Source organism: Pistacia vera, unplaced genomic scaffold (assembly GCF_008641045.1).
Source record: "Pistacia vera cultivar Batoury unplaced genomic scaffold, PisVer_v2 Contig21, whole genome shotgun sequence".
In the NCBI taxonomy this organism is placed as follows: domain Eukaryota; kingdom Viridiplantae; phylum Streptophyta; class Magnoliopsida; order Sapindales; family Anacardiaceae; genus Pistacia; species Pistacia vera.
This window is the reverse complement of record NW_022196013.1, coordinates 183,665-249,178: the sequence shown is the minus strand read 5'-3', so window position 1 is coordinate 249,178 and position 65,514 is coordinate 183,665. Positions and strand designations below refer to the sequence as shown.

Sequence of the window (65,514 nt, the reverse complement as noted above, 5' to 3'; positions counted from 1 at the left end):
GCCATGACGAAGATTTTTGCTCCCTTCTGCATACATGTCTCATTTATATCGATGATATCCTTCTCTTTTCAAAAGATGAGAATCTCATATACGTCTTCTTCGTGACTTTGTTGATATCATCCACACTATGGTACATGCTCTCTGAAAAATGCTTAGGACAAACAAGATTGATTTTCTTGGTAGGTGATTGCTGATGGCAAGTATGATCTTCAGCCTCATATTGCTAATGATTGCAAAAATTCCAGATGTTCTCACAACCAAGAAAGAATCAACAATTCTTGGAATTGCCAATTCAGTCCTGTTTTCATCCCAACATTTCTCGTTTCACTACTCCACTTTCCTAGATGCTTAAGAAGATCCTCCAGAGTGGTCTGAAAAGCAGACAATGCAGTCAAGAGTCTCAACCGCATCTTCCATACACAGCCGTTGAAGATTCCTTCTTGGGGAACCCTTCTTCAGACGATGCTAGACACTCATTGGGTGTAGTGCTTTTGAACAAGATGGACAAGGTACAACATCTAGGTTGATACCAGAGTGGACAATTCAAACCACCAGCACCATTATCATTCTACTTTCGGAAGTATTAGCAGTCAAAAATGCCATTGAACGGTTTGAATTCCACCTTGGTGGACATCATTTCTTTGTTGAAACGGATATGAATTCTTTTGATCAAATGCTACGTTTCCACAAGAAAAAGTTCCACATCAGCAGTTACTTCGCTGGGCAGAATGTTTCAGTAAATATTCCTTCACGTCCAGCATATCAAAGGTCACACCACACCATTGCAGATTATTACCAGACCTAAAACTAACAAGTTGGTTTCATGAACCCTAGATCCAAACCTCTCCATGTTTATGTCCTAACCATTACCCATCCGCAGTTCCTTCATCATCCTCTTCACCAACCCATACTCCGACGTACCTCCTATTTCGATGACCTTGTTCAAACGCGTACCATTGATGAAAATGCTACCACCCTTTGTTTTCTTACCAACTTCAATGCATTGAAAAATGTGGTCAATCCATGTATGATATGTTAGGGGTCCATCCAGATTACCTTTTCAAAACTTTTGTTTACCTCCAGGTCTTGATCATATTTCCAGAGAGATTATGGTTCTTTGGTATATGTTACACCAATACCACAGCTATTCAATTCCGATCCATCATATGTTGAAAATAATTTCCCAAAACCAGTCAACCTCAACCCCTGAATTACGCTCTTTGATGACTTTCTCCCGATGGTTCAACCCTAGACAAATGAAATCTGTGTTTGCTCACCAACTTGCCCGATACAAAGGTCTATGTCTACCAAATGGCGGTCTATAATGTTTTTTCACAGACATCACTCCATCAGTCTATGATCTATATTTTTCACAACATCAAGTCACATTTCATCGGTCTTATCCATATGACCTCTCCATAAATGTTTAATCATCCTGTTGAGACTAGATCAATTCAAAAAATCCTTTTTGAAAAAAATCAGATCATTCAAGATGCAATATGGCCATCCTTTCACGTGATGATCCGTGGAATCTTTCCTCTATACTCACTGAGAAATTACTCCAAGCCAAACGACATGCATACGTTCCATCAATGCTCATTCGATACATTCAGATTATCCAGAATGGTGGTATCCAGACTCCAGCCGATCGTGCAAGAAGAAAAACTTCAAGTCTCGTAATTACTATCTCCATAATACTAGGTGACAACATACATGCGTGCACAAAGTAATCTGCAAAGCAAACATCTCATCCAGACATCTCTTCGAATACTCATCCAGATACATCTCGACACATCCCTGCACTGGATTCAATCATGGGTTGTCTCGACTTCCAGGATGAAGACTCGTGGCACTTAACACTTGTCAGATGATTAAGACCTCGTGCCCTAAATAAATAGTTGTGTCTTTTATGTAATAGGAGTGGACTAAATGGTAATTTTTCATTTCAATGTAATATCTCCGTATCCTTTGTAAAAAGTCAAAAAGGTTAGTCTTGTATTTAATATTCCTTTATAGGGTTGTATCTCTTTTTCTAAAAATAAAGCCTTTTACCTTCTCGAGGGGGAGGAGACTTTGTAAACTTTGGTTTATCTCTCCTCATCTTTCTTCCCTATTTTCTCTACACTTCCATACTTTTTCTACACATCTTTACTAATTCTTCCATGTTTCTTTCTATTCTATTTCCTCACTCTCAAGGATGTTGTATACTCTGATAATGTATAAGATAATAAAAGATCTCATATATGCTTTTAATTTATGTTTTTAACATGTTTAATATCTATGTTCTTGTTCTTTATTTCTGTGCATTGTCTTTATTTATATTCATGTTCTCTATTTATGTGGTGTTTAATATTCACTACTTTTAGATGATGTTAGAGCTGGTGGGTACTGTGTGGTAGGATAAAAGGAGGGCTTGATCATTATTTCGACTGATCGTTGTGTTGATTGTTCTGCTTAGGTCGCTATCATAGTTTTCACATGCATAAACTCTATGGCTTCGTTTGGTCAAAATTTGGGGTTTTGGGAAAAGTTTTTTGAAAAAAGTTGAATTGGGCGGGTATTATGAGGTGGATTTATAAATTAATAAAATACCCCCTATGTTTATCTTTTTACAAATAACCCCCTATACTAAACATTAAAAGTTAACAAAACACCCCTAACCCACCCTCAAATACCCCCACCGCCACCCACCACCGGAGGTGGCAGGATCGTCTTATCGGCGCATGACCGCTGGATCTTGCCGGTCATGCGCCGCTATGGTCTTTCCGGCCAATCCACGGGTATCTGCCGTATTTGCTCTCAATGATGGCCAACTGTAAGGCAAAGATTTGGCCGTCAACGCCAGATCTTTGGCCTTGATCTGGCCTTTTCCGCTAGATCCACCGTGGATCTGGTTGGAAAAGCTAATGCGCAGCTACCGCACCAATCAGCGTAGTGCCCACCTAGCCAATTCCGGCCATTTGCGCCCTATGGTTCGGTGGAGTGGCTGAAAGGTAGATAATGTGGATTATTGGGGTGTTTTTGTAATTTTAAAAATTAGTATTTAATAATTTAAAATTTAAGTGTTAAAAAATGAATAATTTGAATAGTATTCCAAAAATGAGTTTTTGTGGTATTTACTGTTTAACTTTTTTTGGGATACAAAGAGTAGTATCCCAATTTTGAACACAAACGAAGCTATAATTTCCTAACAATACTCTAGGGTCTAGTAATCGTAGTTCAGTATAAAGTAAAAAATTTATCACACAAGTATTCTAAAATGCGACGTGTCCACCTCCATCATCCTAGTCACCTGGGAGATGCTACAAAATCAATTTACATAATATTTAAAGAGGCATTTTATATAAGTAGATGCTGTTGTCAAAATAAATGCCTCACATCTCTCAAAAGAATATCTGCATCAGGGTTTATGTAATCACTACACCGTGGGCACGAGAATATTGAACTGTGGAATATTTATCTTTTGTGTGCCCCTAATATTTTACTTGGAGTACAAGACATTGGTGCATGAGTTTAATCCAGAGACAGTACAATTAGGTTGGGTGTCAGACTGAGAATGGATGCGAAATGCCCTTTCATTTGATAGACCCCAAATTATAGCAGATAATCGCACTAATCAATTCATATCTATAAGAACAGCAACGTATACTTGATCCTTTAGTGGACTTCCACTCCAACATAACGCAAGATGGCTCACATTTCAAGAAAGAATTGGCATCTCTTACATAATGGTCATTGGGATTTGGGGGTGCTGACATGTATGTAATATAAGAAAATATAGTTTTTTTTTTTTTTTTTTTTTTTTTTGAGATTATAAAAATTAGAATTAATTTGTCTATCTTTAACTAATCTTTAACAATTTTGAACTGTTATCCGTAAGAACTCATTTGTACCCTTATTACTAAATATATTACCTAAAAAACTTATGAAAATTTTGATTTTGCATTTTATCATAAACTCTTAGTGATGGTTAAATAATTTCAAAAGTAAAAGTTAATAAAAACTTCAGAGGTTTATTAATTGCTCAATCACTTTGCAAGAGATGAGTCTTTCCTTACTTCCTTTACTAAAATCCAAAGTTTTTAAATCCGAATCAATGCTTGAGCGAGTACTAGGAAATAAATTTTACAAACTCTCGAGACAATAGGATTTACAATTTTTTTTTTTTTTTTAATTAACATATTCCACGCACAACCAGAAGTCTTTGGTCAGATTTAAATATCAAGACGTGATATGGTCAGATTGAATAATATAAAATATATAAAGCATTATAACGTGAAAATAATTTGACTGTTTAGAAAGGTCTCCAAACAAAATGGAGAATATCCGATTTATTCTTCTTGTTGGCTCACTCTGTCAGTCTGTATTATGAAATAAATACCTATCCCGAACCCAGCTCCTGAAGATTGACTCATAAATCATGTCGATACGGTACCGGAGGACGCGGTATTTGACAAACCAACCATCAGGAGTTACATATCAAATTAATAGTCAAGACCTTCACAGGATAGATTAATGACTTGCATAAATCATATGAAAGCAATTGCAGACTGTCATTCCTGCGGTTTGGATTATGCAGAATATTGTGAGTTTGGTAAACCGCACCATCACCCATTGCAGAAAAGATGCTGGTTTAAACATTAATGCCCTCTAATATCCTATCTCGATTATTGATGGAGACATTTCAATTTATTATTTCCCAAGTTTGTTTTAATCAGATAGATAGAGTGCAAACTACAATTACTATAGGCATACCATGCTTTACATCGGTCCTGGTGAAGTGAGGAAGGCAAAAATAATTGACTTTTATATCTCCTAAAGACACTTCTCATTTTACTATAGGACAGGGAGTATCCATCCTGTTTTATGGATTTAGCTTTATCAAATTCTGTTAATTTGACCTTCCACCTTAAGAGCAAATCATATTAATATGGACTAACTAATATAATAATTTTTTTTTGAGGAGTTCGAGTCATTCACACGCACTTCAACTAATTTTTTAAAGATTTAAAAACTATGATCGAATAAAAGTTTTAAACTACCTCTATTAATATTCGAATAAAGACTCAAACTCAAAACATAATATAATCATTAAGAGTTTTATCAAATACTCTACACTCGAAGTAGTTAATAGTAATTATTACTAAACTTAAATTTGTTTTCAAATTTTGACTAGAAAGAAATGAAGTGTGGTTGTTTTCATTATTGGATGATATTTTGGTGGCACATACTATTGACTCATCAAGGGTCCACAGCAGGAAAAGTCATTTATTGTACTTTCAGACTCCCAAGAGTTGTTTCCTTTTATTTTTAAAAAACGGAAAAAAAAAAAAAAAGTTACAAGTTGACGATAATATGTAGTGGTTGTACTGAATTTCTACGCAAATTATACAGAATGACTGAATGGCCCTGTTGCTTCTTGAACAATGGACCATTTGGTCATGCCTATTAGTTTACAAACTCAATTCAACTTAAAAATTAAGGGAATTAGAACAAATTTATGTAATTGAATCTTTCTTCTGATTAGCAGTTAAAGCATTGAGATGTTTTTGCACGACTGGAATAATAGTCATGTTTCTGTAGGAAAATCAACATTAGTCATTCACATGGCGGAAGCAAATAGAATTACGGATGCTTAATTGAAGTTTTGGATATTATTAAGAGGAGATCAGGAACTTTCGGTACAATTTCTGCAAAGTCTAGGGTGACTTATATGATCTTCACCTTGAATTGAAGTGATGACACCATAATTCACTTACATCACAATCTCTTAGAAGTGATCCACAGAATTTAAATTTCGTGTGTTTTAAAAGTTGAACGGAAAAAGTAACCGACTTTATCAAATTATGATCAACATTAGTTTCATTTCTTTCCCCAGTGAACAATGGCTTTGTATAAAGCCAAATAATCTGGATGGACAAAAGAAAGCCAGAAAGAATTGTGTGGGGACCAAATGAGATTAGAAAGAAACTAAAACACAGCCACCACTAGGGGCTGCTGCCACTGTTCCTATATAAGTCCAATCTAGCCCTTGTTCTTAGGCATAGCTAGAGTGTTCTTTTTTATATATAAATGAATTGATTGCCTTGTCAAATATATATACCTGAGAAACGGCTCCTTGAAACCACCCCGGCTAATGCTTATTTTTACACATACGATACTACCATTGACTTTGTTAGTCCTCACTACCCATTTTCCAACTCATATTTCTCGACTATTTGCCTTCTTCAATATATAATTTACTTCTTTCGTTTCACTTGTATTCAGTATCACATCTTACTTCGTTACCATTTCATTTCAACAACTCAAAGAGAGATATGGCTAGCGATACGCAGAGAACACTATGTTATGAACAACAACCCTGAAACTATCATCAGAACGGTGATATTCGCAAGAACTTTCTTGACGATGATGGTCGAGAAAAAAGAACTGTATATATATATATATATATTTCATTTTCTTATTTAAACGAGAACATATATGTTAATTGGTTTCAATAGTTTATAATCTTATGTTTTGAACATTGAAGGAACTTGGGTAACTGCTAGTGCCCATATCATAACGGCTGTGATTGGTTCTGGAGTTCTATCTTTGGCATGGGCCATAGCTCAGCTCGGTTGGGTAGCTGGACCAGCCATTCTGATGGCTTTCTCATTCATCACATATTTTACGTCCACTTTGCTCGCCGATTGCTACAGGTCTCCTGATCCTATTACAGGAAAGAGAAATTACACCTACATGGATGTCGTGAGAGCCAATTTAGGTCGGTTGCTTAGTCTTCTTCAAACTTTCAAACTTCTCTTTTTGACTAACCTGCTGTTTGATTAAGACTACTAGTTCCAACATCATTTTCATAATTACAACATGTAAGTGTTTCAATATATTACCTCAAATTCTCAACTTTATTTTTTTCTTTTTCTTTTCTAGGAGGTCGGAAAGTTCAGCTCTGTGGATTGGCTCAGTATGGAAATCTCATTGGAGTTACAGTTGGTTATACCATCACTGCGTCTATCAGTATGGTGTAAGTAGTCAACAAGAAACTTAGAAGTTTCAAGCCATTGAATGGCACAATAGTATATTGTTCTTGTTAATTAATTACGAAATTGTTTGTTTCCATGCCTCGTTATCAGGGCTGTCAAAAGGTCAAATTGTTTCCACAAACATGGACACGATGTGAAGTGCTCCACATCAAACAATCCCTTCATGATTATCTTTGCCTGCATTCAGATTGTTCTTAGCCAAATACCAAACTTCCACAAGCTATCATGGCTCTCAATTATGGCCGCCATTATGTCTTTTGCTTATTCCTCCATAGGTCTTGGCCTCTCCATAGCCAAAGCTGCAGGTAAAAATAAGAATTATTCATGAATAAACTATGTGAATTGTTTTTAATTTAATTAAATCTAATGAGAGGATTCATGCATGAATGTGAAGATGGGTCGCACGCAAGAACAACTCTAACGGGAACCACAGTTGGGGTAGACGTGACGGCATCGGAGAAGGTTTGGAGAGCATTCCAGGCAATGGGAGATATGGCCTTTGCTTACGCTTTCTCTACTGTGCTCGTTGAAATTCAGGTAAGTTCCTTTCAACATTTACATACTATTCATATTTAGTAGTACATGAGCACATGCATGCATCCATGAAGGGTTGGTTTTGTTTGAATAAAAGATCTTAAAACATTATCAACTTGAAATGCGTGCCTCAGTAAATGCCAACATGGCATGATCTTTAAAAATTTGATGTCTGACAGGTTCTACCTAACATCATGTTAGGCAAATCTTAATTGAAGAGGACAAAATGAAATCTTTCTTTGATGAAATGTCTAAAGCTTATTAGCGTAGAAAATATACTGCATTAAACTATTGAATAGATTATGATTAATTTACAAAAATGAGTGTCTGTCTTTTTGGTGGCGTTTCAAACTATACGGCCCCTAATAGTCGGGGGAAAGTTGCAAAATCAAAATTAAACTTTTTAATGAATCAGCGGAGAGATGTGTGAATGAAGCCCAAGTGTCGTGAAGAACAGTAACGAAGTTTAGATAAGGTTCAACTTGAAAAGTACGCGGACTTTGTGAAGAAGCAACGGTCACAAAAAGTTTATTTAGTCTTACTGTTGTGATGATGGAAGGGATAATTATAAACTACAAAGATTCCTATGGACCACGAAATCGGTGGACCAGCATCAATAGATTTTGGTCCACTGATTGTGGTAGCCTTTTCAGAAGCCTACTTTGGAGTCTTCCTTAATCCACCATGCTTTTATCTGTGTATCTGCAATCATACAACTGTTAGCAGAGGATTGTTTTGTCCCATCCTAATTCCTATCTAGTCATTCGCAAATCGTCTTGTCTCCAAGAATCACTTTATTGAACAGAACTGAATGGACTAGTTCCAACCTTACAGGGGCCTTCTCTCTTTATTTTTTATCTTTTTGAAGGTACACGGACCATAGCAGAACCGCGATTTGTAACCCAAAAGATTGGGTTCGCGGTGAAAAATATTTTCTCCTTTTCTTTGAGTAATTGGTTCTTTAAATTTGTAGAATATTTAATAAATTAGAGGAATTAATTAAGGTATATACAAATTAACACGGATACTACGGTTATAAAAAATAAAATAAAAAAATCATTATTTGTTTCTTTAATTGATATTAAATCTTTTTAATGTCAAAATACTTTAATCCTTTGTTTCTTGGCCCAAATATAAATTGATCGTTAAAACTCATATGATTTTACAGGACACATTGAAGTCGAGTCCACCAGAGAACAAATCCATGAAAAGGGCAAGTGCTGCTGGTGTCTTAACCACGACGGTGTTCTATGTAATGTGTGGTTGCATTGGTTATTTAGCATTTGGAAATAACGCACCTGGAAATTTCCTCACTGGTTTCGGATTCTATGAGCCTTTTTGGTTGATTGATTTGGCAAATGTGTGCATTGCTATACATCTAATTGGTGCTTACCAGGTAAATTCATGAAAAATTACATTAGAAATTAAAATGTATACAATTTGCAGTTGTGACATGATCTTAATATCCACAGGTCTTCTGCCAACCCCTATTCGGATTCGTGGAGAAATGGAGTCACAAACGCTGGCCAGAAAGCAACTTCATAAATACTGAGCATGGTGTTAACATTCCCTTTTTGGGTTTATATTATGTAAACATGTTCAGGTTGGTGTGGAGAACAATATATGTTATTGTGACATCGGTGCTAGCCATGATATTCCCATTCTTCAATGACTTCGTCGGTCTTATTGGAGCGGCTTCATTTTGGCCATTGACGGTTTATTTCCCCATAGAGATGTACATTGCCCGGACCAAAATGCAGAAATTTTCCTTCACCTGGGTATGGATGAAAATACTAATTTGGACCTGCTTAATAGTGTCACTTCTTGCTCTTGCTGGATCCGTTCAAGGTCTCATCCAAAGTCTCAAGACATACAAGCCCTTCCAAACTGAGCAATAATCCTCTAAAGTAACCTTCCTGTGATCCATATGTACTATTTATAGCATACAAATAATTTCACGGGTTTGCAAGTTGTAACTGATTTTCTTGAACTCCTAGAGGAAGTAAAAGGTTGCCATCCACAGCTCCATAATATATGAACAAATACTCGTTTGTCATATAATAAAGATTGACTCACAACTCAATCTTATAAATTTTCTCTTACAACTTCGATATGTCAACTCGTAATTTGATAAACAAGACCATTGCAAACTACAACATCAAGATTGTAAAAGAAAATTTGTAAGATTGAATAGTAAGTGTGTAATATTACCCTCTGCAATATCGTCAATTGTAGTAAATGGAAATACCTAGTACTGAAAATTATAAGAGAGTTTGTAAGATTGGATAATAAGTGTTGTATTACTTTTTGTCATATCGTCAACTGTAGTAAATGGAAAAGCCTAGTACTGAAAAAGTGAAAATTCTGTTTCTGACTCAGAACCTCTGTTCTCTAGAACACTCGTAGGGGAGTAAGCAAATTTAACATGCAACCATAAGTTTGCGAAAAGTTTCGGCTAACATTCAAGCAAAATATTTCAGTAGAAGAAAAAATAGCTGCGTAGCTGTGTCTCCCGATCATCTTTCAAATAACTTAACATAGTAATTCCAATGTACTAAAAGAAATAACAGGATCACAAATAAGTACACCAATGTGACAACTCAGCATGAGCTATAATATTTTCCTTGATGTTACTTAGAAGTTCAATCGATACAATGTTTATGTTAGTCCAAAGATTGTTTCTTTCCAGCGTGTCTAAGACCTGAGATACAATCTGATCGACATTCAAGTGAGATGGGAGAGGAATGCTTTCTATAATGGGACTAATAAGTTAATAAAGCAAAAATCTGTCCCTATCCATGTTAAGTAAATGTCCTCATACTAAGTGGACTTGCAAACACAAATTTCTGGCAATCTCCGTTCTTCAAGATCTTCAGTTGAGGTCTTAAGTTTCAGCAACACGTACTAAGCACCATATTAAATTAATTCCATCAAGCTATTATATGATAATAAAAAGAAATAATTAGTTAAAAAACCACTTTTTTAAGGGTCAAATTGAAATCTGACCTCTTTTTAATTGGCTTAGTAGATAAGACTCTTCATCCAATCTCTTTCCACTTTTTCTCTCTTCACTCCAGCAGTTAAGGAAAGCCACTCTAGTGCTGAAGTCGCTAGAGTACAGTTGGCTCTAGCGCTAGAGTAAAAATAAAAAAAATTTAATTTCTTTCTTTTAGAAAATTAAAATAACTCTTATATACATGTACTATTTCCTTTTGTTAATAAAATATAATTAATTAATTTAAAGGAACAAAAATAGATATAAGGTCTTATCTACTAAACCAATTACAAAAAAGTCCTATTGTAACTTGTCAAAAGCAGGAGGGGTGTCTTTTAACAATTTTCTCTAATAAAAATTACATAATAAACAGTTATGAAATGGACGAAAATTATTCTACCAATCAACTGTATAAATATGTTCAAGAATGATGGTTGAATAAAAGAATAATACCTGATAGCTCAAGTAGATTCTGTCTCACTCACCACAAATGCCTGAATAAGACTTTGTGCAGCATGAGTTTGTTCTGGTGTCCCAGATATAATGATCACAGTTTCAGTTGCTCCAGGCTTGGGCTCAGTAATTGTAATTTTTGCATCCGAGATCTGAAATAGCACCAGCCATTTGAATTTGCTAACAGGTATTGATCAAGGGTATTATTGTCTTACAAGGCAATGACTTCAATTAAAATTTGTGGATGGGAACTGTTCAGAATAATATCACGAGGAACTGAAAGTGAATAAGTTTTAAAGAGTAGGAACAAAAACATTTATCAGGGTGAAGATGGGCAAAGAGGCATACTCATACCAAAAAACCAGACTTAGTTAATAGCTTCGCAAAACTCCCTAAGGATGAAAAGAGAGAAAATAATGCCACTTAAGATCTCTGCTACTGACCAGTTGAGGATAGGATTCTAACCAGGGTTCTGCTCTATTCTATTTGCTATTTTTTTTTCTTTTTATTTATTTATTTATTTATTAATTATTTACTTGACCAAGAAAAAGCTAAAACGACTGAGTTTTCCCTGAAAAATTGTGCAGATGGCAAGGATCATACCTGACGAATTTGTTTCAAACATGCACCATCTTCTCCTTCAATTATAGGAACAAGAGAACGAGGAACAACAACTTCAACAGTAGTACTTGTTATAATAGCTGGCTGACTTCCTCTACATGTACAAAAAAGAAGAATAATGATAAAATATTCATGGTAGCGTCATGATTATTGAAAAATATGATAGAACTAAATACAAAAGCTTAAATTAAAATACCCTCCAAAACCCAAAATTCTTCTATGAGGAGGTCCAGCAAAATCTGGCAAACCAATTGAGCCACCACCTTCGATAAATCCCTGCAAACAAGTACAGGAAACACACAAATTTGCTTCTTTAGTATCTATACTAGTCTTACAAAACCGTATTTACTTCTATGTCAAAGATTAATGCACCTTAAAGTTTTAAGCAAAAACTAGAACAAGAAGTACCATAATAGTTCAGTACCTGAGCTCCCCATGGTTTCCTTTCAGGTACATGAGGGGCCATGCCTGGTCTACGAACATGATGCATAAAAAGAGAACGATCATCATGGGGATGAAAACCACCATGTGGAGGTGGGCCACCAACAACATCAAACTTGTGAAATGATGGACCAAAATTAGAATACATTCCTGGAGGTGAGTGTTCCCTCCTTCCCACATATGAAGGAAATGGAGGTACATGATCCAGAAAGGCAGGATTTAGAGGATGGTTCATTGAAGGAAATGCATCACGGAAAAAATGATTACGCAACCTAGTTGTTATCTGCAAAAGAGCCTCTTGAACTGCTTCAAATTCTCCATTAATCTATCAGCATAGAAACCACATAAGGAGCAAACAAAGTAAGCACGTCAAAGATCTAAAAAGTAAAAGTTTCATGTAAACTGACATGTCCACAATCAATAAGAAGGCAACATCTACTGATCTACATATATTTCAAGAAAATGATACTCCATATCGAGTAAACAAGGGATATTTCCAAACTTGACCATATCAAAGAGAAAACACACCTGAACAACTTCTTCGCTTTCAGAAGCACACTTAGGAATCTGATCCTTCCCCAATATGCGAATATAAGCCCCAGTTAACTTTCTCATCTCAGCTATGATAGCACCACCCTTACCGAGAAGACAGCCAATTTGATTAGACGATACAAGAAGCCTTGCCATGACCTGCTCCCTGCTATCAGGAATAGCCCTAGTTATCCTAGTCTGCACACGAAGAACTGCATCTTGTGGAGGTGAAATCCGATCATCTGGGTGCTGCAATTATTTATATGTTGTCAGAATGGTGAAAAATTGCCTCAAGTAATAACATTAAGGAAAGTGCAAAGAGTCAAAACTTACTGCTGGACCAGATACAACAATGATGCGGTCATCTGTATCAGAAACAGCTTCTAGAACTTTAATCTCACATCCAGTCTCTTGCTGAAGTGTCTTTATTATTGCTCCTCCCTTTCCAATGACACCTCCTACTCTCTCATCATGGCACAATATGCGGAATGTTAGAAGTTCCTGTAAAGGCTTCAGTCGGCCTGGGACACCACTCTCATGAAACTTAGGGATCAACGGGGGGATAGATGAATGAGCAGCAACATCCCGACGCCCAGAAGAATAAGGTGCTCCTTGAGAACCAAAAGAATGGTTAGGGGGATGTGGTGGCTCAGTTGGATTGGCCGGGAAAGAATCATGATCCCGAGGTTTCTCCAAAAGTTGTTGAGAAACAGAATGAAGAGCTTTCCTAACTGCATCAATCTCTCCTGAGATCTGCAACATAATTATAGAACAAAATGGTCAAATATACATTTATTAATGATATGAACTTACTAGTTCTACAAAAAAGATTCTGGACTGTTAATACAGTAGCAAACTAGGGTTCACAAGAACATTATGATTATTCAAGAATTAGGCAATGAAGCATTGGTGAGACAAGGCGCTATATTACAGAACACTGTGGTTAACCATGCATTAAATATTAAGCTAAGCAAAAATTCAACCAATTAATGATGATACAGCAAACAGAATATTATGAGTCACCTGAACTACTTCATCAGAAGCTGATGCACAAGTAGGAAGTTTGTCTCTCGGAAGAACCCGAATCTGTGCCCCACTATCAGCAGACATTAGCTTGATTACACTGCCTCCTTTCCCCAAAAGGCAGCCAACTTGATTAGAAAGCACAAGTAATCTCAAAATAAATGTTGAAGAATTATTATTTTCCTCATCACCTCCATCTGTATCAGGTTCTGCTGCAAGTTTTTCAAAAACAAGTAACAAAGCCTTCTGCAAATGTGAAGTTTCGTTTTCAGATTTAGAATCAGCCAAAGGATCTGATTCCTTGTCTCCATCATTCTCACTATCTTTAATTTTACTGTCATCCTCTTCTGTCGCATTGGTCTCCTCAACACCACCCTCCTTGCTCTGCTCAATACTGGCTTCTGACTCTTTATCAGAGCGAGCAATGACAACTACTCTCTCGTCACAACCAGGAACAATCTCCTTAACTGTGATCATCGCACCAGTTTCTTGACTAATTTGTGATATGATTGCATCTTTTCCAACAATACCATCAATTTTGGAAACTGGACAAAGAACGCGGAATGTAACATCGCTATCGAAGGATTTTGAAGACTTATCCTGTGAATAATTGCCGGCAAACTTTTGCCATTTCCCTTTCCCATTTGACTCTGTATGGTTGTGATCAGATGACCTTTTAGCAGGAGTCAAGGGAACAGACATATTTACAAAATTATGCAGCCCTGTTTCACTCTAATATGCACACTCCTGGAAAAAATGAACCAAAAAAGAATTCAGAATAAAGAGGTCATTAGCAATAATCTGAAGTAGACAAAATTTAAAGGGTCAGAATCTACCAGAAACCAGAAGTAAATCAGCCATTCAATAAATAAACAATGTTAATTTTTTCTCTCAATGAGCCATTAGTTTTTCTCACTGACGACATTTTGATATCATACAGATCTTCTCTCTTCTCTCTCTTTCTCTTTTCTCTTCTTTCTTTAAAAGTAACCTAACTCCTTCGCAACAACATAATTGCAACCGCCTTTAGAGGTATGTTAAGTCAAAATAAGAATTAAAATATCAAAATCAATGAAATAAACTAAAATTAAGAGGAAAAAAAGAATAACACCCTGTCAAAACAACCTATAAACAACTTCCCAAATGAACACTAGAGTTCAAAATTTCAGATCAAAGAAATCAAAATTGGACACATAGGAAAAATTCCATTTTCCATGAGTACATTGTACTTTTTAGTCTCATTGTTAGAAAACACACCCACAAAAAAAAAAAAAAAAAAAAAAAGCAAAAATCATCGTTCATTCGAAAAAATAAAAACCCCATAACTTGATAAATTGCTACAAAATTTCCGGAATTGCAATTACTTGACTTCAGGTCAGCTTCTCGTACATTTAATCTGAATCAACAGAATATAAAAAGAAAAGTCGACATTTAAGTAGCGTGACTAAAGGGTTGTCCTCGGTGAAATAACCTTCCAATGGAACGAAATATGAAGTTGAATAAGAATGAGAATATGCGTATACAGATACTCACAGACTCTTCGGATATTGAAGAAGCAAGTCAATCTGATTCCTCGTACTTTTCAGTGGAATTTCTGGTCGTCTTCAGTGATTGTCAACTAAAAATATCGTGATGGTTTCCTGCGAAATGAGGAAGAAATAGCTCCACCCAAATCTATTTTTGGTTCCTAAACTAGGTTTTTATAGACCGATTCGGGTGGTCTGGAAAGTGGGGACTTTACACTTATTTGAGTCGGGTTCCGGTCCGGATCGTACGGCTCTTTGTTTATGCCTTTTGCTTTGAACAATGATGAATTATGTCAAATATTTGTTGAAAATGCTTTTATTATAATTATTTAATAGAAACAAAAATATGCCTACATACTAACTTAGCATACCAATAATAGATATATGAAATACAAGTTATAAAAATAAATAATTAATTTAAACTACAAAATAATAAATTAAATAGATGTTAGAAGTTTAAGTTAATATGTAGGAATTCAATATCAATATTTATTTTAATAAGTCTACTCACATAAAACTTAGATTTTATTTTTTTATCCACTTGAAATTTTTTATTATAATGATATATTAAGCTGTCAATAACACTAAAAGCTTAAGTTGTTAAGTCATGCATATTAATGGGCTTCTTTGGTAGATTATTTAAAAAATATTATTCTAAAAAAATGTATTAAATCATAGGATCAAATTTTAAAAATGTGTTTGATAAAATATCTGAAAATTATATCAAATGTTAGATAAAATGTCGAAATAGTTGTTTCGTACATTTTTTGGGAAAAGTTTTTAAGACATAATAGTTGGCACATTTTTTGAAAATATTTATTATTATTTTTTAACCTCATACATTTGTTAATTTAGTTAAATATTCTCACAATAAAAATTTTAAAATTAATTAAAGCACCCTAGCCATCCAAGAGGACAGTTGACCGCCGGCCACCACCGCCAGACAGTAGCCAACCAACAGTCGCACGGAACGATGCACAACCGATGGATTTGGCTAGTCATGTGTTGATGTGGTTATTTTTTGCCAGATCCACCATGGATCTGGCCGAAGCTAGATAGATCTAGCCATTAACAGCTATATCTCGGTCCGAATCTGATTGTCAACGACCAGATCGGCACATGACAAGTCAGATCTAGCTGGTTGCGCATCGTTCTGACCAAGTCGGCCGATGGTGGTGGTGTTGGTTGGATTAATTTTCAGATTGGAAGGAGAGAAAATTGAGAAGGAAATAAAGAAAAATGTTTTGAGTTGAATAGAGTTGGATAGAAAAATATTTTGAGTTGAATAGAGTTGACTAATCGGAAAACAAGTCTGCCCTCTTTTTATTTTTAGACAAAAAAATCTTATTTGATTTATATTAATTTTCAGAATAATAATCCTAAGAAATAAACAAACACATATCATATTTTTTTAATTTAAATAGGATAACAAAATATTAATCCAGTATAGTGTGGGCAATATTTCTTCAAATCATAATGAATACATACACCTAAAAAAACCTACTAGTTTGGAAAACTTTTTAAGTTACCATGGAAAAACTTTTTATGACAAAATTCAGTTTTAAAAGTCGCAAATTAAAAAAATTGACGTCTACCTAAAAGATTCAAATCGTGTATTTATAATAGCATAAGTCTAAGGTGGGCACAACTTGTTATCCAAGCAATCTACCTAAACTATTATCTTAACGTCAGTTGTTTATTGACGAGAAAGAACTACATGAATTGTCAAAAAAAAAATGATAAATTATTATATATTTTCTTTGCCTGCAGAGGTTATGAATAAATTTAAACGAGATAATCTTTGTTTTTATTAAATGGTCATCTAATACACAACATAAATACGTAACGCATGTGTCATGTTGATTTTAGAGTTGTTTATATCGAAACCTAGTAACACAATTTTCCAAATGTCAATCTTTCTAAGTCTTGTTTAGCAATAAGTTTTCTGCTGACTTTTAAAAATAAAAAGACCGATACGTTAACTGACAACAATAAATTTCATTAACATCAAAATTGACAATTAAAGGAAAACAAACGAACGGTCATCTTTTATTTTTCTTAATATATAAGTTCGTATCAGTATCAAAGAATAAATTTTAAATCACTTTAGCTTTTGAGATAGGAAGTGAAGAATCAAGCAACTGGTTCGTGTTTGTGTCAACTACTCAACTTAATAGAGAAGAAAATCATAACCCAATAATGGTCCACGCCCATACCTTTTTTTTAACTCTTTATTCCCCAATACCAAATTAAATAATTAATTTATTGTGGAGAAATATATTTTAAAAAAAAAAATCAAAGAAGAAAGTTCAAAAGAATAAGGTTCAAAGCATATATTCAAATTCATCTTTTTTTCTCTATTTCTTTGGGCCGAAGAAAGACAAAGCTGTAACAAGAAACCCAATTTGACGTTCCTGGCATCGCTAACTTCACCCGCAAGTCGTTGTAGCCTTTCCCATAAGCGGCAAGAACTCCGCTGACTTCAGAAATCTTTGTACCCTCCCTTAGCCCACAGCCAATTACGAAAGAACCCTTAAATATCTCTCATGACTGTCTTAACTGCACCGAGCAAAAGGGTCATTCTAGTAACCGCAAAGTTTTCCCCAAAATGCGTTTAAATACAAACACACACGCTTAATTGTCTCCGGTTCTACCAGTTCTTGTCAATTGCACAATCGTCGCAGAGACTAGAGCCGTCAATCAAGTGTAGAAAAGCCATGGCTCTTCCAACTAAGAACTTGGTGGAATCCACCAGAGTCAGGGCTCCACCACCGAAGCCCTCACCGTCACCATCACAGTCGCAGTCGTCGTCGTCATCTTCACCACCCATTCCCGCAACAAAATGCTGCGTCCGGACGTCAGATTCATGTTCTGCGCATTTTATAAACCAAAACGAGAGCAACTTCAAGCGCAGCGCTTCGCCACTTCGGCTCATGAATTATCAAAATGGCTCGTGGATTGATCTCTCAAACGAGGTGATTGATTCTGTCAAATCCAGTTTCTTAGAGCGCAAGCCAATGGTTATTGTTACAATTGAAGGGTCAAAATACGTGTTTGACTTTCTGAGAATGGTACGGATTGATTTTGAGACTGGGAAACAACGTTCGATTGCGTGGATCGATGTGAACGGCAAATGTTTTTTCCCTACAGTTTTTCTCAGTGAACAAGATGAAGATTGTGTAGAGAGATCAGAAAGTAATACAAGTAAAATCGAGATCGAGATCAATATTAAAGATGGCTTGGGGAAGAGACAACGAGAGGCCGTTGATAAAGACGATGAAGTCAGTTCAGAAGACGTGTCAAAACGACCGCGTTTAATCACACAACGTGCAGATTCTTCTGGATGGCTAAATACAAAGTTCTTGAAAGAAACAGACAGAGCGTATACACTCGTAAGAAACTATTTTCTTGCCGGAATGAAAAAAACCGATGCCGCCGTGACTGTCACTGCCATTCACCAGTGTACACGTATAGGTCATTTGGAGAGAGCGCGTTTGGATGTTTTTCAAAAACAGATTGAGATGACAAAAGCAGCTCGTGGTGCGTCGAATACTGTGTACTCATGGCACGGCACGTCAGCAAGAGGCGTTGAGAGCATTCTAGCCCATGGTTTCGGTGTGCCTAGCAAGATTTCGACTTATGGGATCGGCGTTTATCTGTCACCCGTCGGATTGCCTGGTTTAAGGTATTTTATATTTTATATTTTATATTCTCTTATTTGCTGATTGTTATTAGTTTTTAGTATTTAGTGTCTTATTCTTGAATTTTGTTTATGTTAGTGCCCAACTAGCCGAGGCGGACCAGAATGGTGAGAAGCACGTGATACTGTGTCGTGTTATATTGGGTAATGTGGAGAAAGTTGAGGCGGGGGCTCAACAATGTTATCCATCTAGGGTAGATCTCGATTCTGGTTCAGATGATCCGAAAAATCCAAAGTGGTATGTAGTCTGGCCGAGTAACATGAACAGACACGTTATTCCCGAGTGTGTTGTGAGCTATAGGTCGACTGGCCACTTGCAAGGTAAATTTAATTCTGTTTTACATGACTTTATTTGACATTATGCGTGATTTGTTTTTGGGAATTAAAATAAGCTGTTTGTTTTTTTGATATTAGGCCAATTAAAAGGACCTAGTTGTACAAAGTATCCTTTGGAGAAGTTATTCTCAAAGATGAAGAGTTCACTTTCTCCCACCAAACTGCAGGAAGTGATGAATTTGTACCATACTTACAAGGTAAGTGATCGAGTGGCATGTTCTGTTATATTCTTTGAAGACCATTTTTACTGTTTCTGTTAAATTGTTTGGAAGGTTTAGAATTGCAAAAGAGAAGCTGACATTGAGAAGTTTCCTTTGTTGTCTTTATGCCTAATTACAGGCAGGGAAGCTGGCAAAAGATAGCTTCTTTAAACAGTTGCGATTGGTTGCTGGGGATCAGATGTTGCTATCCACCATTCGAGAGATTCATGCGTCAGAATGAGGTTTCTCAGCATCCTGTTTCATTTGGAAGCATTTGGTTTTGAAGTTTTAGTCACAGTCTATCCAATTGATAGAATCACATGTAATGATAGTTACAGTTAGGAATAGAAGGATTAAAAAAAAAAAGAAGTCAGATATTGAAGAAATACAAATTATCTTGTAGTTTTTTTTTTCCCTACCCTCACAATATATGTAATGTAACAGCTATGCATGCACGTTTATTGGGAAATTTCCATTCTTTTATAGTAATTGTGGTTATAGTTTTGGATATTCTTATGCTGTAATATATTGATTAATGTTAGTTGACTAGTCAACATCAACTTTCTTGATCTTCTGCATGTGAGCTATGGTTATTTGATGACGTCCAACGATGCTGGTGATGCCTAGCACAACTGTGCTTTGAATATATTTTTGGCCTTTTCTTTTGAGTTACTTTGCTTAAGAAGTTTCGTTGTTGTGACATACAAGCAAGTGGACAGGATTGATATTTTAACTTAGTGAATTTGTTCCTTGTTAATCATATTTTAAAGTTGCCTTTTAAGCATAGAATTTCCTTTCTAGATATGGGAATTGAGAAGTTTCATTTTACACAATGGAAGACTAAAAATTTTGAAGTCGAGAAGCACTAACATGGTTGATGCCTTTTATTATGGTTCAGTTAGTTATTGCCAAAATTGACAGCTGGCTGAAGATACTCGAGATTCAAGATGTTAGATAATACTGGTTTGGGATATCTAGCCAATGTTTGGATGTTTATGCAGGTATTTAATACTGGTTTAAAACATACTTACTTCTAAAGAACTTATTTCATTTGGATTTGGTTGATTGTTAGTTAAATGTTTGGTTGATACTATTGATTCTGTGATTATTGAGCCCTAGCCTGTTGGAGGGAGGTAATAATATAATGGTGATATACTGTTGCTAAGCTGCTTTGTGTAATGTTGCATTTGCTAAAGCAAGGTACTAATAAGTACCTTTTTTAAAGTTTGCATATTGGCGTAGCATTGATGTTGTTGAGAATTTGTTAGACATTGTACAGCACATCTATATAATGTGTTGGATCTGCTAAACTACTGATGGATTCTATTTGACTCAGAAAAATGTCTGCTTTCTTTAATATATTATTTTTTTCTTTACTTTCTCTTGATTTGTTAGGCTAACAGCTTTTGATTTGGGCCAGTATTATTGTCCAAAAATTTTACTTCTACTACAACCTTGAGATGGTCATATCTACTAATTTTTGTGGTGAAGTTACTTTTCTACTTGATATTTTCTGTCCCCTGCCTGATGATTCAATTAAAGAGACTTATTTAATTATTCCTTAATTTAAGTATTAAAACCTCTCCTTTACATTCTTCCTACTATCACAGGAGAGGGGTGGGGGAGAGAACTAGGAAAGAATTAGATGGATATAGGTGTCATTTTGGGACTGTACATTAGACTAGAGGCAGGACTAGACAAAAAGAAGCCATCTTTATTTGAACTGGAGAAGGAAGGAACCTGTATAGGAATCGACTCTGTCTCATCATCGGTTATTTTATGGATGTTTTAAAATTTTATTTCTTTGAAAAAAAAATTTGTCTAATTTTTTTCCCCTATGGCAGAAGAGGAAACTGAACAGATAGTTGGTGCTGACTATGAAGTGGGAAGAGATGCCTTCTTTCTTGCTTGGTATAGGGCTTTCCAACGTGCTAGATGGGTGCCTGGGTTAGCCCTCTCATCGCCTCAACTGATGTGCATTACTCCACAGTAACATTACTTTGCATCCCTCCCTTTCTTCTGGTTATGGCACTAACATTTCAGGTAGCCTTCATTCAGTGTCCACGAGCATTATGGCATGCACGGGGTAAAGTTGGTCAACTTAATCTTTTTCAAAGATCTACATCTTCTTTGTTTAGTTTATAATATATGACCCACGAATTAAAGAAATCTTATCTGAATTTATGTTTTCATATGATCTGTGAGTACTTTTACAACTACGAAATTAGTTGAAGAATCTAGAACTTCGGGGATGATGTAAAGATTGAGCTGAGGAGAAATGTTACTGCAGATCACTAAAACATTACCTCCTAGCATATGCACGTGCACACTGCAAAGGACAAAAAGAAAAAAAAAAAAAAAGCAAAGAAAAGACCTTTTTTCTCTTGGGTTTGGTGAAAGAAAAAAGTGGTGGTCTGGTACCCATTATGAATTCAAGTGCTGATTTGTAGCTAGCCAATCAGCCAGCATCTGAACTCATGTGTGCTGCACCCTGCACTAGGATTTTGTTTTACCTGATACCTGTATGCCTAATTACTAATGATAAGCATTGTCGCTGATTAAACACACCTTCTGCCTCCAATGAGCTATTTGAATGTCTCCTCTGTTGCTGCACAATATTTACCACTGGGTTGATTTTGGTTGTAAATTTACAGGTTAAGATGGGTCTAAGAATCTTATTTAAAAGGTCTAAGAAATGAGTTCTCTGTATATGAATGGGATTACAGGAGCTACTGATGATACATCTTATACTAGTTTGGCATTGCTTACTAGAATGTTTATCTGCAAGTATGGGTTCTCTTGTGTATGAGTAACAGGCAGTTGGAGGCAAATACTAAACCTGTGGCAAGTGTTGTCAGGTAATGCTATTTATGTTGAAGCAGGTCTGGATAAGTTTGAGAAGTGGTGCATCAATATAATATATTCCTAGCTACTAATTTCCCTCTGCTATTTTCATGCAGGAAAAATCTGCATATACTAAATGGTGCATCAATATAACTTGTTCACAGCTACTAATTTCCTGATGTTATTTTCAGGTGGAAAAAATATGCATTGTATTGTATTTTTTGTCTTGACTGTTACCAAGTCCAAACAGTGGTTGTTAATTGTACCGATTCAATGTAATAATTTTTGCATTTACTGTCCGCAGAGCTCTCAGTAATAGAAATTGGGATTCAGCCTAGATGTATTACATTGGCCGCTGATAACCTTTGATGGATGGCTTGTCCTTCCTTTGGCTAAGGAGTATTTTATGATCGGTCTCGTTCAAATTGAGCGAGACTAGTTGATAACCATCAATCCTTCATCATTTGTTTTTAGTTAATTTGTGTAAGAGGAAGATCCTCTTTTTTTAAGTGGAGTGTCCGGAAGCAGTTGTGATACTATCATTTAGTTGTGGAGATTTTTCTGACTTGTGTAACTTCGTTTTGCTTGATATACACGTTCATTAATTCTTGTGATATGGCTAAAAGAAGTTCCACCAGTGTTGGCTACATTAGAATGTGGTCGTATCATCGCAGAACCCCAACCTCATTTAAATGGAAGACACTGCAGGATGGGTTAGCATATACCATGGATTTAGAGATACACAGCACCGAAAGACGTGTGTACTTATTTTAAATTGTTGTATTGGTTGGAAGAACTGATTAACATGGAAGCAGTCGATTTCTATCATTCATTTCCATGTACGTGTAAAATCTTTGCTTGGGTCAATTCAATCCATAAAGAAAAGGGAACTGTAAATTTACAGGTTCAATTTCAATATCTTCCGGCGGTACCAGATATTCATAAAGGAATGTAGAATGGCGCACATGCAACACATTTATGAACGAATTCATGTCATCAAGTAGATAATGGGTGAGGTTTTAGTCAATTGTGTCTTTTGAGTATTGTTTGTGCTAAAGTGACAAAGTTGAGAAGAATATGGTGTGATGAAAATATGTTGTAAGACCATTGCGTGGATGGTCCAAATTGAAAGAGGTGAGTTTGTAGGACCACGATTAGAGGACGCAATAAGTGTTTTCCCCTCAAGCAATATCAACTCCGATCCGAGCTACCAATAAAGAAGAAGAAAGGCAGAATAAATTTATGTTGCTTCTGACAAAAGTGCCGAACTATTCGCACTTTTCAGGCTAATCCGTTCTACTTGAAAAGCGAATGGCGTGCTACTGTATATGTTGTTGAAATAACATTGATCCCATTTTAATGGAAATCTAGCATTGCCGTCCACTTATTTGGATGGACAAGAAATTGGAACTGAAAAAATTGGTGATCAATAGCGGAAACAACCAGCAAACATTCGATCGTCCACCGAATTGACTTTTTGACTATGAGTGCCTTCTCAAAATCTTTTCAATTTGTCTGTTTCTATTAGTGAAATGTTGGTATGATATTTGTTACTATTAATTAACTCGTAAGTATCATTAACTTGTGTTTTAGTGAAGTTTAAGCATAGAACAATAATCACGTGAGTGCTGGACAGATAAAAGCTTATGACCTGACCAGAGAGCAGTGATGTGCACTAAAGATCAAATCAATTACAATTGCCCCCAGAAGTTGGAATTTTGTCTTAAACCTTTCCTCGCATGTCCCAGTCCCAGCTCATTATTGCTTCAAGCTGTATGCCAAAAACCTAAATCCTGTATTTGCATCATGCAGTTAATTTAAAAAAAGAGACAATCGGCTGTTTCTTATGACCCGAACTTATACCTAACAATCGCTTAAGAAAATGGATGTTTATAGCATCATTTAGAAAAACAAGGATGACGTGGGAAGATTTGTTCATCCATTCATATCATTTTCCAACCTAATCCACTCCTACATATGTTATACTTACACCTAACAATTTTCTCTTATGTTAATTTAGATAAGTTTAATAATATATATCTACATCATTAAAGTGTGAATTAGATATGCACTAAAGGAACAAAACAACAATTACATAATAATATTTATTAATAGGTTTTCAGATTGATTTCCAGAGACGTCCTGTTGCTAATAATTAAGCGCAAGGCATAGATAAGCCAAAGCGTGACAGTGTTTTCTTTTCATAAGTCCTCTTTATGTGATTTGGAACTTGATTTACCTAATTAAAAAGAGTAAACGACTTTCTCCCCGCCCCCAACGACAATTTTCCACCTAACAAGTTTCAAAATACAATTTTTTTTTACGCAAAGCTAATATTTTGTTATTATCTAAAGCTGATTCCAACTAATTTCAGTGAAAAAAATTATCTCTGTCATCATCATTTGAACCTCCAGTCTTCTTTTTACAAAACTCCTCTCATTCCGACACCTGATTTCTCATTAATTGTCGACCATCGAAAAGCTAAAGTTGCATGTTCTTAGTTGATTTTCATATGATTTCAGTAGCGAATATTCAATCAGTCACCACTATTTGATCCACCGGCCTCCACTTTACAAAAACTCCCTTACCTTGACTCCTGGTAACTTGCTGAACGCCGGCTGAAAAAGTGAAGTATATTATAGATATTAATAGAATATAATCGTTGAGTGGAAAAGTGGTATTCTGAAACTTTTTGGGTGGGAAAGTGTTGTTAAGGCAAACCTTGAGTGGGAAAAAGTCATTTACTTAATTAAAAAAACACTTAAAATATGGACATGTATTTATCAACTCATATCCGTTCTATATGATTGTGGAAATGTTTAATATATATAAATTTACATAACACCTTTTGCCCAACAAACCTTCCGATCACACATACAAGCAAAATAGCCACAAATCTTGATTATCAAATTAAGCACAACATGCCATTTATCTATTCAATCCCATAAAATTTTAACCTATATTCGAACATACAAAACATGTCACATGAATTAATGATGTTGATGAGTTGGGTTGGGTAATTTAATTAGTGACACAAATATAAGGATAAATGTTTAATTTATTAAGAGGTAACGACTTTTTCCATCCAAATAATGGCTTAATGACACTTTCTCACTCACAGATTTTTAAAATACTATTTTACTACCAAAATTTATATTCTAGCGGCAAATAGAAAGTAAAATCAGTCCAAGCTGTTGGAGCTTTTAAAGAAGGGAGACCGATGAGTCTTTTGGTAGTGGAAGTTGGATTTTGGTGATTGAGATTATAATTGATCGAAATTTGACTTGAGAGGGGTGGTTGTGTAAACCCAAATTGCTCTATTTTCAATGATTGGTAGATTCGGCAAGAGTAGAGTTTGAAGGGTTTTGGTAAGTGATGATCAAGGAAGAGAATAGTGGTAATGTAGGGTCACAATGATGTCGGAATCGAAAATAAAATATAAATTTGAATAGTAAAATGATATTTTAAAAGTTTGTGGATGGAAAAAAGTTGCTTACTCATTTATTAAACTACCAACTGTTGGACACATGGCCTGGGAATGGGATGTGGACCTGACAAAAATGATCACGAAATTTAATTGTTACACATCATGATATATGATAATCACATACACCATGACTAATTCCATGTTCAATCACAAGTATAATAACCAAATTTCGACATGAATGCTTATGATTATCCAATTCTTATATACTTGGATACACTCCTTAGTCCTTACCTCTTATTTTATCATTTCATCTACTACACTTCTTCAGAAATCGACATCTGGCAGCGTCAAAATGTTAAAATCCTCCAGTAATTCGCCATCCAATGACCTCGTCGCTTGTCATGTTGCCACTTGGCTACACCATGTGCTTTCCTCATCTACCTAATCCTTATTTTATTTTTCCTAAAAAAATTATAATGTATTGAATTTGAAGTGAAGGCAGATTTGTATTTTTAAAATCTGATTCTGCCTATTTTGCAGAAAATTTAATATTATTTTATTCTTTTAGTAAAATTATGATAAGTAATGATAAAGTTATCGGGATGTATACCAAATTTGTGTATGGAACGATGTGATTAAATCCTGATCGTTTATTTATTATCAGTTAATATTAATCAACGGTCAAGATTTTGCTACGTCATTCGATACACAAATTCGGTGTAAACTTTTCAATAATTCTATCATTTTCCAATTATGATACCTTCCCAGGGAATGGCCACGTCGTAAGCTCATGTACCTCAAACGAAAGCAAATACATTCTATTGATAATTTTTCCCATATTCTATTGATCCATTCACCATCTTATCCAGAATAAATATTTATTTTCTTATTCTAAAAATATTATTCTATTTTATTTAATCATTTTTAAACCCTTTAAATTTGTTAATTTAACTAAACACCCATTAATTTTTTTTTTTTGAAATTAACAAAAATATCCCACCAACCCATATTTGCTAGATTCTAGCCACTACCACAAGAAGGTAGCCAAAACCTGATATAATAGAGCACTATTAACTGGATCTGACCGATAGTGCGCCGATATAACATTTTTTGGCCATATCCCTTTAATTTTTTTTTTTAGAAATTAACAAAAACATCCTACCAACCCATATTTGCCAGATTCTAGCCACTACCACAAGAAGGTAGCCAAAATCTGGTATAATAGAGCACTATTAACTGGATTTGACCAATAGTGCGCTGATATAACATTTTTCGACCAGATCTATTGTGGATCTGGCAAAAAAATGCCAAAGCTACGACTAAATCTTTGGCCATAGCCAATTGTCAACGACGGCCAAGATATGGCCGTCGTTAACGACCAAACGCGACCAGATCTGGATAGGGTATTTTTATTAATTTTTAATGTTTTATTATAGAGTAATATTAGCCTTACAAAGAGGCATACAAATAGTCAAATCCAACCCTTGAAATTCATGATTATCTATTTCTCTCTCTCTTTTTCCCTTATTTCAAAGGTTGGATTTAACTTTGTATGGGTCTTTGTATGCCTCTTTGTAAGACTATTATTACTCTTTATTATATGGGTGTTTAGTAAATCAACTAACTTAAAAGGGTATTTTTGGTAATTTTTAAATTCTACCCGTAATAACTACCAAATTTTTCCCTTTTAAAAATGTACCATAATAATAACCAAACGCACATAAAAATATCAGCTAATCTGAGTAATCTCCCACTCCTTCTCCACCTCTATATATATATTCATAACAGCTCCTCAGCCTCCCTCTATCTCACACACACATTTCGTGATCTCATATTTTAGCTGTCATCTTATTCTTCATCATCTTCAGTTTTTCTCTCAGCCTCACTCGACTCTTCTTTCTCGTCTTTCTTATCGGATCTTCTAAACCTAACGAAGACTGTTTCCACGGCACCTACACCGAAATCTTCGCATTCTATCTCGTTTCTGTATTTTTGTTTTTTTTTTTTTTGTTTTATAAAAACGATTTTTAAGTGAAAAGAAAAACAGAAAATGAGGATGAAGGAGGAATTAGCGTGTATGAGTGACGAGGAGAGGAGAGAAGAGGAAATAATAGCTTTTCCTCAACCGCAAAAGAAATTAGTTGTGGTTGGTTACGCTCTTACCTCTAAGAAGACTAAGAGCTTCTTGAAGCCTAAGCTTGAACGTCTAGCTAGGTATTATTAAATTTTATTAAACTTATTAAACACTATTATTTCTTTAAATTTAGCAGATTAATCTATTTTTGATTTAATTAATTTTACTTTATAACTCATAATGTTGCAAAAAATCATTATTATTAATCAAGAAATTTTTTGGTGGTTTTTAAATTGTTTAGAGTGTGTCGTTTTGGAATCATGGCCACATATTTGTCGGAAATGTTTTACTCGTTTTTACTTTTGATATTTTCTTTTTGGTAAAATGTCGTTGTCTGTTTGGTTGTCAAGAAAGTGAAGTGGATTTTAAAGGAGTTTCTGGAGGAATCTCACAACAAACATTCCAACTCTAATAGGGTTCAAGATATTTAGTTCTCTGTCCATCGTGTAACACCTATTATTTGTGTGTTCCGTATTTGTTTGGAATATAGTCTTGACATTTCCATTTAGAATTTGACTATCTGTTGTTTTCTGGATTAAGTTTGTTTATTTATAATAACACTTGGTAATGACCGCTTTGAACTCTTTCTACAATTTGCGTGAGCTAAATGTCATGTATACCCTGGTATGAGGTGGTTAATTAATGTAGTATTTTTTTGGTTGAAATGATGGAGTGGTGCAGGAACAAGGGGATATTGTTTGTTGCTATTGATCAAAACAGGCCCCTTTCGGATCAAGGCCCTTTTGATATTGTGTTGCATAAGGTTAGCCAAAATATTTTTTAAATTTTCCTTCTACGTTCATATTCTATGGTTATATCTTCAAAATTGACATATACCTTTTTTCTTATATATATTTTTCCCTTTTAATACAGTTAACGGGAAAGGAATGGCGCCAGATTCTCGAGGTTGGTTCACTTAAAATGCTCATTTCTACTTTACCTCAAGTAATTGTTAACGTTTGAGAGCTGGACTATTATCATGCCTTGTTCCCGCTTGAGATATTGCATGGTTGTGTCACTTATGATGTTTACAAAATGGGATCAAATAATCACTTACTGGTGATAAATAGAATTTTTCAGTTTCTAAACTTAATTGTGTGAACGTAATTTGCAAAGTGCTTGCTCTTGCCTTGGTCATGAGTCTTGACTTGATAGTTGAGTTCAAGGTCTTAAGCTTCAAGCAAGAGAGGATGTAGATGTTTCCACTTCCTGCCCATCTAGCTGATTGTTTCAGGTTTCCATGAGCAATTTGATTCTTTTGGAAAAGTTCACTTTTCCTCGTATACTGTTACCCTCTTTTATCAGCAGACTGAATGTGAGATGGCTCTCCTAAACCTTCGTAGTTTAAGATATTATATACCTCTTTTCCAGTGTTTGTTAGTTGGAACCCTATCATGTTCTGGGATTACATTTATGAAAACCACTCTCCTCAATCTAAATATTCAATTTTAGGCTGGAGACAATTACTAGTCAGAGGTTCTCTGTTCTAGGTTGCAGACCCTCCATTTTGTTTGTTCTAGGATCACAGCATTGAACTTTCTAATCTTGCCTAGGGTGATGATTTTATGTTCGCACATATTACTAATTCCTACAAACACTTCTACAATTTTTTGCGTAATTTAGATTTTGGAGTTACTATCTATTTAAAATATCTTCTGCAATTACTATGACAGTAATAAAATCCATTAACTAGTGTGAAGCATAAAAATTTCTCGACATTGTTGACTTATACATTTTTATCTTACCGTTAGTGATAAGTCCACTATGGAATGGCTCTTTAAAAAATGACTAATATCTTGAAACCATACCAAGCATTCTTTTCTATTGATAAAATAATTAATGCGGTTTTTTGTTATAACTTTTGTTTCTGTATTGGAATGAAGATTTTCCTAAGTGGGTTATGTAATGTGGTAGGAAAGGTTTATGGAACCCCTATTTATTCAAAGCTTTTGGTTCTGGACAAGAACAGTCACTTGTAGGTAACAAGATACTCAAAAAATTTCGGGTTTGCATCATTTATTTGTGAGAATTATGGTTTCAATTATTTGATCATGTTGTTTCATGTCAATTGAGCTTATCGTGTAATAATAGCTGCAAGGCACTGGTATGCTTTACCATCTCTAAGGTTACCACACATTTCTTTATATTTGTTTTACAAGTATATTAGGCATACTAGTGATCCTTCTTTCTTAACCTTATTTGCCTATCCTTTCAGGATTACAGGCAAACTCATCCTGAAGTCACAGTTCTTGATCCTCCAGATGCTATTCAACATTTACACAATCGCCAATCCATGCTCCAGTGTGTTGCTGATATGAACTTGTCCATCTGCTATGGTAATTAACATTAATTATATTTGTAGGCATTATATTCCAAAGGAAGTTTTTTAAATTTTCACCCTTGATGTAAGTTTATGAATGACCAGCCTGTTAAGCAAATTTGTTTCTCTCTTATGCTTATCAAAGTGATTATGATGATTTACAATGCAGGAAAAGTTGGCGTACCTAGACAATTAGTGATTGACAGAGATGCATCATTGATCCCTGAGGTTGTTACCAAAGCTGGACTGACTCTACCCCTGGGTATGTATTTGGGCTTTACACCAACTTGGTTGTGAATACTGACCTTTGAAATGCTATTAAATTTGCTGATTTCGTGTTTAAAACCACTGACTTGTTTCAGAGTCACAAATCAGTTATTTTATCTTTTTTCCTTTTTCTTTTCTTCGGGTTTGTGCTTTGTGCTTTGTCTGAAGGAAGTTTGTAATTTGTATACTCCTATTGTTTCAGTTGCAAAGCCATTGGTTGCTGATGGGAGTGCAAAGTCGCATGAACTTTCGCTTGCTTATGATCAGTATTCCCTCCAGAAACTTGAACCTCCACTTGTTCTGCAAGAATTTGTTAATCATGGTATGCAAATTAAATTCTCTTCTCATCCTCACATGCTTGTACATTCTCTTTACCACAATTCTTTCAAAACTCAAGCTCTGCCTTATCCATCACGGTTGTAGGAGGTGTTCTGTTTAAGGTTTATATTGTTGGTGAAGCCATTAAAGTGGTCAGACGATTTTCTTTACCTGATGTCTCCAAACAAGAGCTATCTAGAACTGCTGGTGTATTTCGTTTTCCAAGGGTTTCTTGTGCTGCAGCTTCTGCAGACGATGCAGATTTGGACCCTAGTGTGGCTGGTGAGTGAAATATGTGTTCAGTTATGGCCATAAATTTGTAGTTCTGAACTGAAGTTAGTGGTGGCTTGGGGCTACTTGTGGCTTCAAAGTGGCTCTGAATAATGTTGAGGCCTTGAAAGTTGAGCAAAAGATTTTGGCAGACCTTTCTAACATAAATTTTTAATCTCTCCAGAGCTTCCTCCACGACCTTTACTTGAGAGACTTGCTAAGGAACTACGTCGTCAACTGGTAGCTAATTGAATTTCCCTGTTTTCTTTTGCAGCAGCTTACAAGTTATTCCTGTATGGATTATTCTGATGCCTTCTTGATTGTCTGTTATATGCAGGGTCTCCGCTTGTTCAATCTGGATATTATCCGAGAACACGGGAGAAGAGATCATTTTTATGTCATTGACATCAACTACTTCCCTGGCAAGTGAAAACTTATCTCTTATTCTCAGCTTCACTTTAGAGCGAATAATATGTTCTTGTTTGTAATACCTTTAACAATGCTAGACAGCAGTTTAATCGGTGTTGAAATGTTGCAGGGTATGGGAAAATGCCAGAGTATGAGCATATATTTACAGACTTCCTCTTGGGCCTGGTACAGAGCCAGTACAAGAAAAAATCAGGCTAGTGAATGTTTTGAAGGGCTGTTTGATGCTTAAAAAGTGGCCGGTGACTGAATATGGAAGAAGTGGAGCACTATGTGCCTATTTCGGAGAATTATCATGGTCCGAATTAAGTATTAGCAGGACCAGGTCCTGTGGTTGTTTTGGTTCCTTGTACATCTTCACCCTACTAGCATCTGGAGGAATGAATTATGCAAAATGCAGAATATGCCAACCTCCGAACTTCTGTAATTACTGACTAACTGGTAGGATGACTCCTGCTTCTGAAACCATCATGTACACCGCTCGTTATAATACAGCTTGGCTTAATTCTTGCTCAATTCTTTTGTTCTCTCTTTCCATTACATTCTGCTGTTGGTAGTTGGTGAATTCATCCAAAATTATTATGTTATGTAAAGGCATATCTTTTTATTGATTATATAAATTTGAATTGTAAATAATAGTGTAAATTAGAACACTGATATTATAGGTTTGTTAGACCTAATCTGAGGTGCTAGATTCATTGTCTCCCATTGTTGATGATTGCTTGGACTATAAACGCACAGCAACTGAACCCCGTTGATCTTGTAAATTTCAAGATTAGCTTCCTGAGATGCACATTCCAAGTTCCAACAGCCCTGGTTATATAATATTTTCTTTGATACTATGATTTACTGCATTGAAATTTATACGGTTGACAAATGTCCATACTCCATAGCACAAGGCGAAGAAGACTGAAAATTGAATGGGGTATCCATTATTTTTACTTACGACATAGTTGTAATGTGACCTTGTGTTAAAAACATAAATTACTACCTTGACGACTCTTCCATCTCTGCTTTACCAAACACCGTCTCAGTAGGATTAGGATCTATCCTACTACGTTACTTCTAAGTAGATTTTCCAGGATGGTCAGTTTGAACTTTTTGACTTTTCACAATATTAGAAAGAATCCTCCAATTTTATCAGTGAAGTAACAAAACTATACTCGTTAAAATGGACAATACTATTAGTTCATCTTCTTCAACTTATTTTATAAAACATTCGCTCACTCATTTGTTTTAATTTGCTGACCTCAATGTTGTAGGATAATAACATTTGGTTTCTCCTGCATTAGCATCCAGGGTAAGGGGTAATACAACACAATACAATAGAAAAACTTAGTCTAATCGCATTTCATTTTCAATCAAGAAAAGAGGAACAGAATATCATGACATAAAGCGAGAAGATGAACCACAAAGTCTCAAAGATAAGCACAAATAAGAAATAATAACAACCAAGAAACTACTCACTTCCAAGTGGTGCCTGCAAATCAGAAAGAGATGGCACAGCAGCCTCAGCCCCAGAATCAGAAACAAGAGTCCAATCGGGAGGAAGCGGAGGCAACGGAGCATAAACAGTTGGTTTGCGCTTGATATCCCATGCCTGAGTCTTGCGTGGCCTGGTCTTCATGTGATGTGCCGTCGCCTTCTTCTTTGGCCTTGACGAGTTCTCAATCACCAACCCAACATTACAGTTTCCACCAACTGGTATCGTCTTCGTAGAAAAGTTGGGTACCAGGATAATTCCGGAACCAAATAAAGAAGAAGAGCTTGACATGGTAACCGCTGTTGAGGTCTTTGCAACACAGGTTTCACAGTAGTGGAGATACACTTTGTGCTGAAGACGAAGACGATGGTTTTCTTGTGGACCTTTCAATTGGGATTACGAACATTATCTAGGCTTTCCTACTATCATTTCCAAACTTTTATTGGGCCTTTCGCCATCCGAATTGGGCTATGCTGGAATGGGCTGGGCTGGGCTGGGCTGTGGAGTTCAATGCTATGAGTCTTTGCGGTTTCTTCATAAGTTTATATCTTAATTAATTAAGATTTTATGTAAACGCGATAGTCTTCATTTGGTTTATTTGATTTTACATAAAATAATTTAATAAATCTTAAACAATGCTGCTACCAAAAAAAAAAAAAAAAAAAAAAATTATTCATCAATCGATTGGCCATTATATATATATGTTATGTTTGATTTTTTCACCAAGCCCGGGCTATCGCGAGGATGTAGTTCAACCCAGGATTAGTCCGACTCCACCGGTTGTCTGACCTAGCACAAGCTAGTCGCGAATAACCTGAATGATCATTAAATCAATTCCTAGGTAACTTCAAATCCTATATATGACTAGATTAACAGCAATTTCTATGCAATCACAGTGTTGAATCACGAGAATATCAGAATTATAATTCAGATCAATTATAATCCCTTTATTTTCGCTATTTCCTTTATACAAACTTGTATATAAACCCTTTCAAATGACAAAAAAGAGGTTACGATATTTACACAAAATTCTCATTGTAAACTCTCACAGTAAATACAAAAAACAGTGAACGTAAGCTTAAGAGTTTTCCCGTCACCAAATCACTTTAAAATTTTTCATTGTTGTTTACTTTATTGCATTCAATACTTGTTTATCGCTAATTATCTGTAATCACGTAGGAATTCTCTTGCGGTGTAGATTTCTGTATCATATATATAATATAGTACATGTATTTAAGTTCACTGGTATCGTTTGGGTTTAATTGCCATATTGTTATAGGCTCAAATGTACACACAGTTACGCTGGATCGGCTGTTAAGAATTAAAAAGATAATATGGGGAGCAGAGTACAAGTTTAATGTATTCTTTTTGTGTGGATGTGATTAAGTCTCTCACAAAGTCTTATTTAATATCAGTAAGAAAGTTAGCCCAGATTGTTCTAGAATTTCATATGCTAATTTTCAAGTTAGAAAACAGCCCAAATCCATAAATGGATTAATAAAAAAGGGAGAATGATTAGACATACCCAAGGTTTACCGAAACAACAGGTTAATATCTAAAAGGTTTTAAAACGATAAATAGGTACCTTCCGTCATGTTCTGTTAGTGATTTTCGTTTGATAATAGTGAAAAGACTAAAATACCCTTGAAAGTTTAATATTTTAGTTTTTTTATAAATTTAAAAATTTCTAAAACCCCCTAAGTTTGCTAATTTGACTAAATACCCCTATATATAAAAAATTTATAAAATAACAAAAACACCCCCGTCACCCAGATTCCGGCCACCACCGCCGAGATCTGGCCGAAAAATTGTGTTACGATACAGACCCGTCGGATCTGTGTCGTAACGCGCCGATCTGGCCTTTTCCGGCCAGATCCGTGGCTGAAATGGTCGGAAAAGGCCAGATCTGGCCGTCGATGCAGCAGATGAAGTTTTGCGGCCTCGACGGCCAGATCTGGCCTTTTCCGGCTATTTCAGCCACGGATCTAGCCGTCGTGGCCGCAAAACTCCATCTGCGGCGTCGACGGCCAGATCTGGCCCTTTTCAGCCAGATCGGCGCGTTACGACACAGATCCGACGGGGTCTGTGTCGTAATGCAATTTTTGGCTAGATTCCGACGGTGGTGGTCGGAATCTGGCAGCAGGTGGTGGGGGTATTTTTGTTATTTAACAAACTTTTTATATATGGAGGTGTTTAGTTAAATTAGCAAACCTAGAGGGTTTTTTAGAAATTTTTAAAAAACTAAAATATCAAACTTCAAGGGTATTTTAGTATTTTCACTGTTAACAAACAGAAATCACTAATAGCATATGATAGAATGTATCTGTTTATTGTTTCAAAATCTTTTAGGTACTCACTTGTTGTTTCGATAAATCTTGGATATGCGAAAGTTGCTTGGCCAATAAATAATGACATTCCTACGCCAAACTGTCTCAGGACCCCATCATTCGTCGTCATCCGCTTTATATTACTCATCTCACGTGCCCCCTTACTCTCCACCAATCACATCTTATCTCATACAAACTCCAACTCTTAACTGGGTAATACATTAATAATATGCCTATTTTCTACTCCTAAACTTTTTTTCATAGCCTCAACCGCAACCTAACAGTTTACTATTCATCCGTTTATAATGAGTTCCATTTATTCAATTATGATCCTATTAATTACAAGTTATATATCAAAGTTATGAGAAAAAATTTATAGGATTAAATTGTGAGTTAATCTTCTTATATATACTATGTTTAAAATAATATATTACTAATTTAAACAAATAAAAATAAAAAAGATCTAATTATTTACAAATTATTTTTAACTTCAAATAAAAGGGTTAACTAATTTTATAGTTTATGAAGATGAATATATAAAAAAAAAAAAAATTCAGTTACTGATTTATTTATGCATATAAATATAGACTATAGAATAGAGTAGAGAGCTTCATGTATTATTTATCACGCACGCATAAATGCACAATGTAATCTTTAAGAGGGAAAAAAAAACAGATCAACGGTCCCAGATCATCCAATCATATCTGTCTTCCCCTCATCCAAAAAATAGGACCCACTAACATATTTGCAGTCGATATTCACAACAAAGACCAAACCACGTGCGGCAAGATACACATGCGTCTGATTTGTAGTAGGCGCCTTATACTAAAACAAGGGCAATTGCGTCATTTAGAAAAAGAATAGACTTACAAAAAGAGCAGGTCAAGTGAAGCTATATAAAAAATTTAAAAATAACGGATTAAGTAAGCGAGGGACCTAAGATAGCTTCAAGTTCGGTCCGTCTGGCATTAAACTCCAGGCTGTAACCAGCTGTACTCCATTCTCTGACTCTACTGTTTTTGTTTTTGCCCACTGAATCCTTTGCCCTTCACACTCTCTCTCTCCGTTTTCATTTGGTTTTATTTAGGTTACCTGCAATAACAGCGAAGCCTTTGAAGATGAAGCCAGTTGTGTTTGGTACCCATTGCGCATCCCCATGCTTTCCACTCTTCCAATCACACTCTCTTTACATTTAACCATAACTCCTCACTCAGCTACTTGTCTTTGTTTTCTTTCTTCCACTGAATTTTCACCTAACAATGGATCCTTGCCCTTTCGTGCGCCTCAGTGTAGGCAATCTCGGTCTCAGAATCCCTGTCGCTGCGAAACCGGCTCGCTCAGTGGTGCACCCTTCCTCCTCTCCATGTTTCTGCAAGATTAAATTGAAAGGTTTTCCAGTTCAAACTGCGGTGGTTCCGTTTGTTCCATCTGAAAATTATTTCCCCGATAACCAATTGCAAACCATGGTCGCAAGTTTCCATCTCAGCAAAACCGATCTGGACAAGCTCGCAGTAAAATCAATCTTCTCGGCTAAAATATTTTTGAAAATTTCTATATATACGGGGCGGAGAGGCACGACCTGCGGCGTAAACTCTGGGAAGCTATTGGGGAAGGTGTCTGTGCCGTTGGATCTGGCGGGAACTGAATCAAAAGCATGTGTGTTCCACAATGGGTGGATTTCTGTTGGAAAAGAAGCAAAGGGCTCGTCTTCGCAGTTTCACTTGAACGTGAAGGCCGAACCTGATCCTAGATTTGTGTTTCAGTTCGATGGGGAACCTGAATGTAGTCCACAAGTGTTTCAGATTCAAGGCAATATCAAGCAACCCGTTTTTACTTGCAAGTTCAGTTTTAGAAACACTGGTGATCGCAATCAGAGATCCAGGTTAGTTATTAATTTTTTAATTTGCAAGTTTATTTTTAGGGTTTTGGATTTTCTTAGTTGTTTTTTATTGTCTTGTTATTGCAATAATATATTTGATTCAAAGTCTTTTATTGGCAATTTTGCTAAAGATAAATTTCTGTTTTAAGTAGAGATTCTTACTATAATTTGAATGCCTCAATTAAAGTGTACGATAAAGTCAGTGTTTTAATCCAAGTATTTACCTTTACTCTTTCTAAAGTAACATAAAGCTCATAAAGCAACAGATTATATGTCCCATTGTTATCCTTATTAGGCTAAAACTATCTATTCACTATTTTTATTTAATTTTTGCCTGTTCTTCAGATCATTACAGTCCGAGGCAAGCAGTGCAAGAAGCTGGCTAAGCTCATTTGGCAGTGAAAGAGAACGACCTGGAAAGGAACGAAAGGGATGGTCAATCACGGTCCACGACCTATCCGGCTCTCCGGTAGCCGCTGCTTCCATGGTAACCCCTTTCGTAGCCTCTCCCGGCTCTGACCGGGTGAGCCGCTCCAACCCTGGTTCCTGGCTTATCCTCCGTCCCGGTGACGGAACCTGGAAACCCTGGGGACGCCTCGAAGCCTGGCGCGAGCGTGGCGCCTCTGACGGCCTTGGTTACCGTTTCGAGCTGATTCCCGACTCAGCTGCAGCTGGCATTGTATTATCGGAGTCAACTCTCAGTTCCAACAAAGGCGGGAAATTTTGCATTGATTTAGGAGGTAATTCTACAAACGGTCGCGCCACGCCGGCTAACTCGGCTTCGCCGGCGTGCAGTCCGCGGAATAGCGGTGATTTTGGATACGGTTTATGGCCGTATTGCATGTATAGAGGATTTGTGATGTCGGCTAGAGTGGAAGGAGAGGGAAAGTGTAGTAAACCTAATGTGGAGGTAAGTGTACAGCACGTGAACTGCACGGAGGACGCAGCTGCTTTCGTGGCTTTAGCCGCAGCCATTGATCTCAGCATGGATGCTTGCAGGCTTTTCTCTCAACGGCTGAGGAAAGAGCTATGCCAACAGCAGGATTTACTCGGATAATTCACTTTTTTTTCTACGTTGTCGTATTGCTTTTTTCTTTTATTTTTTTTTTTTTTTTTTTTTGGGGTGTGACTCTGTGAGAGACTTACTATTGCTACTAACAAACAATCAACAGACTGTACAGTGAAGGAAGAGAGAGGTATTAGACAGGCACGCTTTGTTTTAACCCGTGTGGCTTGTATTAATTTTCCTTTTTGAAAAAAAGGTGTTTTTTTTTTTTCTCCAAATATTGTGGTCACTGACTGACTGAGACATTTAAATTGTTTAGTTAGATGTAAGGATTGATGAGGTGGAATGTATGAATTGGTCAATTGTTAGTAGGCAATTAATTTAATCTCTCATTACCTTACCTTTTGTTGGTGCCTTTCTATCTAAAATAGCTTTAGTTATTATATGGAAGAGATTGAGGAGTTGGTGGCGCCTTCTCAAGGGATATGTCAATTAAATAGTGATCAACGAGAATTGAGGATGATAGCTGTAATGCGCTTTAAAGACACAACTTACCTATAACTTAATAGTACTTTGCATAGAGGTAGAATCATGGTATGTTAGGACTTATGGAGCTAGTGGTATTAATTATTGCAACTCATTCTTTTAATATGTAATAAAAATTGATTGTGGCAAATATCACGTCTACTCTACAACATTTACATTATGAACAAGAATAAGATATGGCTAAGACAAGAGTTGGATTTATTAATGGGTTCATTTGATTCTAAGGGGACCATAACCATAACCCATTTGATTCAAAAGAAGAAGAAGAAGAAAAAAAAAAAAAAAAAAACCAAGAGTGAAGGAGGTTTGTGTAGAAATGGGTAAAACTACAGTTGAAAACAGTTGCGTGAGAGATTCGTAAGGCTTACGTTAGGGGCCATTTCATTAGTTTATAATATAATTTGGATGGTTGGGGACTGCCGTCGCGAATCGAAAATGAATAGTCATATTCACGTCTTTCTTATATTCACAGCTTTTATTGGAAAGAGAAGCGTTTAGAATGTGTTGTGGGGAAGGTAGTAGATGGTGGAAGTGGGTCACATGATGTGGTATGCCCTTGTAATTGAGCACCAAAACTAAAACCAATCGGGCCTTGTGCCTAACAGTACCACCCAGCAAGCAACCAATCCAAACCCAGTTAGCTACTTAGCTACTGTTCTCGTTAATTTTCCAAAAAAAATAAAATAATAAGTGGTGAATAACGTACAGGTTCACGGGTGAAGTAGAAGAAGCAGTGAGAGAATAGTTGATTAGCGCGCTTAGTAAGGGGAATCTAGGGTTTTATTTTAAGTGGCAGGTAGAGAGAGTGGTGGTTTTGGTGGGTGGTAATCTATTGTTAAGTTCGGCAACATATATGAATTTCAATAGCTTTTGACTTATTTTGGATTTAATCATTTTTATTCACCTTCTAATTATTATTTCTCTTCACAATCCAACATGCTCGCATCATTTTAACTAATTATTTCAAATAACTGTGTCTCTTCAAGGTTAATTTATGATTGTTTATAAAAAAAAATATATATATTAGTCGATGTCGATGACGCATAAAATTACGTAGTCACAGACTTATTCTCAAACTTAATCAAGTCCTCTAAGCCAAGCTGTATCCAAATCTCAATTTATAGAACTCTTCAATAAACCATGTCAGTAATAGTACCCATTTGGTGCAAATTGCAATTTTCTACTTATTTTTTTTTCCTTAAAAAAAAATTATACAAGGAGTGTTTGGATCAGTTTATGTATATCTCGACAAATCCTTCGACCCTGAACAAGGTTTTCAAAATAGGACAAACCCTGCGATCCGTGACCAATAATATTAGCAACCGTTTTTGTGATTCGAACCTAATACTACAGAGAAAATAAACCTCTTGGCCCTAAGCCTTTACCATTAAGCTAACCCATTATTGGCTATGAGCTGCTTATGGTTATCCAACAACAAATGTTATCCAAGAAGACAAAAATTAAAAAGAAATTTGCAGGCTAAAGTTAGGATGATTAAAAAATAAATAGATATATAGTTGTTGTAAAATGAAGCCAAAGTGGCGGGTGTTGAATCTCCATGCAGACTCCAGATCACTTCCAGCTGTGTAAGTGTGTATTCAAATTTTACACCATCACTCCAAACAACTTTGTACTATAAACCAAGTCTTAAACAAATGAGGATCCAACTGTAACCCGGCTTTTAGTTTTCAACTTTTCTGCACCAAAGCACATTGCATCTGCACTTTTAATCACATCAAGTTATAAATTATGGACAAGATTTGGAGGAGTATTGAACAAGATAACTATAGTTAGTGGGGTTTCTTAGAAATAATACAATAGATATTGAGTGATTTTCTTTTTATTTTGGGGTAAAATTGACAACTTCTTTTTCAACAAATGCACAAATAAATAAATAAGATTTTTTATTTTTGTAAAATTTAAAATTATTTATAATAAAAAAAAGAACTGAGAGATGTTATTTAAGCCCGGCTTATTATCTAATTTGAATCCATTTTTGAAACTCCTCTCTCTTTCAAGAAATTCTTTGTAAGGTGTTATGAGGTAAATTCATGCCCACACTACATGTCTTGTGACTATGCAAATGGAGCATGAGCTATCGTCATATGTTCTATGATTTTACATCTGTCTAGGTCATGTGTCACGCTGTGAAGGAATTACTTCATTTGTAAAACTACTACAGGTTGCTTCAACAGTAAAGTTTAGGACTGAGCTATTATCCAGGTCACTCATCTCATAAAAGGGCTATTTCACTAGTCTCCAATAAGAGTGGTTTGTCACTTGTTGTGTGATGAGAGGTTTATTTCATGAGCAAGTTCGCCTATGTAACAATATAAATAAGGGGTTTTCACCTCAAAGAAGGGATTCGAAATTTCATTTTCCTCAATAACTAAAAGCAATTGTCTCACTTGAGAGCAAACATGCCTTTGTAAACACACAAGAAAAACATTAAGATAACAATAGATGTAGTATTTACAATTTACATCTGAATTACTTTAAAAATTGCTTTTGTGTTATCTTTATTTATTTACTCGTATTATTATTATTATTTTTCTCATTGATTCAACATCGTATTCTCGATCACTAATAGATCCTTGCACGAACTTCCCCAAAGGTTCACTTACTCTCGTTGGTGTGAGAAATGGCAACAACATAGGGAAATATTAGTTACTCACAAAGAATATTGTAGCTATAGTTATTGTTTTATCTCATAATTGTGGAGAGAATACAACTTTACAAGAATATATACATTAGGACTTAGGGTTTATTATTCGAAAACTAAAATTTAAACTTGTTCGGGGAGAAAATATGTCAACAAAACTACTTGAGTTTTAATTTTTTTTCTTTTTTTAAATGAGGGTAAATTTGGAATTAAATTACAAATGGAGTTTACTAGAGTCAATTTGGGGTGGGGGTGGGGGTGGCTATTTTGCTAGTACCACTCACAGTGGGTCGGGGTGGGTGTGTTTATTTTGCTAGTACCACTCACAGTGAGCATAAAATATTCCAGAGGCAAAAAGATTCACTACAAAACCAAAGTCAAGTGGTCAACCATTTAAAACGCTGCGGTTTACTATCTCTCCTTGTTAAGCTAAAAAGAAAAAACAAGTTCGAAACACAGTGAGCCACATACAAAGAATACAGTGACTGAAGAAGAAAGGTGAAAGATGAAGGCATTGGGATGGTGGCTGATGCTGGTGGGTTTTCTTCGGTTGGCCTCCGTATGGTTCGGCTTCTTCGATATTTGGGCTCTCAGACTTGCTGTCTTCTCCAACACTACCAGTATGTTTCGCTCTCTCTTTTCACAAATCTACAGTTTCTTTGTCTTTTTTATTAGCAATGTAGTTTCTCTTCAATTAAAATCACATGATAGGAAACTTCTCCTTTCATTGGTCATTACTGAATTTGGAGACAAACTACTGTATTTGTGGGCGTACATGTGGGTCAGTGCATCTGAACCCAGACACCGATTTACGTCACAAAGTTCTTATTTGAGATCCCAAAGTCTGGAGATTTTAAGATTCTTGGGATTTACTCAATTAAAATAACCATTATTCACGTTTTGTAAAAAAGAGAGGAAAGTACTTTGAAAACGATAACCAGATAATGGGGCCAGACCTGGTAGCTTTGAATTTATGTTTAATTGGCAATATAAAGAATGATTCTGACAACATAATAAATTTGAAATATTATGTTAATATGTTAAGATTGTATCTTTGATCACAGCATGAAGTATTTGAAAAACTAAGTCCAGCTTCAGTTCGTGGTATGTTTCTGGAGTGATTATGTTAGATAATATATGTATTTAGACATGTTGTAGTCGGTGTTAAAAGGGCAATAACTTTCTGTTGAATTTTAGATGATGTTAGTGGATTCAGATCTCTATTAACTGCTTTGCGTATAACTGGGGTTGGACATTTTTCTTTTGATGTTGATTTGGTTGATTAAATCGACAAAACCAAGAAAGATACATAGTGTTAATTAAAGTAAAAAATAAAAATAAATAAATAAATAATTGAATAAGTCATTTCAAGTTCAAAGGCCAAGATCAAGAAAAATTATTGGATAGTGATAGAGAGAACAATAACAAGGGGATGAATTTGCTATGAAGACTCTGGATTTGGAGTCTGATTTTTGAGAATGATGTACGTTGGTGTCTTAGACTAAATGAAAGGAGAAAATCGAAAGAAAGGAAAAGATTTTGCTGAGCACAATGTGGATTTGTTTCCAGGTGCTGAAACAGCGATCTTCAAAGTGCATGCATGTTTAATTTTGTGCATGAAATGAAAGATTATGTTATGATAAAGGAAGACATTGCGGATTCTTTATAGAAAAGACATATTTGAGAAAAATATGGGATTTGATTTATATTGAACGCATAAGTGATGACCTAGGGAATGGTGGATCTTCAGAGCACTAATAAGGGGGGGTTGAATTTGCTTAGCTGAGACTGAACTTGAGTCTGATGGCGAAGATAGAAATAGAATGTTGGGTTTCCATCACAATACCCCTAAAAAAAATAGAGGTTTTGCCAAGCACAATGTGGATTTGTTCATCTTTGCTGCATGTTATTTTTGGTGCATGTATGCAATTTGTGTTCTGTGTCTTTAGCCATTGATCAGTTCTCAGATGTGTCTTCAGCATGATTTCTGCATTCATATTCTTTCCAAACACTAAGTACTTTCAAAATGTGTTCTCACTTTTAGACTTTGCTGTATCCTAGCTTCACGTGAAGTTTTAGCATAGTCAAGTTGATTTACGGTGTTGACCTAAAAGATTCCTTCCCAATAAAATAAGGAGAGCACAATCCCTTCATTCACGGTGAAAGTGTATGACTAGAAGCCACTCATTGCTGTGGTGAACTATTTGGTTGAGAAAGTTGAAGAAACTTAGAGAAAGTAAACAATTTGAAATTTCAGATTACTTGTTGCCTGGAAGCCAACAGAACAAAACTTCTATTCATTTGAACTTGACATACTGATTTGCACTTGTTGCATTAAACCTTGGATAGATACAATGGTTACTCAAGTTTTTCTTTTCATATATTATGGCTAATTATTGTTAGTCCTATATCTTTTTAAGATGTTAGTTGCGAACAAATTTTTCTTGTAGCCTTATGGAGGACTGATTAAGTTCATGTAAGTTAAACAAGTGGAGAAGAGGGATGATATCCTTCCAACAATATAACTACAAATTAATTTTTCCATATGACAAAGCATTACTGTAAAGTGTCTACTGGGCTGTATTTTCTAACTACAGTATAAACATTTTTCTTGCTCAAATATAATATGAAGCTTCTTGGGTTTCCTTCACTGTTGAATGGATATCTAATTAATCTCATCACGAGAAAGACAAAATGACACATGTTCATCAAAAGAACTTACGTGTTTCAGTATCCATTTTCTAATTTTTGTATGTGGTGTTTTCTGCTAACAAATTCTTGATGATCTCTGTCTCTCTGTGAATGCCATGTAGTGACTGAAGTTCATGGAAGGACATTTGGGGTCTGGACGCTTTTGACTTGCACTCTTTGTGTTCTTTGTGCATTTAACCTTGACAACAAGCCACTATATTTGGCAACCTTCTTATCATTTGTGTATGCTCTTGGCCATTTTTTGACTGAATACTTAATATATCAGACAATGGCGATCGCAAATCTTACAACTGTCGGCATCTTTGCAGGTATTAGTTTTCTTAATTAAAACCGACCATCATATTATGCTTGTTTTTCCTATACACTTTGAAATTGGATTGAAATTGCCCGGTTTGTTTTCCTTTAATTATCTTCAGTGTTAATTTCATATCAATGCAAAAAGCTGATCAGTTTGATATCTGATCTTGGATAGCATCTTAACAATGATCGCTTAAATACTGATTTTTCTACTTCAGTTTCTGCTATTGGGCAAAATTTACAACTAGAACTTGTTAAGTTCTATATTTGATGTTGTAAGTTCTCATTAGATCTTGTTGCTTGATATCATTTTTAATTGAACTGTTTGTTTTGACCAGGCACGTCAATAATTTGGATGCTGTTGCAGTGGAATGCACATCAACCGGTCCATCACAAGGATTCTTGAAAATGGATAACCCAATGACTCCTTATTGCAAATACAGGGGATTCATTTTTCACTAAATTCATGTGTTTTAATATCAAACTATCATCATTCATTCCATCGGGACTTCTTTTTACAATTTAGTCATCAAGTTTTTCTATGTAAACATGCACAGAATTACGTAAATGTATTTTCGTATCAAAAACCTTTGACTGTAGATTAGAAACGGTGCTGCTCTGACCTTCGCTGCCCCTGTATTTATGATGTTTTCCTCTAATTGAGTGTTGCAGGATTTCATGTGCAAATCAACATTTTTCAGTTTCCGAATTTCCCGATTAGAAATTTATGCTATAAGCGTACATTGTGCTTGTGGTCCTTACCTTACTCCTGGCCCAAAGTTGGACTTCTATTCCCCAGTCTATCTATCAACATTTTCTTTAAGTCGTAGGGAATTAAAAACCCAGATTTTTAGACCAACAGTTTTGCTGCTCACAAGAAAATGATTTCTTGTACGTGCTTCGAATTTTATTGATCTAAAAGGCCTGCGCCACAACATTTTGTATCTCAGGTCAGATACCGTGTCAATTTCAATTTTCATATTTAAGTTTGCCAATTTTTAATATTGCTTTGAACGTCGGTTAATCTCAATACAGATTATTTAATTTTAATCTGGTCTCATTTGTTTATATTACGTTCTTCTTGACCCGGTTAACACACTTAATGAACATATTTTTGCAAATTAAAAAAAAAAAAAAAAACTCTTTTAATTAAGTTAATTATATAACACTGTAAAATATATTTCGTAATTTCATTAACCTGATTTCAAAATTTTACTTTATTCAAACTACAATGTGTTAGCTTAGTTGTAAATTACAATAGACAATAGGTGAATGGCTATGAAACCCTCTAACCCATCATCAGCTGACAGTTGACTGTTAACCTCAACCCGAGTTAAGTCAGTCGAGGCCTTTCCCAGGCAATAACTAAACGCCACCGTTATCAACCAACTACCCTAACACACACCTGTTTTACTTTTGATTAAAAATATTTACACATACGAAGAAAACTTAAAATTAATCTGGTATGCGTAGAGCATGGCATATAGGTGGATGAACATAAGTTACAATTTTTCCTTCATCCCTAGTGTCATCTGCATACTCTTAATATACTCCCTGGTAAAAGTTATACACATTTGATGGGAGTATTTACATGCCAAATTTGATTATTTCATCTAGGCATGGCTGGACATTAAGCAAAAACATTTGTACAATTGCCTATGGAAATATGTATCTTCTGAAAATAGCTAGGACTTCTGAGTAAATCCTCCTACAAGTTCATTAGAAAGTAGCTGCATCTTCACATTTATTTGCTACAATTTTGGTTCTCCAAGCAAAGTCTTCAACCCAGGTTGATCTTCTTCTCTACTTCTAGTTGCTCCTCTTTTGTTTGGGAATTTCTTTCACCTCCATGTTGGGCTTGATTTACTGATGAAATTCCATCCTCAAAGTGACTGCCCGCTCCTTCATTCTCTTGCTCTTCACTTTCTTCTTCCACCCTATCTTCTTCATCAATGGGATCCTCAAATTCTTCAGATTCTTCTTCTTCCAATTTCTCTTGATCATGTCCATCTATCTCATCGTCTCCACCTCCTCTTCCTTCTTCCTCGCTTTCTTCATTTTTATTCTCCCCCACCTCTTCAAACTCCATATTAAATACTCCTTGCCGATCTTCTTGCCTATCTACGTCCAAAGCTGTTTGCAGTGTTTGAGAGCGGATATCCTTCCTGCCAAATTTGATACTTTCATGTCCACTCTGCACTTCTGATACTGTTGCAGTGTCCTTCTTATATACTCTCTTTTCATCGTAGCAGTGCTTGACTTGGTGAAGCAACCATATGCAAATGGCAAGCAACAAACATATCTGAACAACATTCTTCACCTTGAATCCTTTAGTCCTCAGGTTTTTACTAGGAGATTGCTTCAACAAGGACATACTTTATAATATATAAATTTCCTTCAATTATACGCAGAAAGCGGCAAATCCCATCAGCATAAGTGTAAACACACAGAAAAAAGAAAATGCAGGCAACACACAATTAAGGCTACAAGAAATAGAAAGGGAAACTCCAAGTAACTCTTCTATTGTTGTTTCTTAACTCTTTAAACAAAAATCTAAGTCAACACAAGCCTTCACATAGAAACTAAAACATTGACCTAAGACAACCATATACACACCATTCAAACAAGGTAAAAAGTAATCAAATTTTAGTAACATAATTATATTCGAACAAAAAGTTTAAAATCCCATAATAAGGGGTATTGCAAACATAGGAAATCAAACAGAAAACGAGATACCAACCATAGGGTGATTACAGCTCTTACAAGCTTTACTAATACAGGACACCAATAATAACTAACTATAAAAGGAAAATAAACATCATAAGAAGCCCTGTTATCCTCATCTTTCTACATTATAAAATATATATTGAACCCTTCCTCCTCACCTGCTACTCGACAACAATACGCAATAACAGCGACTCTGGCCAATAATTACATGCAAGTTTCACTAGTGACATCACCACTGAAGAAGCACACAATTTTGAAATTCAAAACCTACTGGAGTTTTGCTATCCAAGCAACTAAATTCACCAGAACTTTACCAAATAATCATGATAAAAACACCTGAAATTCCACATCTACGCAACCAAATAAGATAGAAAGGACAAATGAACACCATTTCATGATTTCAAAGAGGGGAAAGAAATGGTAACACCCCTCTTAGTTCCTATATATGACATTTTGCAGGAAAGCTTAAGAGTCTTCACACACACCAACTTGTAGCAACATGAACTATTGGGGGAAATTAGTCTTATGAATTCAACAATCTAGAAGTGTCCACAGTCCACTTCCCATAATTTAAATAAATGTCGAACTATAGTTGTTTAGGCAAAGGAGTAAAGTTTTATCAGAATTGAATGGGTTCAAAGTTCTCCAGTTGAAAACAGAACCAAATACCCAATAAAAAAATTACTTTCATAAATACATGATTTATCATAGATTTATAGTATCAGAAATATAATACGGGCTGCAATTAAGCAATTAAGAAAGAAGAAAAGACCAGCTGTACCCATTTAAGCATTCCAGCTACAATCAAGAGAAAGAACAATAACAAACTTTAAACTGGGAAATTTATTTAACATGACAACGAAAACCACAAAACTCATTTCAGCATTTGCTGTACCCAAATTAAAGAAGCCAAAAATCAATTGAAACTCCAAAATTTTAACTAAAGGTTAGCAACAGAAGTCATGAGACTGCTACAAATCTTATCTACAACCCTTAAAAACAAGATAATATCGCAAGAAAAAACCAAAAAGAAAAAGGTTACCTCAGGTGCAGCTAGATTACTTGCAGATCCTGATACGGTAATTAATCAAGAAAAAAAAAATGCTTTTTTGAGGCTATAGTGAACTGGGTAACTAGTAAGTCTTAGTTTATACGTGGAAAAAGGAAATTTAATGCTCCAAAGAAGTGGTGTATACAGATACAGAAGAGAAAAGGTGAAAGTGAGTTGTTAAGGAGTCGGAAGCATGTGTCTTTCTTGGAACAGAGAGAGATAGTGTGTGAGCAATATTTTCAATGCAATGTAGGACCTAATTGAGTAACATTAACTTTTGTAAATTAGTACAAGTTTGTTCTTGTTGATATTCACACATGTAATGATTGTTAATAGAAACAAAAAAAAGGAAAAAGCAATACCTCTCTCGCGTTAACTATAAACTGATCGTACATACATTACCTGTGAATTACAGAAACATCTGTTTTGGGCCGGGAGGCTCGAAAGTTGGAACCCAACTTTTCACTTTTGGTGAGTGTTGAATAGTGACTTAAATGAAGGGTGTTCAAAGAAATGGCTGTGATGTATTTAGTATTACTTGTTCGGTTAAATCCATGGTTGGAGGCCTTGTTGTCCACAAATTTTTAAACATTTCTGGTTTTGCACTAACGGGCCAACTGCTACTGAATAACCACAAATTTCTTCAAATTGCATAAACCAGCCAATTATTTATGTTGGGATAAACCCCATTTTAACTTCTCTCCCTCCTCGTGTCGAACTGCCAGTAGCCAAACTTTGGACGTTTGAAAAATAATGGATAAGTAGAGAGTGCATTTTGTGGTTGTTTAGAAACTCGACAGTTTCTTAGAACTACTCCAAACTGGGCCGACATTATGGCGAATTCATTTGCAAGTCATTTTCAAATGGAATAGATACACTAACAATCACAATTAATTTTAAGCAACAGAGTTTATAGCATGCAGTAGAAAAATGCTTGGAAGAAAGTAAAATTCTGATAGATATAGTTGAGTTTAATAAATTTTGAGTATCTGATCTTCAGCATGACGATCAGGTTTGTAACACATTCTTTAATTTTTATGTCGGTGTGGATTTATCTAATCTAGCTGTTAATTGGTTTCTCGTCTGGTTTCTGGGCTCATTCTTCCAAGCTAAAAGGACACGCAGTCACGCACGGCACCACAGACTTGGCTCTTTTTGCCTCTGAAATTACCAACTGAAAATTTTGGTGTCTTGAACCCGCCAACACTGGCAGAACAGAGACATAAGAGAGAAACATTTAATATTGTTATGTCTAAAAAAAGTTACGTTAATATCAGCCTAATAAGTCTGTTGTTAAACCTATATTTTTTTAAAGATATTTACGCAAATTTTATTTTATTATATTAAGTATTTAGGTGTATAAGTGGATATTCTGCTTCACCTATATTTTTTTAAAGATATTTATGCAAATTTTATCTTATTATATTAAGTATTTAAGTGTATAAGTGGATATTCTTAGTATTTAGGTGTATAAGTGGATATTCTTCTTCTCGAAGAAGGAGATTAGGTTGAGATTTGAACTTTATTTTATTCTCTATCTGTAAATACTATATTTCTTCATCTTTATATGTCTTACGGACAAAATCATAAAAATAGTCAGAAATCAATAAAATAACAGTGGATATAGGAATCGTTTGTTGAGCATCTGAATCATTATGAAAACCCTTATTGCTAATCTTTTATTTATGTTTTTTACAACATATATAATCTCAGCTTCATATTTAAATCTCATAAATCCATTACGTGTGATTCTTAAGCCCATTTAATACTTCTTATGTATAAATCGTTAGTGTCCAAAATCAAACGTGAACAAAGACAAAGTATTCAACTTTCGCTCTCACTCACTTGGGTATAACAACAGTAAGCGTCAACAAAGACAAAGTATTCAACTTTGCTCTCACTCACTTGGGTATAACAACACTATATTAGTGGATAATTACATCTTTAAATTCTATTGCTTACGGTCAAAAAAAATTTCAGTAACTTTTTTTTATGAATACAGTATGGTAGTTTATAATTAATTAACTCATAATAGATTTAGTATATCAACGATGAATCTCATCTAACCAATTATAAGTTTGTGGGAGAAAATTAGTCTCAAGAGTTTACAGAAAAAGCCAATAAGTTTCAGCAAGTGGATTATTTTGTGAGAAATCATCCATTTTTGTTTTTTATTTATTGATGCTTAGATGTTTTGTAGTATTAGTTTGACATATCTTCACAACTAAACAAAGTTTGACCGCACTTGAACGTCAGCAGTAATTTCTAGACAGTAAACAGAATGATTTTATGTAAGTAAAGTAACCAAAGGGGTTGGCGCAAAAGAGAGAAAAGCTCATGAATGACGGTGATGAGCCTTTAGTTTACTCTGTATACATCCATGGTCAGAGCCACAATAAATGTGGCATTTAATGTCTATACTAACTAGCCCTCTGTCCTCTGGGACAGGGATACACGTAATAGGATAATTACTGTACAAGCTATTCAACTCTTCCCGGGATGTTACGAAAAAAGGAAATGAAAAACCATAGATATGATATTTAATTAATAATAATATCCCTAAACTAGAAGTACCACTTATTTGTTTTACTTTCTGTTTGATGGGGGGTAAGGGTAAAAAGTTACTGGAACGCGAAATGAAATTACCAGTTTAATCATCAAAACAGAGAATGTATGGATTATTAGTAAGTTAAGAAAAAGTGAATATAATGAGATCATATGGTACGTTTGATGGTTTATCCCTTCGAGGTAGGCTGTCAAAATGAACAGGCTTTCTCTCTGATGCACAAATCTTGTAAGATACGAAACCAGAACTGTCTGACATGCTTGATACGAACCCATCTCCCCATCTTTTTCATCTCCTTTGAACACCCCATGTCGTCATTTACAATTTTATTTTTTGAATTTTGAAAGATGATCATTTATTACGCTGTTTTGTTTTCCATCTTATATGAAAGTTGTTAAAAGAAACCGCAATTGGACTAGTCATTACATAGATGAATGATGTCACTAAAGAAAAGAAAAGAAAAAAGGTTACCAAGAAATAGAAGAAAAGAATTCTGCCAAGTACAAGACTCTTATACAGGGGAAATCAAAGTTAACTCATACATACAAGAAAGTATACAATTGAAGTCAGAGATACACAAAAGCTCCATATCTGGAACCTCTTTAAGTAAAACAGTTCCTTGTATCAAGGATTGAAAATCAAGTTGTCGCACTTGCACTTCCAACTCATGGGCTTGTAGTTAGAGATGTCATCACCTCTATAGTATGAAACTGCAGAGAAGCGACTTCCATGGGCTTGTGCTCGGGTTCTCACCGGGACCTGAATTGCCTCACAGTGCTTACAAGAGCTGCACCTTCTCTCACATTTTGGCGGGCTTGACCCTATCATGCTCCTGCTAACTACCACCTTATCCTCTGCCATTTGTTTCTGTGTGCACGATTTGAAAATTTATTAACTAAAAATTGATGATAGCTACTTGTAAATAAAAATAAAAAGTTTGATGCAGAAATATCTGCCAATACCTGGGCAGCAGCCTCCGTTAGCTTGGATATTGCTCTACCTAAAATTCATGAAAGAACTGGAAGTGAGCAAAATAAAACGGAATTTTCATGTCTAGTAAATTTTTTTGAACTTAAACAAGGACATACTTACCTTCAGCCATGAACCTGACTTGGGTCAAGCTTAAAACCAAGAGGAAGAGCAAGTAAATAACCAGGTGTCTGTTTCTGCGGAAACATACAGAATTTTGAGAGACGCCCATTTTATCCGAGAGAAAGTGAGCGAGCAAAGCCTTTAGAAGGGGTAATTGTAAAGTATAGACTATAGAGAAAGAGAGAGCGAGAGAGAGAGCAGTGACTTAACAGAAAGAAAGAGGCTGAAAAAATTGAATAGTTGGCAGTGTAGAAAAGAAGTGAATCTGAGTTGCTGAAAAGTGTCAAAGAGAGGTTCAGTGATTGAATGCCACCTCCTTAATGCAAAAAAGATGGCTCACGCATATTCTAACCTTCGTATATATATCTATATCTCTCTCTCTAAGAAAGGGCGGAACGTGGAAGGCTAAAATATGAGTTGAACGAGGCTAAAAAAAGAGGGGGGAGGACCTCAACGGAAAAGGGAATGGCCTTGACCTCGTTATATGAGCCACCAAAAAACCAAGGCAACAGCAACACCGTATGGAAAAGAGTGTATATATATATATATATATATATATATATCAATTGTTATGGCAGCAGCGCAAGAAAAAGGAAGAATGGACAGCACAGCAAGAACAGTGTGTATGAGTGAGTGAAAAAAACAAAAACAGAAACAAAAGATATGGCACAAGTGCTTAAATGATAGAGAGGTTTCTGCAATAGGGCCATGTATTGTATGGAATTGGATTCTCGCTTTCCTTTATCTAAACTTTCGATTTGTCTCCCACGTTTGTGTTTTGGGCTTTGAGCAATTTTCACTTCAACACGCCAATATCCTTTCTCTTTACCTTGGGAAGAGTATATATATTTCGCTATTGCTATTACTAATAGAGGGTAGACATACTTCCAATACCATGACAATGAAATTGCATAACAAGCCATACAATTACATGGGAACTGCAACCAAGTATGGCTGGTGTGATTTTCCCATCAAATTCACCCACACTTAGGGAAGAGAGAATGCATACTTCCCCACCTTATTTATGTTGCCAAAAGTACCATAAAACATCCCTCCACCTCCAATTAAGATAATACCACTTTTTCACATTGCAAACACTCGTATATATACCACATTTTACAAACACTTTAAATGCTTCATTAATATACAGCACTTGTTGATTAAAGTCAAGGGACTAGATCATGCTTATTCAATTTTAAGATGGCAATTCATTTTATTCCATTTTTTGTGTATTTAAGATGTACAAACAAATACTTCACTTCACCTCCAGGAATCATCAAGTTGTCTTTAAAAGACCCAGAAGTTGTTTATATGGAATGGACCCAAGTCTGTAAAATTTTGAGAGGAAATAAGACACTAACAAAGTTACAAATAATAAGACAACATATATATTATTATTTTTGCGAAGTTCCACACCATGTTCCCATCCTTCCTGAGATAGACTTTTCACTTAAGTTGCATGCTTACACACAATTCCTATCTGCTTCTTTCCTCTCACCCTAAATTAATAATAGTTGAATCTAACTCTAAAGAGGATTAATAAACTTTAGTACAGAACACAATGCCAGACTAATGGGAGCAATATACCTTAGATTTATAATGTCACCGAAGGTTCTACTTGGATTAGGATGGAACAAATGCCTTAGACAATATCGTCAATCACAAAGGACCAAAATCAATAAGAATGAGGGTATTTCAATTCACATTGTTTGAGCTTATAGCTAGGCTGTCTAACCTGAATACAAATTAATATCCATCTATTCCCACACCTTCCCGAAGTAAAATGTAATATAACCTTTTATTCTATATTTAGAACTTCTGGTTATTAGGAATAATACTAAATAAGAATTACATCAATGTGTCTCTCTCTCCCTCATTTCTCTTTCTTTACTATGGTCTGTGCTAAACTATCGCCCATCTCTACCCAAGATCAAGCATCACAATTCCATTTTTGTCTAAATTGCGGAGATCTGCCATAATAGCTGCCTTGAACCCAGGTTCAGATTTAAGTCACTAAAACTAGGATTCCCTCATAGATTTCAATAGCTCAAGAAGCCACTGAAAATTGCATTTAAAATGCAACTATAACAACTTGGAACCTTTCAAGGGATAAAATTGTCAATCATATGTTGGATCACATCAGCTCCATCAGAATTGATACAATAGGTTTTCACCTGAAAATAGAGGATAAGATTAACAAATGTTACAACAGTGTCTCTTTAGAGGTAACTTCCAGAAATGAAGTATTGCAAATGCAGCACCAGTGGGCAGCGTAAGACTCAAGGCAGTAATTGATATTCCTAAGACTAACAGTGTATAATGAACTCTGTTTCCTAGATGAATCTAAAAAATGCACAAAACTTGCCTGAATGGTACTGTGAGCCAGAAATCTTTGCTTGCTTCCACTGAAGTTAACGTCAACCCGTTCCCAGCTCACAGCCGTCAAACCTCTGAGCATTTTCTCTACAATTGTTGCAAGTAATAAGCAGAGTGAAAATTATGTCTACAAGGCTAGAATTGATCTTCAACCATCATCTTTGAATTGAACTTAGAATTACTAGAATGCCATGGGAAGAAAATCATACATAGTTTTCTAATGCAAATAGATGATTTTACAACATAGTTTTCTAATGCAAATAGATGATTTTACAACTTTGTATTATCTGATTCATTCTTAAAATAACATATCTTGACCTTTCCTGAAGTGTTAAAATCCAATCAAACTCTTCAAAATCATTTTCAGCAATATTCAAATGGGCCGTCTGAACTCCTCATGGTTCAGCTCAATGGGGACTAGCCTTTAGTGCAATCTTCAGCCTATCCTAAGTCCATGTGAGAACCCCTAAAACCACTAGCAACCTAGGCCTCTGCCATATAAGACCAACCTGAGACCTAGTTTCAACCAAAAGTTTAAAATTTCTCTGTAAACAGCATTACAAAATCCAATTGCAGCCCCAGAATCACCCAAAGAGAATTGATTTGACCCAGATATCACATCTCAACTTCAGAATAAAAAATGCTTTGAAATTTTTGTGTTCAAATTGTAAATCTTTTACTAACCAGAGCTTGTTCCTCGTTCAAAAATCTTTACAAGCAATATATGAAATGACTATATAACCATAAGAAAGTTTGTCCCTGCTTGTACCCATGGTTTGACAATATACAGAAAGCAGATATTGGCAACTGGACATAATTGCAGGAAATAATTGTGCTAGTAATCTATGCATGTCTTATTTAAAATTTCTCACGTAGTAAAATGTATTATCATCACATTTAGTATTGGACTCTCAGATGTTCTTTGAGGGAATAAGAAACCCAGAAAAGTTATATCAATGATCAAATCACTACTGGACTCAAGATGAAAAATTGAATATCAATAACACCTTAAAATATGAAGAGACAACTAGCAAACCTTGAATGTCAGCAGTTTCACTTCCAGGTTTTATGCTCTCCAAATTGATTTCTTCTCGAGGACTTGCTGTTTTTGCTGTCTCCACATTTACAACATGTGGGTACTTGTCAGCTCTCCTAAGATGTTGCTTCTGATAGAAGAAAGAGTGAGATTAACTAATGCTAAATTCCTAGCAATAATAATAATAAATAACTAATGCTAGTATTCACAATCTATGCTAGACTTCAAAATTACCTTTGGGAGCTCATCCGGAAGCCGCAGTGATGATGTACTCCACCCTACAAGGTCTAAGAAGATTGTTAAGTTCTTACTACAAACAGAAAGTATATCAAGAATAGACTATTTGAGGAGTGCCAAAGTGGTCAAATCCACTTGGTCACCCTATTTCCTTTACTGTAAAAGCAGTTTAACACATTCATTCAGCTTCTTATCCAAATGATTAGAAGTCAATAGAGAGAGGCACAATTCAAAGAGATGAAAGTATAAACTAGAGGATACGATCAAAGCGTGCATTTGCATAGGCTACGCGACGCCTGAAGGACTGCAAGGCAGATCTGTAGAGACAAGATAAGGTGATGAAAAGTGGGAATCAATTACACTCACAGTAATAATTTTATAAGGATGAGTCTCAAAAATTAAAATCTTCACAGTAAACACCTAATAAGTTTACAAGGACAACTCACATAAATTTAAGATCTTCACAGTCAGTGACCATCTGAAGAAGAAGAGGAGGTTTTCCTTCATCACTGTCAGTCAAAAATAGATGTTTCCCAGTTCTACCAAGAAACCAGGATGTACGGGCAGCTGCTTTTTCCAGGGTGTAAAAGCCACAAAATACTGGGACCTGAAAACTAAGTGCCACAACATAAGAAAACTATGTAAAAGTGAAGCCAAAAAACAAATGGAGGGAAATTAAGCAGACACATTCCAAGATTTCATTATTGCTCACTTGACACTATTAGGAATAATAAGGGACATGAAAGAAAAGTTAGGTCATATGTCATAACAAATTAAAGGGAAAAATAATGGTATCAGTTAATTCATTCTTAAGCTATGTTGTTTATTCATTTTGCATCATTATAACTTTTCAGAAGTCCCAATATAGTATGACCAAAAGAGAAAAATAAGAAGTCTAGACTTCCCCGTTATCATGATACAGCATCAGAGAAAACTATTATCTAAAAGGAAGAGTTGATTATATGTCCGAACATAGTAAGCAAAGATGTATCACCTGCTTATGACCCCTTGAACCAAGGTGAGGAGTCGCTGAGGTTATAAAATTTATGGGCTCCAGCCCAGCAATTTTTCCATTCTGGAATGTATCTCCAGATCCATTATCCCTATATTCTCCATTTCCTTGGGGAAGTTCACTGGTGACATCTCGTCCATAAAGCCTAGCAATGGCATACCTTGATATCAGGCCACCCAAGGAGTGACTAATAAATGAGATCTTCTGGACACTTGGACGACGTTTAATGACTGATATTACCTGAAAGAAATAATACCCTTCCCAAATTCATATTGAGGTACTTTAAATCATAGATAACTCATGTGTCCTATGAAAATAATCTGAACGAGAAATAAAAGAGAAACAATATTCAATATCAGAATTCTGGTTCTCAGAACAATCCAGAACAAGAACATTAATGGTTTAATCAGTAAGCCATAACACACCTCTTGTGCTAATCTGTCTCCCATTACATCAACACCATCAAATGTCAACATTGAAGAATTACGCTTACTACCTGCATTGCAAGTTAATCATTTACCATTCATTTCACAACATAAACCAACATTGTTGAATATTGAAGTATGAAGGCAAAATTAGCGTGAAGATACATCTTGTATATATATACCCATTATATCCATAAAACTCAAAATAGAAATGGCAAGTGAGTACATGCAAAGATTCAACCGAAACAAAGTTAAGAGAGAGAGAGAAGGATTATTAAACTTACAGTGAACAATTAGATCCTCAGGATACTTCATCAAAAACTGTCTTGCAGCATATTTTCCAATTTGGAGCACTACGCATATTTGAAAAAAAAAAAAAAAAAAAAAAAAAAAAAAAAAAACAATAATTATTAGTAGAATACTAATCCACATTTTAATTCAACCTTCATAACCTCCATTTAATGAGCTTTAAGCACTGTGACTAACTCACTTACCTCCCGATAATACCATTAACCATTACAACGAGGTGAGTAGGACTCGGCCGGTCTCCTTGATCAGTTTTGACCTCCATCTCCAAGTCGAAATTCCCCATCTCGTCTGTTTTGGTTTTCAAACAAGAAAATCTCGGGATATGCGAATATCTCGCACTCTTCTTCTTCTCCTTCTCATTCTCATAGCTCTTCTTGATCTGAGCAACTTGCTCCTTCTTGGATCCTCTCACATGTAAAGAAGCAGAACCTCCTTCAATAGAAGCCATCGCATAAGAGACTTGGATAGTTGGATGTCGTTTTGATTGAAGAGAAGACGGAAGGTTCATGTATTAGTATTACCCGAAGTTTCTAACACAGCAGTTGTGTTAGTTATGCGTGATGTCATATGTGTTTGTTTTCAAACTTTAGAGTGGAGGGCTGAACTGGGCTTGCCACTACAATGCGTTACATAGTACGTTGCTGTTCAAAGGGGTCGGATGCCGTTACCTTTTTTTTTAAGTAAGTTAGGAGGTTGATAGCTGAGTTAGTTGTGTAATTCGGGTTTTGATTAAGGGTAACCGTGGAATTTTCTTATTTCATATTAGACAGGAATGACACGCAATTCTTTGGAAATTACCATTACTAAAACATATTTTCAGTTTGCAATTCATATAAGCACGAATAACACAATTCTTCTGGAAAAGGTACAATAACACAAAACACATGCCAATTAAAGTAGTGGAAATTGAAAGACAATAAGAAAAGTGTGTCTGAATCGGAAGACAACGCCTTGTTGAAGTTACATAACATTCTTATTTAATTTCTCTTCTACCGCCAACGCCATGGCATCCATATTTGGATTTCCTTTGCTGTTGTTTTTTATTAGAAATTGTGTGTTTTATATGATTTATTGTTAAGATGGGCTTAGAAACCTTACCCTCCTCAAACAGGGCCTCGATATAGAGCACTTAGACTGCTATTGAATGGGCTGAGCCCACAAAAGTTTCAACACATCTAAGTTTTAAAACGTCCATTTCTTATTTCCATAACAATTACGCCCAGGTTGACCATCTCTCCAACTCGTCCTTCTTTACGCGTGCTTATTAACGTCTGGTCCTGTCAAGCTGAGGGAATGTTTTATTCAATTGACAATTAGTTTAAATGTCCACCTCGGATTAGTAATGTTTGGCTGCAGTTGGAAATGAACAGTTGTCATCCATGGAGCCTCATCCTCTTATTCGTCTTGGACAATTAGTTTAAGTTGTATTAATTATATTTACTATTTTTACCATATTACAGTTTTTGTATATATAGTATTATTGATTACCAAATCAACCTTGCCATTCTTTCAAGATAGAAAAAGGGTGGCAGGTTTAGCTGAGCATCAAGAGTGATTTTTTTTTTTTTTTTTTTTAATGTTTAATCACTTTAGCAGGTAGTGAGCACTGAAGTGTAAGCACCTCCAGTAAACTGCAGTCATGTTTCTGATTCTTAAATGATATCATATTAATCACAAATAAAAAGTCACACTGGTTCACCAATAGAAGTTGAGCAACTTTAATAATTAATGATCAGATCTCTAGTTTCTCCCCAAACATTATCGTACCAACTGAAAATCCATCTTCACCTAATTTAAGTGGATTAGAAATTTTTGTTGCTTATAATCAAAGTATATGAAGCAAGCTACCGCAAATAATATATGCTAATGGTGGGCAAATTGCTTTCATCAACTTTAAATCGTTAATTCCAATTCAAGTATAGCATCCCAGTGGAGGTTAAACCTTTCTGCAAGACAAAGCAAAACGAGGGAAGCCTCAACAGCCTTAGCCTTGCAGAGAAGAGACAAATAAAAATAAAACATAACAATGGGGTTTGGAGATTAGCGACTGCTTAATCAATGATCCACAATATCGTTATTTTTTAACTTTTTTATTATGTTGGGAAAACCTGAGGCAAAAGTTAACTGCAATTTGATTGGTTGGTTGGTCCCGCTCTTTTCTTTGACTTCACTTGAAAATCTTAAACGGTGCGTATAAATGAGGAGGGTTTTGGCTTGCTGCTTCACAAATCGACCTTCAAAGATCCGTTCAGAGCAAAATCGTCCCCAGGTACTCATTTATCCTTAAGTTGACAATCATACCCATTTTGGAATAGAAACCGTCTTTGTTTATTAATTTATGTTGATCGGTTGGTCTAGAGATCCGGAGAAACCATGGAAAGCCACCAGATGAATAACGCCAATGACGATTCTGCAATGCGGGTATGCTCACTTTTCAATCGACATTGGGTTTCTATTTCTTGTTCTCTTTAGTTTTGGCTTCATGGCTGATTAATGTGTTTTCAACTCTTCTTTGCATATTTTGCCATCGCAATTGTGCTTGCTGTTATTCATCTTCAGCATTTCAGGAAGTTTATCCACTGTTTTTTTTTTTTTTTTTTTTTTGGTTAGTGATGGACAGAAAATTTCATCTTTAAAGTTTAAAGAATTCAAATTTAATGGCTCATGGCGGCATCGTGTCAGAGGTGTTATTTCTTAATTAATTTTGGGTGAAAAACGACACTGATTTAAGGTGTTGGAAGCCCTTGAACAAATAATTACAAATTAACCAGTATATGGCATCAAAGTCCCGAGCCCTCCCAACTCCCAAGCATTATATCATCTTATCTGTCTTTGTGATTTTTCCATAATTTTTCATGTTTTATAGCAAATAATATCAGTGACAAGCTGTATCAATTAGCACAAGAACTATTCACTTTTTATATGACTCATGGCTCCAATCATTTGCTATTTTAGTTCACTAACTTCTTCCTTTTTAACAGATTAATACGATCAAATCAATCACCAGCAGCAGCTCAAATATCATAATGAACAGTGACTTCTCTAAGGGGCTGCATTCTTGGCATCCCAATTGCTGTCATGGTTTTGTTGTTTCAGCTGAGTCAAATTTCGCAGAAGGAACATCAGCAAAGTCAGTTGGTAATTATGCTGTTGTTACAAATCGTAATGAATGCTGGCAGGGCTTGGAACAGGATATAACAAGCAGACTTTCTCCTGGTTTTACTTATTTGGTTTCTGCTTGTGTTGGAGTGTCGGGGCGTCTTCAAGGATCTGCTGATGTCATGGCAACTTTGAAACTTGAATACCAAAATTCACAGACAAGCTATTTGTTTATTGGAAAGTAATGGATTTTGATATTAGTTAGCCTTGTTTAATTGGAAAAAAAAAAAAAAAAAAATTTGCTAATGGAAACTATCAATGCAGAACTTCTGCATCAAAGGAGAATTGGGAAAGGGTGGAAGGCACATTCTCACTTTCAGCTATGCCTGACCATGTTGTTTTCTACTTGGAAGGGCCTGCACCTGGAGTAGACCTTCTCATAAAATCAGTGGTGATTACCTCTTCCANTCTTCAAGGATCTGCTGATGTCATGGCAACTTTGAAACTTGAATTCCAAAATTCACAGACAAGCTATTTGTTTATTGGAAAGTAATGGATTTTGATATTAGTTAGCCTTGTTTAATTGGAAAAAAAAAAAAAAAAAAATTTGCTAATGGAAACTATCAATGCAGAACTTCTGCATCAAAGGAGAATTGGGAAAGGGTGGAAGGCACATTCTCACTTTCAGCTATGCCTGACCGTGTTGTTTTCTACTTGGAAGGGCCTGCACCTGGAGTAGACCTTCTCATAAAATCAGTGGTGATTACCTCTTCCAGCCCTAAAGAGTGTGAGGTATATGCTCCTCAAAACTAACATCAAATTTAGGACTCTGGTAGAAACCCCATGTATAGGAATTTAAAAAGTTTTAAACTTAGTGCATTTATGTAAATGAGTCATCTATATTTGATTTTGATTTTGAAATCTGCATTAAACTTTCTCCCCTCTAACGCTGATAAGTGTGAGAAATTTCCTTTTTATTTTGATAGAACAAAAGCACAGAGTGTGTCACTGCTGTGGATGAGAACATTATTGTCAACCCCAAATTTGAGGATGGCCTAAATAATTGGTCTGGAAGAGGCTGCAAGATTGTTTTACATGATTCTATGGCAGATGGGAAAATAGTTCCATCATCTGGAAAGGTTTTTGCTTCTGCAACAGAACGCACACAAAACTGGAATGGAATTCAGCAAGAGATAACCGGAAGAGTGCAAAGAAAGCTTGCTTATGATGTTACTGCTGTAGTTCGCATTTTTGGTAACAATGTCGCAAATGCAACTGTACAGGCAACTTTATGGGTCCAAACACCAAATCAACGTGATCAGTATATAGGCATTGCCAAGTAAGTCTCTTTTTTGTTTTTTTACTTTGCTACTTAAGTCTTTTTATCTTCATTATGAAATTATCATGAGGAACAAGTATTTTAGGATATATTAATTCTCTTAAGATTTCATATAGATGCTCTTGTGGTGTTAGTAAATCGTTCTTTATTTCATCTTTTCCTTCATTTAAGAAAATGTCTTGTTTTGTTTATTTGAATTTTTAATTTGGAGTTGTAAGTTGTGCAGTTTAACTGTATAATTTCTTACTCTTCTGAAACAAGCTGGTTTGTTTGCCAGTGTGCAGGCAACCGACAAGGATTGGGTACAGTTGCAGGGAAAGTTCCTACTTAATGGATCACCAGCAAGAGTTGTTATATATATAGAAGGTCCACCTGCAGGCACAGATATTCTTGTCAATAGTTTAGTTGTAAATCACGCTGAGAAAATCCCTCCTTCACCTCCACCAGTTATTGAGGTAAGTGAATTAAAGTGCAAAGGTTATTTCATATACTTTTTTGGTTTAAATTTTTTATGTATCGGCTTCTTAAAGTTCAACCCTCAGTGTTGAATACATTCAAAACATTTTGTTTTACAGAACCCAGCCTTTGGAGTTAACATAATTACAAACAGCGAACTTAGTGGCGGCACAAATGGATGGTTTCCCCTTGGCAATTGTACTTTAAGTGTTGGAACTGGTTCACCACATATACTTCCTCCAATGGCAAGAGAGTCCCTTGGACCTCATGAACCTTTAAGTGGTCGCTACATACTTGTGACCAAGCGCACACAGACTTGGATGGGTCCTGCTCAGATGATAACTGATAAAGTGAAACTCTTTCTGACATACCAAGTATCTGCTTGGGTTCGAATTGGTTCTGGAGCCAGTGGTCCTCAAAATGTGAACATTGCTCTAAGTGTTGACAACCAATGGGTTAATGGGGGACAAGCTGAGATTAATGATGATAGGTGGCATGAAATTGGTGGGTCCTTTAGAATTGAGAAGCAACCATCAAAGGTTATGGTTTACATCCAAGGTCCTGCTCCAGGTGTTGACCTAATGGTCGCTGGGCTTCAGATTTTCCCTGTTGACAGAGAGGCAAGGTTTAGACAATTGAGGAGGCAGGCTGATAAGGTAATTGCTTTCTGCGGTTCTCTGGTGTAGGATTAATTAGATGTAAGTAAAACTTTAATATGACAAACATCAGCATGGTCACACTGGGTTTGCTTCATGTCTAAATCGGCTGGTAATCTTATAACAAACAGCACTTCTCCATCTCTAGCATTTGATACATCCTTTTGAAATGCACGATTCAAACATCATTAGGACAACTATATTCAAGATCAAAATAACTGTCTTGCTGAATTTATTGATGTAACAGTTGCTTAACTATAGTTCAAATTATTTTGTCCTAAAGCTAATCGTTTATTGTCCCTTTATTTATCTTTATCTAGAGTAGTGAAGTGATATCTCTCTGCTATTGATGATGCAATACTTTTGTTTTGAGTTAATTCTCATCATTCTTTAATGCAGATTCGTAAGTGTGATGTCATACTGAAATTCTCTGGAGGGGATTCAAGCAGTGGGTATGGCAGCTTTTTGAAAGTTGCACAAACACAAAACAGTTTCCCCATTGGATCATGCATAAACCGATCGCAGATAGACAATGAAGATTTTGTTGATTTTTTTACTAAAAATTTCAACTGGGCAGTGTTTGGAAATGAATTGAAGTGGTATTGGACTGAGCCACAACAAGGTAACTTCAACTACAAGGATGCTGATGATATGTTAGATTTGTGCAAGACTCACAACATAGAAGCCAGAGGTCATTGTATCTTCTGGGAAGTACAGGCCACTGTCCAGTCATGGATCCAATCACTAAACAAAAATGACTTGATGACGGCTGTTCAAAATCGCTTAACAGGCCTTCTCACACGTTACAAGGGGAAGTTCAGGCACTATGATGTGAACAATGAGATGTTGCATGGATCATTCTACCAAGATAGATTAGGCAAAGATATCCGAGCAAATATGTTTAAGACCGCCAACCAACTAGATCCATCTGCCACCCTGTTTGTGAATGATTATCATGTAGAAGATGGGTGTGACCCCAGATCATCTCCAGAAAAGTACATTGAACACATTCTTGATTTGCAAGAGCAAGGTGCACCTGTGGGAGGAATTGGAATTCAAGGGCATATTGATAGTCCAGTGGGACCTATTGTTTGTTCTGCTTTGGATAAACTAGGTATTCTGGGCCTTCCAATATGGTTTACTGAGCTTGATGTATCTTCCACCAATGAATGTGTTAGAGGGGATGATCTAGAAGTCATGCTTCGCGAAGCATTTGCCCATCCAGCTGTTGAAGGAATAATGCTATGGGGATTCTGGGAGTTGTTTATGAGTAGAAACAGTGCACATTTGATTAATGCTGAGGGTGACATCAATGAAGCTGGCAAAAGATTTCTTGCTCTTAAACAAGAGTGGCTGTCTCAGGCTCATGGACATATTGATGAGCAAGGAGAATTCAGTTTCCGGGGCTTTCCTGGGACATACACATTGGAATTAGGTACCATCCATAAGAAGATTAAAAAGACATTTGTGGTTGACAAGAGTGACTCGCCAGTGGTGGTGTCCATAGATCTGTAAGTTTCAGCTGCTGTGACTTCACTCGGGTTAATGCTACTTCAAGGTTTGTGTGTTATCATAACATCTATCAAAGCATAAGGTAAAAGAAAAAAAGTCATTTGTAATTACTATACAAAGTGTCTGTTCGTTGTTTACAAAGATTGTTTATTTCTTATGTTTCACTGTAAAAATCCGTGCAGAGCAATAAAATATTACCTTGTTGAAACTCGTTTTGTTTTCTTATTTTTCTTGACGTCCAATTGACTACATGGAATTCAACTATAGTGGCCATGAGGATGTTAACTTCGGCTTATGGAAGACAAAGTCCAAGGGATCATTGGGCTGAACTTGTAGCAATACACAATAGAATAAGAATGAATTTTAAAAACAAAACAGTAAAAACTGAAAAGATTAAAAACAAAAAAGATATTATAAGATGAAATAATAGACGGACACCCGATTATGTTGAATAACAGAGTAAAGTTAGGTGGGTGAAATGGAAGTTCTCCGCCTAATGGGTCCATTATGATAATGATATATTTTAAGATCCTACTATCATTTAAATTATAGTCCACATATAGGCTAGTCCCCTTCAGTCAAAAACCACCCATTTCCATCTATCTTCCTCCGTCCTTTTTCAATACTATATATATATATATATTTCTTAATTATTTCTTAAATCAACATCAATAGCAAAGCGGACCCCTCAAATATCATATAAATTATTTGGTTTAAATGAACTTTTTCTTCGTTTTCAATACTATCAAATCATGTATGCCATTTCTAAAAGTCTAAAACCCATTTACATTATACATAGTTGTTCATTATAGTGATATAATGACTTTTATCATCATCTAATCTTTTGAATTGACATTAGGTGGAGTATATATAACCATTTTAAGTTTTTAAAATAACAAAGGACATTCTTTATAAGGAATTAAATTAATTTATTAACTTTAGGATACATGTTTGAAGTATCCTTTAACAATTATTTTAAAATTGATGATAAATTGCATATTATATAAGTATTCTTATGTTTTAGAACTATGTAATCAACAATTATAGGAGACCACAATTGTTCCAACTCCAAATAATTTCCTATGGGAATCATGTGTTTGAAATTCGTGACGTGTGACATCTGATTTAAAAAAACACAAACATTCCTTGTAAGGTCCGTAATATTAGGGACTATTAGTTTAATCTACGAAAATAAACAAATATTTGAATCACCCTCTTCACTAAAACAATGTTTTTAAACACAATAACTCATCACATTAAATATAAAACTGTGTTTAATTCTTATGATTTATTGTAATGAAAA

General features: G+C 35.6%; 11 protein-coding genes across 17 annotated transcripts; 6 read left to right on the top strand and 5 right to left on the bottom strand.

Moving 5' to 3' along the window:
- The first annotated feature begins 6,317 nt into the window (after positions 1–6,317).
- Positions 6,318–9,538, top strand: LOC116129239 (amino acid permease 6-like). Its single transcript, XM_031414990.1, is given in 7 exon segments — positions 6,318–6,431; positions 6,529–6,763; positions 6,928–7,021; positions 7,131–7,345; positions 7,435–7,577; positions 8,743–8,970; positions 9,047–9,538. Coding segments are annotated over 7 exon segments (1,455 nt in total). The 3' UTR covers positions 9,473–9,538.
- Positions 9,539–10,126: 588 nt separating this feature from the next.
- Positions 10,127–15,327, bottom strand: LOC116129224 (KH domain-containing protein HEN4-like). Of its 4 annotated transcripts, none has more exons than XR_004127876.1 (10): positions 15,172–15,327; positions 13,639–14,385; positions 12,949–13,368; positions 12,613–12,864; positions 12,068–12,409; positions 11,840–11,919; positions 11,626–11,737; positions 11,023–11,174; positions 10,581–10,707; positions 10,127–10,478 (listed from the first exon to the last, which is right to left on the bottom strand). XR_004127876.1 is itself a non-coding variant. In XM_031414972.1 (9 exons), exons 2-8 carry the CDS (start codon positions 14,338–14,340, stop codon positions 11,031–11,033), a joined length of 2,052 nt encoding a protein of 683 aa, XP_031270832.1. In that variant the 5' UTR covers positions 14,341–14,385; positions 15,172–15,327; the 3' UTR covers positions 10,127–10,509; positions 11,023–11,030. The 4 variants fall into 4 exon arrangements, 2 of the variants coding, with proteins under 2 accessions (XP_031270832.1, XP_031270833.1); XR_004127877.1 differs by having other exon boundaries at positions 15,110–15,320; XM_031414972.1 differs by lacking the exon at positions 10,581–10,707 and having other exon boundaries at positions 10,127–10,509.
- Positions 15,328–17,765: 2,438 nt separating this feature from the next.
- On the top strand, positions 17,766–22,543 carry LOC116129208 (probable inactive poly [ADP-ribose] polymerase SRO3). Of its 3 annotated transcripts, XR_004127872.1 has the most exons (8): positions 17,766–18,849; positions 18,944–19,185; positions 19,279–19,397; positions 19,540–19,642; positions 20,299–20,401; positions 21,245–21,486; positions 22,055–22,258; positions 22,361–22,543. XR_004127872.1 is itself a non-coding variant. In XM_031414952.1 (4 exons), the coding sequence occupies exons 1-4, from the start codon at positions 17,882–17,884 to the stop codon at positions 19,639–19,641; spliced, it is 1,431 nt and encodes a 476-aa protein (XP_031270812.1). In that variant the 5' UTR covers positions 17,769–17,881; the 3' UTR covers positions 19,642–19,769. The 3 variants fall into 3 exon arrangements, 1 of the variants encoding a protein (XP_031270812.1); XR_004127871.1 differs by having other exon boundaries at positions 21,245–22,258; XM_031414952.1 differs by lacking the exons at positions 20,299–20,401; positions 21,245–21,486; positions 22,055–22,258; positions 22,361–22,543 and having other exon boundaries at positions 17,769–18,849; positions 19,540–19,769.
- Positions 22,544–27,456: 4,913 nt separating this feature from the next.
- LOC116129209 (inositol-tetrakisphosphate 1-kinase 3) lies at positions 27,457–31,922 on the top strand. 2 transcript variants are annotated; one of them, XM_031414953.1, is made up of 10 exons: positions 27,457–27,885; positions 28,487–28,568; positions 28,679–28,711; positions 30,021–30,141; positions 30,295–30,387; positions 30,595–30,714; positions 30,816–30,992; positions 31,165–31,220; positions 31,318–31,402; positions 31,519–31,922. In XM_031414953.1, exons 1-10 carry the CDS (start codon positions 27,722–27,724, stop codon positions 31,605–31,607), a joined length of 1,020 nt encoding a protein of 339 aa, XP_031270813.1. In that variant the 5' UTR covers positions 27,457–27,721; the 3' UTR covers positions 31,608–31,922. The 2 variants fall into 2 exon arrangements, with proteins under 2 accessions (XP_031270813.1, XP_031270814.1); XM_031414954.1 differs by lacking the exons at positions 27,457–27,885; positions 28,487–28,568; positions 28,679–28,711 and adding an exon at positions 29,761–29,784.
- Positions 31,923–32,738: 816 nt separating this feature from the next.
- On the bottom strand, positions 32,739–33,282 carry LOC116129211 (50S ribosomal protein 6, chloroplastic). The gene has a single exon (XM_031414955.1). It carries the CDS (start codon positions 33,178–33,180, stop codon positions 32,866–32,868), a length of 315 nt encoding a protein of 104 aa, XP_031270815.1. The 5' UTR covers positions 33,181–33,282; the 3' UTR covers positions 32,739–32,865.
- A 2,857-nt stretch (positions 33,283–36,139) lies between these two features.
- On the top strand, positions 36,140–38,366 carry LOC116129223. Its single transcript, XM_031414971.1, has 2 exons — positions 36,140–37,098; positions 37,441–38,366. Exons 1-2 carry the CDS (start codon positions 36,476–36,478, stop codon positions 38,150–38,152), a joined length of 1,335 nt encoding a protein of 444 aa, XP_031270831.1. The 5' UTR covers positions 36,140–36,475; the 3' UTR covers positions 38,153–38,366.
- A 3,324-nt stretch (positions 38,367–41,690) lies between these two features.
- LOC116129237 (ergosterol biosynthetic protein 28) lies at positions 41,691–45,024 on the top strand. Its single transcript, XM_031414988.1, has 3 exons — positions 41,691–41,929; positions 44,123–44,329; positions 44,657–45,024. The coding sequence occupies exons 1-3, from the start codon at positions 41,815–41,817 to the stop codon at positions 44,722–44,724; spliced, it is 390 nt and encodes a 129-aa protein (XP_031270848.1). The 5' UTR covers positions 41,691–41,814; the 3' UTR covers positions 44,725–45,024.
- A 730-nt stretch (positions 45,025–45,754) lies between these two features.
- LOC116129205 (nuclear polyadenylated RNA-binding protein 3-like) lies at positions 45,755–48,408 on the bottom strand. The gene is made up of 2 exons (XM_031414951.1): positions 48,088–48,408; positions 45,755–46,713 (listed from the first exon to the last, which is right to left on the bottom strand). Exon 2 carries the CDS (start codon positions 46,690–46,692, stop codon positions 46,099–46,101), a length of 594 nt encoding a protein of 197 aa, XP_031270811.1. The 5' UTR covers positions 46,693–46,713; positions 48,088–48,408; the 3' UTR covers positions 45,755–46,098.
- Positions 48,409–51,163: 2,755 nt separating this feature from the next.
- LOC116129271 (EPIDERMAL PATTERNING FACTOR-like protein 2) lies at positions 51,164–52,251 on the bottom strand. Its single transcript, XM_031415021.1, has 3 exons — positions 51,755–52,251; positions 51,625–51,662; positions 51,164–51,529 (listed from the first exon to the last, which is right to left on the bottom strand). The coding sequence occupies exons 1-3, from the start codon at positions 51,861–51,863 to the stop codon at positions 51,287–51,289; spliced, it is 390 nt and encodes a 129-aa protein (XP_031270881.1). The 5' UTR covers positions 51,864–52,251; the 3' UTR covers positions 51,164–51,286.
- A 1,178-nt stretch (positions 52,252–53,429) lies between these two features.
- Positions 53,430–57,785, bottom strand: LOC116129231 (putative lipase ROG1). The gene is given in 11 exon segments (XM_031414982.1): positions 53,430–53,928; positions 54,120–54,217; positions 55,167–55,296; positions 55,401–55,453; positions 55,665–55,720; positions 55,850–56,010; positions 56,398–56,655; positions 56,841–56,911; positions 57,125–57,179; positions 57,181–57,193; positions 57,335–57,785. Coding segments are annotated over 11 exon segments (1,290 nt in total). The 5' UTR covers positions 57,658–57,785; the 3' UTR covers positions 53,430–53,856.
- Positions 57,786–59,059: 1,274 nt separating this feature from the next.
- Positions 59,060–64,413, top strand: LOC116129234 (endo-1,4-beta-xylanase 1-like). The gene is made up of 9 exons (XM_031414985.1): positions 59,060–59,418; positions 59,508–59,570; positions 60,131–60,489; positions 60,573–60,699; positions 61,008–61,040; positions 61,235–61,587; positions 61,865–62,042; positions 62,163–62,699; positions 63,099–64,413. The coding sequence occupies exons 1-9, from the start codon at positions 59,347–59,349 to the stop codon at positions 64,212–64,214; spliced, it is 2,838 nt and encodes a 945-aa protein (XP_031270845.1). The 5' UTR covers positions 59,060–59,346; the 3' UTR covers positions 64,215–64,413.
- Positions 64,414–65,514: the final 1,101 nt, after the last annotated feature.

What these genes read in the sequence shown, in the direction of transcription:
- LOC116129224 (XM_031414972.1), bottom strand. Translation starts at nt 14,340, where the DNA reads ATGTCTGTTCCCTTGACTCCTGCTAAAAGGTCATCTGATCACAACCAT. An exon ending in CTTCTGATGAAGTAGTTCAG is followed by an intron (nt 13,369 to 13,638) that starts GTGACTCATAAT and finishes ATTATGTTGCAG; the next exon opens with ATCTCAGGAGAGATTGATGC. An exon ending in AAAGCGAAGAAGTTGTTCAG is followed by an intron (nt 12,410 to 12,612) that starts GTGTGTTTTCTC and finishes CTATGCTGATAG; the next exon opens with ATTAATGGAGAATTTGAAGC.
- LOC116129208 (XM_031414952.1), top strand. Translation starts at nt 17,882, where the DNA reads ATGGCTCTTCCAACTAAGAACTTGGTGGAATCCACCAGAGTCAGGGCT. An exon ending in GTCGGATTGCCTGGTTTAAG is followed by an intron (nt 18,850 to 18,943) that starts GTATTTTATATT and finishes TGTTTATGTTAG; the next exon opens with TGCCCAACTAGCCGAGGCGG. An exon ending in GTCGACTGGCCACTTGCAAG is followed by an intron (nt 19,186 to 19,278) that starts GTAAATTTAATT and finishes TTTTGATATTAG; the next exon opens with GCCAATTAAAAGGACCTAGT.
- LOC116129209 (XM_031414953.1), top strand. Translation starts at nt 27,722, where the DNA reads ATGAGGATGAAGGAGGAATTAGCGTGTATGAGTGACGAGGAGAGGAGA. An exon ending in AAGCTTGAACGTCTAGCTAG is followed by an intron (nt 27,886 to 28,486) that starts GTATTATTAAAT and finishes GGAGTGGTGCAG; the next exon opens with GAACAAGGGGATATTGTTTG. An exon ending in TTGATATTGTGTTGCATAAG is followed by an intron (nt 28,569 to 28,678) that starts GTTAGCCAAAAT and finishes CTTTTAATACAG; the next exon opens with TTAACGGGAAAGGAATGGCG.
- LOC116129211 (XM_031414955.1), bottom strand. Translation starts at nt 33,180, where the DNA reads ATGTCAAGCTCTTCTTCTTTATTTGGTTCCGGAATTATCCTGGTACCC.
- LOC116129223 (XM_031414971.1), top strand. Translation starts at nt 36,476, where the DNA reads ATGGATCCTTGCCCTTTCGTGCGCCTCAGTGTAGGCAATCTCGGTCTC. An exon ending in GATCGCAATCAGAGATCCAG is followed by an intron (nt 37,099 to 37,440) that starts GTTAGTTATTAA and finishes CCTGTTCTTCAG; the next exon opens with ATCATTACAGTCCGAGGCAA.
- LOC116129237 (XM_031414988.1), top strand. Translation starts at nt 41,815, where the DNA reads ATGAAGGCATTGGGATGGTGGCTGATGCTGGTGGGTTTTCTTCGGTTG. An exon ending in TGTCTTCTCCAACACTACCA is followed by an intron (nt 41,930 to 44,122) that starts GTATGTTTCGCT and finishes AATGCCATGTAG; the next exon opens with TGACTGAAGTTCATGGAAGG. An exon ending in AACTGTCGGCATCTTTGCAG is followed by an intron (nt 44,330 to 44,656) that starts GTATTAGTTTTC and finishes TGTTTTGACCAG; the next exon opens with GCACGTCAATAATTTGGATG.
- LOC116129205 (XM_031414951.1), bottom strand. Translation starts at nt 46,692, where the DNA reads ATGTCCTTGTTGAAGCAATCTCCTAGTAAAAACCTGAGGACTAAAGGA.
- LOC116129271 (XM_031415021.1), bottom strand. Translation starts at nt 51,863, where the DNA reads ATGGGCGTCTCTCAAAATTCTGTATGTTTCCGCAGAAACAGACACCTG. An exon ending in AGTCAGGTTCATGGCTGAAG is followed by an intron (nt 51,663 to 51,754) that starts GTAAGTATGTCC and finishes CATGAATTTTAG; the next exon opens with GTAGAGCAATATCCAAGCTA. An exon ending in TAACGGAGGCTGCTGCCCAG is followed by an intron (nt 51,530 to 51,624) that starts GTATTGGCAGAT and finishes TCGTGCACACAG; the next exon opens with AAACAAATGGCAGAGGATAA.
- LOC116129234 (XM_031414985.1), top strand. Translation starts at nt 59,347, where the DNA reads ATGAGGAGGGTTTTGGCTTGCTGCTTCACAAATCGACCTTCAAAGATC. An exon ending in CCAGCCCTAAAGAGTGTGAG is followed by an intron (nt 61,041 to 61,234) that starts GTATATGCTCCT and finishes TTATTTTGATAG; the next exon opens with AACAAAAGCACAGAGTGTGT. An exon ending in TGAGGAGGCAGGCTGATAAG is followed by an intron (nt 62,700 to 63,098) that starts GTAATTGCTTTC and finishes TCTTTAATGCAG; the next exon opens with ATTCGTAAGTGTGATGTCAT.